The 58,978-nt window shown below is 38.4% G+C and overlaps 2 protein-coding genes and 1 pseudogene across 2 annotated transcripts; all 3 read left to right on the top strand.

Moving 5' to 3' along the window:
• Positions 1–9,740: 9,740 nt before the first annotated feature.
• On the top strand, positions 9,741–20,786 carry LOC115685015 (disease resistance protein RUN1-like). The gene is made up of 5 exons (XM_056320997.1): positions 9,741–9,896; positions 10,093–10,812; positions 12,236–12,899; positions 17,500–17,811; positions 17,920–20,786. Exons 2-5 carry the CDS (start codon positions 10,136–10,138, stop codon positions 19,804–19,806), a joined length of 3,540 nt encoding a protein of 1,179 aa, XP_056176972.1. The 5' UTR covers positions 9,741–9,896; positions 10,093–10,135; the 3' UTR covers positions 19,807–20,786.
• On the top strand, positions 20,267–28,550 carry LOC130140732 (probable WRKY transcription factor 19; annotated as a pseudogene).
• A 19,645-nt stretch (positions 28,551–48,195) lies between these two features.
• LOC115685016 (uncharacterized) lies at positions 48,196–48,902 on the top strand. Its single transcript, XM_030609994.2, has one exon. It carries the CDS (start codon positions 48,196–48,198, stop codon positions 48,856–48,858), a length of 663 nt encoding a protein of 220 aa, XP_030465854.2. The 3' UTR covers positions 48,859–48,902.
• The last annotated feature ends 10,076 nt before the right edge of the window (positions 48,903–58,978 follow it).

Here is a 58,978-nt window from a genome sequence, read left to right as displayed (position 1 = left end):
GAAATATTTGAAGGATACTTCTGATTTTGGTTTAGAGTTGAGAAAAATTGGTAACACTCTTACGGGATATGTTGATTTTGATTATGTTGGTGACCTTGATAAGAGGAGGTCTTTGATTGGGTACATCTTTACTATTGGAGGTTGTGCACTCAGTTGGAAAACTACTTTACAGCATACGGTTGCTTTGTTTAATACAGAGGCAGAGTATATGGTTATTATAGAGGTAGTTAAAGAGGCTATATGGTTAAGAGGCTTATTTGGAGAGCTCAGTGTGGATCATGGTGTGACTGTTGTCCATTGTGATAGTCAGAGTACTATACATTTTACTAAAGATCATATGTATCATGAGAGGACAAAGCACATTGATGTGCGGTATCATTTTATTCGGGACATTCTTGCTCATAGCTATATCAAGGTCTTGAAAATTAGTACAGAAAATAATCCAACTGATATATTGATGAAGCCCTTACCTATTGCAAAATTCAAGTATTGCTTAGAGTTGGTTAATGTTTGCTGCAATTGAGTTTTAATCTTGTGGGATGAGAAGATTGGTTACTGTTGATGTAGAATTCAAGCCAATGTGGAGATTTGTTGAGTATGTCTTAAATTATTTATGGGATTGGGCTAACGTTAGGGTTTGAGAGCAATATAAATATTATTTTTCTTAAGTTATTAGGTTAAAAAGTTGAGACTAAAAGAGTTTTTAATTTTTGAGCCACATTTTGTAATCCTCGAATGTCTATAGTGGATTTTGCTTCTCCTCTTCCCGTGGTTTTTCCCGCAAGAGTTTTTCACGTAAATCTGTGTGTTCTTTATTCTTCTCGGTTTTAATTTCGTTATAGTTTCGGCATAAGTCATAATAGACCTATAATAACAAAGTTGAAAATTTAGAACTGAATTAGCAGCTATATATATGTGTGTACGACTGTTTGGACAATTTTTGGACGGGATCTCATATGTAGTCAGTGTTTCATCAATTGATGTGATGAAATCTTCAGACTAAGTAATAAAGTTAGAGATCAATGTGTTTGAATTTGAACTTCTGGCACCAATTTTAACTTTTTCCCTTTTTCTCGAGAAAGAACATAATAAAGAAGAAATTTTGAATTTGAGGAACAGTCTCAACCAACCTAAACCCAATTTCAAAAGATGAACCAAACTAAGCCTATTTTTGTAAGTGTCATTTCTCATTACCATCATCAACCTCCAATCGTCGCCAATCACCAGAACATGGCCATCAGCCTTCAACTCCAGCCATTACCATTCTTTGAACATTAACCTACAACCATGACTTACCAACATAATCCCGAGATGGAGATGCAAAAAATAAAAAACGTCACAAGGAAGTCATCGTGAACATTCCTGAAGAATTCATAAGAATGACATTGACCACAGCCATTTCCTCACCAGTGAATTCCACGGAGACGTCATAGGAACATATGCAAAACATAGAATGAAAATACCAAAATAATTGACACGCATATTTGAATAGAACAAAATATGACTGGAATCGGATCAAAATTCTTAACAAATCAATTGAAAACAAGCAATCTATATCGACATGTTTTCGGTTTTAAAATTTCATGGATCATTTTTCAGTCACGCTTCTAAGACATTTCATCGAATATGTCACATGCATTTGATTAAGGAGTGAAACAAAGGCATAATAAGTCACGCTCAATTCTCTCGGCAACAAGGCCACACCATAAAATCTTAAGAAGCGAACATCAAATAAATTTCAAGCCAAAGAATCGACTTACACTTAGTCGATTGTGCTCGACACGAGAGGAGGAAGGTGAAGGCGCAAAGCTTCTAAGGAAGGGTCGCTACGACAGCGTGGTGACGAAGGTAGAAAGAGGGTCGTCGAAATTGCTAGGTGGCAAGGGATTTGAGGCTGGAGAGCTAGCGCTCAAATGCTGCGAAATCAAAGAAGTTACGGTAGAAAAAGAAACAAGTAATTTGGGTTTTTTTAATTTTTTAGGAATTGTAATTTTTTATTTATATTTTTTGACAAAAAAATGTCCCTACTCCGACCACCGGAAATGTCACACGCTCGCCGGCCGACAAGCTAAGATCTTTATATGAAATTGATTTAGCCACTTCAGATTCTAAAATAATGTCCACTTCGAGTCTTTATTTGAGAAAATAATTCCACTTTGGGTCCTTATTTGGAATTTTCCCATGAGAAATGAAAAGAAGTAAGCATGTCATTATCATTACCTGTGTATATGATCATCGAAAGGGCAAGGTAATCGTATTTCGTAAATGATTTGTATGAAAAGATGTTGTGTACTGAATGTCAATTCTTGAAAATGATGTTGATTTTGTTGTTAATGCAAAGGAGATCATTTGATTATAGTGTTATCACGTTATATGTGGCAAGTATAATGTTATATTTGCATCGCCCATATATTAGTGGTGTCGATGCCCTGTGTGTCGGGGTGCCTCGTAGTTAAGATGTCTTGGGAGTGTTCAAGATAAGATGATATCGTTATCATTACCTATGTATGTGATCATCGAAAGGGCAAGGTAATCGTATTTCGTAAATGATTTGTATGAAAAGATGTTGTGTACTGAATTTCAATTCTTGAAAATGGATGTTGATTTCGTTGTTAATGCAAGGGAGATCATATGGTTATAGTGTTATCATATTATATATGGAAAGTATAATGTTATATTTCCGTCGCCAATATATTAGTGGTGTCGATGCCCTGTGTGTCGGGATGCCTCGGAGTTAAGATGTCCCAGGAATGTTCAAGATGAGATGATATGCTGGTAACAAATATGATACGTAGATATGTGCATATATAAATATTTATATGCACGCATCGATTAATGAATTGATTGGTGGTAGCCGTGCATGACAATAAATTATACTATCCTTTTGCAATGAAGTTAATAATCTTATGCGACATTGTTCATTGACCTTCATTGGTATATCATGATAGGAAGAATAGTGCATTTGTTCATTCATTTGCCCCTTATAATTATTTTGTACTCGTCTTGATTTAACATTGTTTTGTGAATACCAAGTTGAGTGATGAGATGATCCCTACCTTAAACTTAGAGATTTCATTTACTAAGCTTTGGCTCATCCCTTTATTTTTAAGATTTATAGGATGAACCACCTTCTACTCCTACGGCTTAACGTTCCCGTGTATTTTGACTGCGAATATGAAGATGGGTTTGTACCTGAATCAACGATAGTTTATACTAAGTGTAGCTTTGTTGCATGGATCGACGTAGGGATATCGAGGTAGATCCCTTATTAATTTGTTGCCTGGTACTTCAATATTGATGGGGAAATGGTCAGATCACTTTGGGGCTTCAATCGATCAATTAATTTTCACTTTTCCTTCTTTAATCGCCATCAATTTGCTTCAACTCGATCAATTCTAGCTCAAATACCAATTGTTGCGGAAATCAAACAATAAAATAAATAGAATAAGGGGATACATTAGACACCAAATTTACGTGGCTTGGTTGATATAACTTACGTCCATAGGGAGAGTAGTGAGGTGGCTAGCAAGGATCACCTAGAAGGGGGTGAATAGGTGATTTTAAAGAAATCTTGATCAATTTAAAGCGGAAGTAAAAGATTAAGAATAAAGTCTGAATAACGTTCAGATTTAAAACAGTTTTTTATAGCAATTGTGCAAGTGTGCAATGTAATAAATAAAAGAGCTTTAAGAGATGAGAAAATCTGCACACAAGACGTATAGTGGCTCGGCTTAGATCAAACCTACGTCCATTCTCCCACGCTGATAGCCTATTGGCTGGATTCTACTAATCAAATCAATGAGAAGTTCCTTCAATTTTTGTGCTGCTTAAACCCAAGCACTTCTTCCCGAAGCTGGTGCTGCTTATACCAAGCCGATAGATCACACTATCTCACACCTAAGCACACACTTATGACACTGTCTACACCTCTCAATTTATTACACTTTACAGCTCATGAAAAACAAGTATATAGGTTGAAGATCGCTCAGACTTTGGAATTCTAGATTATGGACTTTGTTTCTTACTTTTGTTCCACGGCATGTTTGTCTCCTTTTATACTCCCCCACTTCCAATCTACTCATTGGACGATCTCCAGAGGATCATCTTCCAATTTACTCGTTGGACAGAACTGTATCAAGAAGATTGCGTAGTCGTTGAGCGACAAAATCTGAATCTCCGCTGAATCTGGTTGTCCATATAACAAAAGTCTTGGTTTCCATAAATAGAGCTTCTACGTTTAGAAAATAACTTGCGTCGAGATTGATTGCCAATCAATCAAGATGTTTTACAAATTAAACCGTTGTAAAACAATCTTCAAGATTGAGTTAATCAAATCTTTTTATATGTGAAATCCAATCCAGATGTACGTTCTGAACTCGTGTCATAATCTGGACTTATGTTTTGAACATTGTTACAATATGAACTTGTGTCAGTATGAGAATTTACGTAGTTCTCCGAGTTTAAAGTTCTTCACTTACAGTATAAAGTTTGAACCTCTTCGTCTGCAGTATAAAGTCTAAACCTCTTAAAGTAATTTCACAATCTGAACATGATTGCCACATCTTCTCTTCCAAGAATAACTTCCCGAATCAAAATACTCCAAAGCATTTATCAGACTTACAAAATACTCATGGACAGTTTTGTCAACTTCAAAATCTATTAAAAGGTTTTCTCAACAATCTCCCTCTTTTTTATGGTGACAAAACCTTCCACGCAGATAAATAGATTTTGAAAGAATTTTGAGTCATAAGATCAAACATATATTTGACCAGATATTCAAGATATTCTATAGGATCAGAGTAATTTGATATGAGATTTTTATACTCTGTTTTTTAATAAGATAAGGCACAGGATATGATTTGCATCTTATCGTATGAGTGCAAAATCTGAACTTTGCAAAATCTGAACCATTATGAATAATGACCTATATTCAAAAACCTACATATCAAAACATATCGTATCTACATATTTCTCCCCCTTTTTGTCAGCATCATAAAAAGATACATGCATAAAAATCCATAGATTCCATAATGATCATATCAATATATGGAAGTATAATCACAGCTCAATATTATGCATCAAGTAAATATAATTAACCAATAAGCACATATGCATATTTACATTCTCTCCCCTTTTTTGTCATAATCAAAAAGCAATAATAATGGAAAGGGTATCACGTAGAGCATATAAATTGAACTCATCTTCACATACTATCTTCAAAACATATTTGGCATGAAACACAACCTTCAGAAACATCATCTTTCGCGAACATAACATATATTCAATAGCTCACGATTTGTAGAAACAACTATCATATACATCAGCAAATATAAATATCAATGATCACGGATGTACATAATAAATTTCACAACCTTTTTGTGATAATAAAACGATAATATAATACGAGATTTGTTAATGACAAAAAGTAAAGAAAATATAAGAAATACTAACCCGGATTATGTAAAACTTAGCAAGTTCTAACATACATTACCTTTCTTCCATAGTAATCAAGAATGGATAGAAATTAAATCAATTTTATCAAGGTTTTCCCATACTTGATCTATGCTCCCTCTCAATTTGATGTCATTTTGAGATGATAATGATTCTCCCCCTTTCTTTTGCATTTTTCCACTTTTCGATTTTCATCTTTTTGTTTTTCTCCCCTTGTCCTCAAGACAGCTTTTGCAAATAACTTTCATTGTGGCTTGTGCACGTTGAACAGAATGTTGTTCCGCTCTTTTCTTTGTAGCAGCAACATTCACCACATTCGTTTACAATAAATTTGAGAGAGAAATTTGTTTTCTTCATTCAAGCTTGTCTCGAATTTAATCTGCATAAACTCAACAAACTTTTTGTACAAATTTACGGTTAAAGATATAATATCTCACATAATATGCAATGCCCTTCTTTCGAATAAATAAATTGAATAGAATATCAAATATTTCAACCCAAAGTTACTTATCCTTTCGTACAACGCATTAAGGGTTTGCTTAGAATATTTTGAGATACCTTCGAGAATTTGTGAGAATTTTGCACAAAGAAGAAATTTTCAATCCTTCGAAAATATTGCAGAATCTCCACATTTTTTGGATCAAGCTTTCCAAACTTCATATGGAAAGATTCCTTTACAACCTGCAATTTCTTGTAGAGGAGACAATAATCTTTGCAAAATATAAATAATATCATGTACATACCTTCCTCTAATTTGCGGATCAAAATTGTCAATTATAAGATATCTTTCCTTTTTAGAAAGAATTCATCACTTGAGATCCTTCTTTAATCACGCTTCCTTTGTATAATTGCCTGCAATATACTCATTTCCTTTTTGGTAGCCATGTATTTGGATCCTTTTCTTTTGTTAGGTGCAAAATAGGAAACTTTCATAGAAGCCGAAGGATACCTTCCCAACACATCTCAGTAGAGCATTTGAGAGAAATATACCATGCATAACAAAACAATATCTCATAAAAAAAACATTCCTTCTTTGTAAGGCAAGACAAGATCAAAGAGCATATAATAATATTGGGAGTTATCCAATCAACCGAATTATCTCTAAACAAAAGTTCATTTCACAACTCATAAATTTGTATAAAACTGTAACTCCAAAAATGATATTACGGCGTAATCAATTTTAAAAAAAAAATGGAGCACGTCATATAAAATTTGAGTAAAGCACAAAAAGGAGAAAATATATCAAGTATAATGAGAATTTAAAGACATACCTTTCCTTACTAGTTTTTCTTTTCTTTATTCCCTGTAAGAAAAGTAATCTCATCTTTCTCTAGTACCCAAATGAATTTGGGTCCTTATGAGTTAGTAAAATAAGCTGTTATTATCCAGTTTCTCCGAATTGGTCTCTAGACTTTAGGACGTTCATTCTCAAAGTACTTTGGATCGCCACAATTTGAGCACTTGAGGGCATTTCGGCCAACAGGTTTTACAAAATTCTTTTGAAAATGATTTCTATAAGCATGTCTATGAGGTCTCTGTTTAAGTCTCTCATTGACTTTTGGAAAATCAATTAAAAGATCACTTTCCTTAGTAAACCAAATCCTAACTTGTTATAGTAAAGACCTTATATGGAAAGTATATGTTCCAAAGTTTTTGAACCATTTGAAAATTTTGAAGTAATATCCAAAAATTCCTTTTTCAAAATAGTATTTTCTTCGGCAAGTAAATCTCGATTTTCTTTGATTTGATGAAATTCCTTTTGTAAGAAATCAATAAAATCCTTTTGAGAAACATCATGTTGCCTCAGCATTGAATTTTCCTTTTTCAATTCGGAAATCCTCTTAAGAGCAGATTTAAATTTAGAACATAATTCATCGATATAATTTGATACTTCAATAGGAATTTCTGGATACTTTACCTTAATATCCACTTCAATTTTTGAGTCTGAGTCAGAATCTAAGTCTGAGTCTGATAATGCCATTAAGCAAACATTGGCATATTCCTCATCACTTTCACACTCAGTATCGCTCCATGTTTCTACTTTTAAAATTGATATATTAAGTGACATGACCAAATCATAATTTAACATTTCGCAAGTGAATAAATAAATCTATGAAAATAGATACCTTAAAAGTGTGAAAATCTAGACAATTCTCATTTTCTTTTAACAAATTCTTTTTGGAAAAAGTGAATTTTCCAAATTATATTAGCCTAATGTTCTACGGAATCTTAAACTTTGCACTTGCTATTAAAATTGTCCTGGACTTTTAACTTTTCTCATGGAGAATATGAACTTTCGGTTGTGTATTAACATGTAAACGTTGCAGCCTCTAGACTAAACGTTTCAGGAGATGATCGTGGGTGTGATCAGGCCAGAGATGGGCTTGGTTTCATCGCATGTTCATTTTGGCGTCTAGTGCCTTCTCTATCTGCTGCCTTCTGCTGGGATTGAGGGGGGGAGACCAATATATACAGGGACTGAGCAGCGGAGATTTTGCTGACAATGTTGATGGCCGCGAGGGAAGAGAGGGAGGAGCTTTTTCTAGTTGTACTGGATTTTACCGTCTTGGAAGGTGTTAGACTAAAATGTTGCCGTCATCACGGTCCTTTACGCTTGTTAGTATTAATCTATTCTGGCCACATGTCTGACGTATGATATGACAGCACTCGTTTCTTCTGTTTGGTTTTATTTCTTTCCATTGCTTCTGCATGGAAATTTCCTCAGATATCGTCTTCTTCCTTGGCAGGGATTGCCTTGGATTCTTTTGTGCATTGAAATCTCCACCACATGAAGGTAACGACTATAAGCGCGTGGTCACTGTTTTCCGTCAATGAATTATCAATCTTGCTTGACAAATTTGAATTATTGATACGATTCTGGCCGTCAAGTGATTCGATTAGACAAATCGAATCAATAAAGAAAAAATTGACATACTGAGATAATGAGAGCTCTTCTAATCAACACTGCACGACTTTTTTTTTTGGTGGCCCCAAAGAAAAAGACCCACCCACTTTCCTTGATACTAGGAGAACTGCTATTTTCACACACAAGATTAGCACAGTTTCTTTTTTAAGAGACGAGACTACCCTCGCACGAAAATCTTTACTATTGCTGCTCATCCTCTAAAATACAATAGAAGTACATTCGAAATTATTGATCTCAAAATATGAACATAAACTTAATATATTCTACATAAAAGTACTTTTCGGAATCATAGTAATCCACAAGAAGGAATTAGCTTTTGCAAATTATGAGGAATTAGAATTCTGGAATTTCTGTGGATTAAAGTTCTATTGAAATCCTAAGTGTTATCTATATATACTAACATAAAGTCAAAAACTCGAATTTGATGTCCTTCCCAGAAATATTGAGTATACCTTTGACTGATACTATTTTCTTTAATGAATAGGATAGGGTAAAACTGTTCTTTAAAGGACAGAGATGGAGGGCATAGTTTTTTCGTTTTTTGCCACTATATGCACCAATATCATTGAAGATGGACAGAAGAACAGAAGAAACTGTCGTGGAAGTTGTGAATGAGAGCTTGCTACTAACTACCCATTCATAGTCAGAAACAAAAGGAATCTGATTCAAAAGGAAGGTGAAATTGGGTGTTTCAGAAGCTAATTAAAGGTTGAGTCTTGACAGAACTTTGGTATTCAAAGATGTGGCCTTTGACTTTGAACAAGGAAGAACTAAGAAGGGATCAAGGGATTTGGAGCGAGGAAGGAATCTGCAGAGGTCGAGGAAGGAACTGGAAGGAGTTGTCGTGGAGTGAGAGAAGTCTACCTGGAAAAGAAATTAAATAAAAAAGGAAAGTTAAAAATTCCAAGCATTAATGCATTGAAAGGGGTACGGTGGCCACCACCATGAGAGAAAATATTGAGCAGTCCCGGCTGTCACGGCAGCGACGATTCCCTCGCTCATCGTTCGCCACGTGTCCTGTGGGCCACGTTTCAGATTGTTTCTCGGTCACTTGCTCTTTACCATAAACACCCTCAGCTTCATCTTCATCCTCTAGTCAATACCGCCATACCCGAATGGTAGGTGGCCACCTCCCAACGCACAGTCAACTTTTGTGGCATGAAAAAATAAAAGTGAATGACGTGCCGGCACGTTCTTACTACTTTTGAGTCAATTACAAAAAAGAAAAAGAAAAAAAAATGGTCCCACGGTACGTAAAGTTATAATCTATTGTTTCTTGTCTGGATGCACTGACTGAGCGATGTGGTCCATGTCCTAATATATAATTGAGGAATCAGTTATCTATTTACTAGCAAAACAAATGCATACGTGTGTACAAAAATGCATTCTAAAAGAAAAGAGAGTGCAAGGTCTCGAGTTCGAGCCTTGTGTATGGAGCAAACGGCGCTGGGAGAGCCACTCCCTTGTGGGTCCGACAGTGCTCGCTTCCGGATTAGTTGGGTTACCTGTATACCGGAAGGTCATAGACCAAAAAAGAAAAAAAGAAAATAGAAAAGAAAAGAGAGTGTTATTTGAATTATTTTAGTTGGAAAAAGAACTTTATTTATGGCATATTCTCTTTTCTTTTGTTGGTCGAATATAGCATATTCTCTTCGGGAGAAAGAACAAGGCCTTTGTATTTATAAATTAGGCACTTTGGTTTTCTTCTCCACCAGATTTGAAAGGGAAAATTAAGGGCAGAGTCTGAGCAAAGAAGAAATGCGTCGTCCCACTTTTGGACATTCTTTCGCCGTGTTCGTGGCTCCGATCCTAATCTCCGTGCTCGCGTTCTATTATCTCAACAAGAAGAAAATTAGCGTTCGTAGAAATGCAGAAGATGCTAATATCGGCGCATCTCGTCCATCAATTGCGCCAACAAAAACTACTTCCGTTGCATCTAGTTCGTCGACCGAACCAACAGAAACTAATAATGGTGCATCTAGTTCATCAATTTCGCCGACTGGAGACCGCTACGACGTGTTCTTGAGCTTTCAAGGCACAGATATTGAAGAAGGTTTCATCGAGCACCTCTACAACAGGCTTATCGATGCTGGAATTCGTGCTTTTAGAGACGACAACGACATCCGCCAAGGCCCAGATCTTTTGGCAGCCATCAAGAACAGTAAGATCTTGATCCCGATTCTTTCTACGAATTATGGTTCGAGCAAATGGTGTCTAGATGAACTGGTTCAAATAATGGAGCGCAAGAATTATTACATGGGGCAGGTAGTGCTGCCTGTATTCTACAAAGTGAAACCAGCTGATGTGCGATCTCAAATCGGGAGTGTTGGAGAAGCTTTTCATCCGAGTGAGAGGTCTATCGACCCAGTGATTTTGCGGGGATGGAAACAAGCACTCATGGAAGTTAGTTTCTTGAAAGGATGGGAAGCCAAAGGGTAATTCGTCTTTTCACCATAACATTCTCTACTTTCTTTTAATCTGTGTGGGTGTTTATTAGGTTGTTCTGATTTCCACCTGCTTCATCTTCTTTCTTTTTGTTCTTTTTTTATACGAAAAAGCAGTGAGATCTTGCTAGCACTAAGATCTTGCAATGCATAGAGTTCTATTGGTTTTTTACTTAAATGATTTTGACCACTCTACTTCTAGATTTTATTGTTATGATCATATTCGCTTGAGTAATATAAAATTTTTAGGATGAATTTTTACTTTTATATCCAAAGATTTGTAACACTGCCATTTTTTTTTCATGTTTATAGTATAAGCTACATTAATCTTCATCACAAAGTTTTCTAATTACAAATTTATTTGAGATTAACGGTACAACTTATTGGTGGTTCCTATTTAAAGCTCATAACATCAAGTACCGTGCATGTTGATTGTCAAAGCCATAATCCTAAATCTTCCCAAATTACAATTATTATGTAACTTATTTCGCTAACTAGTTGCTATTAAAATTATTTTACAAAAGAAATATTTCATTGGTTATATATGATGATGGCAAATATAAAAGAGGAAAGGAGTTATCTTAATAATATGTTTGTTTAGATAAATTTCAATGCATTTTCCTGTCCTCAACACATAATTTGTATCTCATACACCTGCGTAACTTGAAGCAATATTCTTATTGTGGGGAAAAATTATTTTTCTACTTCCCAATAGAATCAATATTAGATTAGTTAAGATTGTAGAATATAGATACTCGAAAGGAAATAAAGTAGAACATGTTATAATCCCTTGACGCCACGAATAACTGATAAGAATGAGAATCTAGATCAATCCTATATTCACAACAAGAGAAGAAACTTGCATACATGTAGAATTGCACAAATGAGGGGAAATCCCCTTAATTGTATTTAGGTAGTTCACAGTATAGCACTCTCAATGACTTTATGCATTGATATCATTGGACCTATAATTCCTCCTAAATCAAAAGTTATGGTGAATGACTGAACTCCCGTAGCGAGTTGGCTTAATGGATTTTTGCTTATTCAAATGCTCTAGAAAGTTCTCAAAGTCATGTCCACGGCATCCCTAAAATCTTTCAGAAACAAGAAGTTTAAAATTTGATTCATAATGATAATTTATATGATATTTAAGATTCATTAGTGATAATCCTCAAGTTTCTTCTGGCTCTAAATTATGTCAGAGTAATAATGGAATGGGGCACGCCATGCAAAGCAACCACCAACATTTCCAACTTTAGTCCTAGCATATAAGATAATATATGGGGCTGTGACAAAAAAACAATTCTTAAAGTTTTTCGACTTATACCCAAATTTATTTATAATTATGTTCTCATTAGATAAACAATATAAAATTATTGTTGCAATGTATTTGAACTCTTGTCACATTGGACAGATATGAAGGACAATTAGTGAATTTGATTGTCCACAGAGTGTTGGGCGAGCTGAAAGAGTTTGAGTTAGTTCTTCCGGAGAATGTGGTTGGAATTGATAGTCAGCTGAAGAAGGTTATGGCATTTGTACATGATAAGAATCAATCTTTGATTCTATTTAGTAGATATGCATTTGGAAGGAACTCTCCTCCAAGTGAATTTGAGGACCTCTCTCGTGATGTTGTATCCTCCACCACAGGGCTTCCCTTACATCTCGAGGTTATAGGTTCATTTTCGTGCGGAAAAGAGCCAGAAATATGGAGAGATATGATTAACAAGTTAAGAGAAGTCCCTCATGAAGTGCGAGAAAAGTTAATGATAAGTTATGAAGCATTGGAGCCTGAACAAAAACAAATATTTTTGGATATTGCTTGTTTTTTCATTGGCACTGATGTAAGGATCGCATCCTACATGTGGAACGCCTGTGGATTTTTTCCAGAGAAGGGAATTGAAGTATTGAGATGTATGTCATTAATAGAAGTTGGAGATAAGCATGAGCTCATAATGCATAACCAATTAAGAGATCTTGGTAGGGAAATTGTTCATAAGGAAAACCGGAAGGAGCCTCAGTTTCGTAGCAGGTTATGGGACTCCGAGGAAATCTTGACAGTGCTAAAGGAAAATAAGGTAGGCGTTTCTCTTCTTTTGCTCCGTTAGTCCATATTGTACTGTCTAATGTTGGTCCTTTACTGGTTGCTTGCTCTAGAAAACATTAGAACCTTCTGAAAATATTGCCCTCGTGTCGTATCATTCAAAGCCAATTTGTACATCATAAAATAAACTAAAAGAACCAAATAAAAATGAATATGCGGTATACTTTATATCTAAATAAATTGGTATAACTAACTTTTACAACTAAAAAGATACATTTTTTATGTAATTATTTCCGTATTTTTGTGGGTTTCATTTTCGCTCTTCATTCACGGTACTATCATAGGTCGAAGATCAAGTGGTTTTGATAAAACTGATACAAGATCTTTTAAGTTTATTCCTACATTTAATCAAAATATTCCATATTTATTGTCTCAAAACACAATCAACTTTGATAAACCATGCCATGTGCGAAGCATAGACAAGAGCACTAGCGTGGCTTACAAAATAAACCTAAAATGAAAGACATTTAAAACATGGCTGAAACACATGCATAAACTTACTTCTTGGATATTATCGACCATACACCCAACAAAGAAAAAGTACAATCTTTTGCACCTGGGTAGAAAATAACACAAGTTTAACAAATCAAGAAAATCAAACCATTAGTATCATAACTTTCATACAGCATTCATTTGAGTGCCATAACTTTTTTTTATCACTTGAGTACTATGATATTTAAAAATGTTTTCTTGAGTGGCACAACCTTTTAAAAAACGTACCACAAGTGCCGGAAATCCGACATGTCATGACATTTGTGGTAAATAATTTATAAAATGTTATAGCACTCAAGTGATCGGTTGAAAATTATAACACTCAAGTGAATGTTTTTCAGAAGTTATTATACTCAAGTGAATTTTTTTTAGAAGTCATGAATAATTGAAAAAAAATTATGACCCTCAAATTAGCACTCTACGAAAATTATGACACTTGTGATGTCTTTATACATTAAAAGATCCTGAAAAGAAGCCCAGCCTGTTTGCATGTGGTAAAAAATAACACAACCTTTCAAACTCAATCTTTCACTCTTGGACAAAAATTGACACCCGTTACAAATTTACCTATTCTGACCTAAAATCGCCACATGTGAACCTACAAAGCTCATTATGCGAACATGCATGGTACCACTTTAATCTTGACCACAAACTACGTTTTTTTAACAAAATGGTAGAAATTTGATAACAAAGATTATAAACTAGATTTATTAACAAAAATTACACACAAAAAATAACGTCATTTTTGGTGTTGATTGACATGGCTCGTTCTGTATGTTAACATAACGAGCCATGTAGGTTATGCGTAGCTAGGGATGTACTGATAATAATGGACGGAGTTTATAATGGGTGTCATCTTTGTTCCACGGGTAAAAGATTGGGCTTGGTACATGCGAAAGGTTGTGCTATTTTGTCCTAGATACAAAAGGTTTGGGACTTTTATAAGATTGTTTCAATTTTGTCCGAAGTACGAAAGGTTAGGCTTGTTTTGGGAGTTGGCTGTAAGTATACTCAAACTCCATTGATCGATTATTGAAGGTGAAAGAGTTACACACTTGAAAACAAAGAAACTTGACAGATAGGATTTCTAGCTATTTGAGGGGGAAGTTTATAAGGGAAATGACTAAGCTGAGTACAACAATGTGAAGTACAATAAGAAATCTGGTTGGGAGAAACTTACATGGATTTGGAGATCCATGAATTTTTTGTATTTCTTCTTAACTTCTTATGCATAAGTGATTTTTCTTGGTGAAAGCATGTTATAAATTGGTTCGGGAATAGCTATTATTGTTTCTAATCCCTTCTGATGAAGCAGTTTTTCGTTCGTTTAATTCAAAAAGTAGATTGGAAATAGCTATCTCTCAAAATCAGGAGTAACTATTCCTAAGGGGCCAAGGAATCAATTGCTATTCCGTGTAGCCAAGAATATCTTCAATTTTCATACTTCAGAAATGACTTGTTATTTTTAATAATTAATTATATTTGAATTATCACACTTATGAAATAAGGATTGTGTTTATTATATTTATTATACTTAAATAATTCAACTTTTCATCATTATGATTAATTCATAATATATCCAATAATAATAATCTATAATTACATGATAGAATAATAAGTTATAGAGAGCATAAATTAATCAACATTACTATCTTAGTTACTCTAATAGAATGTTAATATAACTACTATCACCAGTTTAGTTACTCATAGGGAAAGGAGAGAGTGACAGTGCGATTATATGACGGTCTACTCCACCATAAATTTCAAAATGCAAAATGGAGAAACTCTGGCAACTTGTTTTCTGATATATTTAGAAAGTTTGGCCTTAGAGTCTTAGACGGACTATTTTAGGCAAAAGGAAGGAGTCCCTCTAACTTCCGATTACAAGAAGATGCCGCGGGATATTGTGGTAACTCCTTGATTTACAAGAGTGGATCACGACTCTAATGATTTCCTTTTTTAGTTATTATGCATAAAATCTTTTGATTGATTAGTTTGACGTCACATTGAACTTAATAAATTAAATTCCGACAAATTTGACCATAGTTTTATATGCATGATAGAGGCCAAAAGTTAAACACGTGTCCACCTGTTTAAGTCTAAAATTGGATAAGAAGATCAAATAAAAGAGAACGTCAGTTTGGTTAGTTTGAGAAAAGTTAGAACCATGAACCTTAGTTTGGTTAGTTTGAACAAATTAGAACTAACTACAGATTAGGTTTTGTTATTTTTTTCTTCTTCAAGAAGTAGAGGTTAAGAAGGGACAAAGAACTTGTCAAGCTGTATACCAAGAAATCTCGTGTACAAGAACCCGCTACTTTATTATTTGTCTGTTTAAATCAATTTTTACATATTTTTCTAGATGATTTTACCATTAACATATTTTTTAAGAAGTAACTTGTTTATTCGTAATTTGTTATAGCCATAGATGGTAAACTGGTCAAGTTCTGTCACTACTAATATCGGTTCATTTATTTCTTAAATGGATTTATTAGATTTAGTTGATTCTAAACGATATTTTCTCGTTTCTTCAATAAAGTATGTACGTACTTTTTCATCATTTACTTTTCAATTAATCAAAAAAGGACGGATTAAATGTTTCGCCATTTAATTTACCCCTTTTCTTGTTTTCTAACGGACATATCACTTGTTTCTCTATTTAAATTTTCTTTTCCTATCTTGGCTAGTGAGGGCCTTAACTTACTCAATCGGTTGCCTTCTCTTGGTGTAACGACAGTGGCTGTGATGCTAGCATCGCTCTTACTGGACTTAAACTTAGACAAGATGCAATGTCGAGAAATAATAAATCAACACAATGCTAGGAACCGAACTAGAATATGATGCCAAACATGTGGAAATATAAAGAAAACCGTACAAACTAATTTGAGGCGATGCAGGACCGGAGGCCTTAGCTAAGGGACAGAAATGAGACCGAGAGCTCGCTGCCCGGCCCATCACACAGTCTGTACAGCAAGCCTGGGATCACATTTCGTGCAATAAACGACACCAAATAACACTAAAACACCCCGAGGCATCTACGGACCGTTTGGGCTCATGAGGGCCAACCCGAGACACTTGAGGGAGAGTCAACAAACCTAAGACAAGCTGAACACCCACAGTCCCATTAGCCTGCTGTCCAGCAAGCACACAACTGGGACAGCAGGCATTAGCACTTTTCCGGATTCAAAAATTGGTTTGAAACCACTCAAAACCGTCCCGACGCATCTCTGAGCCATGAAGACCCATGAGGGTTGGCTCAAGGCTCATCGAATGGACCAAAACAAGACCTTGCGAGCACCATCCATCGCATGGATGGTGGCGGCTAGTCCAAGTGCAAAACCTAAACATTATGCAAGATACTCGAAACAACGAGAAACTCTGTTGGGAACCAATCTAGACTATAACACATATCTATGTTAAGATGCAAACTTCAATGACGAAATGACAATTAAAAGGATGCCGAGCATGCCCAAATTCAGCCCGAAAACCGGTTTGAATGGGAGGAACTGGGTGTAGAACAACTAGACACGCAACAAGGATTAAACATACGGATCATTCAAGACGAGGAAATCATCAAATATCGATTCTAACCTTAATAAGTACCAACATAGACATGAACAGATGACCAAAAAAAAGCACCCAAACAACATACATAGAGGCTCAGGGCATTGCATGTGCTTCCTAACTAGTATAGTAATGAAACTACATTACAGTAAAGAAGAGGATTTACCAGTTAAAAAGTTTTACCCTACATGAGCCATTACATCAAAGGGTAAAAGTACGTTTATAATATGTATAAGATCTATAAACTATTATAGAAAGTACAAAAAAACTAAAAGAAAGAGAAAATCATAATTCTTATTAAGATCTAAGTACTTATGGCCAAATTTCAAAGTCAAATTTACATCCTTCACTTTGTTAGCTTTGTTGATAGTGTTTATTGGCCAAACAAGAAAATCATGTCTTCACTTTGCTAATCTCTTAAGGACATCAATGCATGTTGATAGCAATATGAACCAATGATATTAGATTACTTTAGTCGGATATAAATAGTATTAATAAATCTTTGTTCTTACTTATAGGGAACAGATAAGATTGAGGCCATTTATCTTAGCGAAGATAGCTCAGAAGGCTCATGCGAAATAGTTGATCAAGGCGGCAATATCCACCCAGACGAACAATTCAAGAATTTAAGGAGCCTAAGGTTTCTTCACGTGAGTGGGGCACATTTGAGTGGAGATTTTAAGAACTCAATGGAGGAGTTAAGATGGCTACAATGGTGGAATTGTCCCTCGACTTTTGAAGCAAACAATTTTCATGTAAAGGAATTAGTTATACTTGATTTGTCAAGAAGCAACATTTCAGATGACTGGCAAGGATGGAATTCCATTAGGGTAAGATGATGAATAAGTCTTCTTCTTCTTTTTTTCTGCTTTCTTTTGAATCATAATCACTCTAGACTAACCCCTCGACAATTATTATTGTTATTATTGTTTTATTAGATGGCAGAGAAGCTAAAAGTTCTCGACCTTACGAGTTGTCAATCCTTGAGAAGTACTATATTCCTCTCAGCCTTTAACAATTTGGAGGTTCTAATACTCCGAGGTTGCGAGGAAGTGGAGCAAATTGACTCTTCAATTGGAGATATGAAGTATATGAAGGTTTTAGATGCTGAAAATTGCGAAAACTTAGCCGAAATTCAAGGACTCAATAGGTTGGAGTTCTTAGAAGAGTTGAATATCTCTGGGTGTGTTTCAATTGAAAGGCTAGACCTTCCAAAATCCAAGGGTATGAAGAAATTAGATACTGGAAATTGCAAAAACTTGGTCGAAATTCAAGGCATTGATAAGTTGGAGTTCTTGGAACTGCTGAATATCTCTGGGTGCACTTCACTTGAATGGCTGGACCTTCCAAAATTCAAGGGTCTGAAGATATTAGATACTCGATATTGTGAAAACTTAGTTAGAATTCAAGGTCTCGATAGGTTGAAGTTCTTGCAAAAGTTGGATATCTCTTTGTGCGCTTCAATTGAAAGACTGGAACTTCCTAAATCTGAGGGTTTGAAGAAATTAGATATTGAAAATTGTGAAAACTTAGTCGAAATTCAAGGCCTCAATAGGTTGGAGTACTTGGAAGAGCTACACATCTCTGGATGCGCTTCAATTGGAAGGCTAAACCTTAAAAACTCTAAGGGTCTGAAGATTTTAGCCGCTCAATATTGCGAAAACCTAGTTGAAGTTCAAGGCCTTAATAGGTTGAATTTCTTGGAAGAACTGAATATCTCTGGGTGCGATTCAATTGAAAGGTTAGACCTTCCAATTTATGAGGGTATGAAGAAATTAGATGCTGGAAATTGTGAAAGCTTGGTCGATATACAAGGCCTCGATAGGTTGGAATTCTTGGAAGTGCTGAATATCTCCGGGTGTGCTTCAATCGAAAGGCTGGACCTCCCAAATTCCTTGGTTCTAAAGAAATTACATGCTCAAAATTGCAAAAACTTAGTTGAAATTCAAGGTCTCGATAGGTTGGAATTCTTAGAAAAGTTGAACATCTTTGGGTGCACTTCAATTGAAAGGTTGGATCTGCCAAATTCCGAGGGTTTGAAGATATTAGATGCTGAAAATTGCGAGAACTTAGTTGAAATTCAAGGGCTCGATAAGTTGGAGTTCTTGGAAGAGTTATATATTTCCGAGGGTGCTTCAATTGAAAACCTAGACCTTTCAAATTCCAAATGTCTAAAGATATTAACTGCTCGATATTGCGAAAACTTAGTTGAAATTCATGGCCTCGATGGGTTGAAGTTCTTGGGAGAGTTGAATATCTTTGGTTGTGCTTCAATTGAAAGGCTGGACCTTCCAAATTCTGTGGTTATGAAGATATTAGATGTTGAAAATTGCAAGAGCTTAGTCGAACTTCAAGGGCTCGATAGGTTGGAGTTCTTGGAAAAACTGAATATCTCTGGGTGCGTTTCAATTGAAAAGCTAGACCTCCCAAATTCCGAGGTTCTAAAGAAATTATATGCTGAAAATTGCGAGAGCTTAGTTGAAATTCAAGGCCTCAATAGGTTGGAGTTCTTGGAAGAGCTATATATATCTGGGTGCGCTTCAATTAAAACGCTGGACCTTCCAAAATCCAAGGGTCTGAAGATATTAGATGCTGAGAATTGCGAGAACATTATCGAAATTCAAGGGCTCGATAAGTTAGAGTTCTTGGAAGAGTTGTATATCTCTGGATGTACTTCAATTAAAAGGTTAGACCTTTCAAAATCCAAGGGTCTGAGAATATTAATTGCTCGACATTGCGAAAATTTAGTTGGAATTCAAGGCTTCGATAGGTTGAAGTTCTTGGAAGATCTGGATATCTTTGGGTGTGCTTCAATTGAAAGGTAGGGTTTGAATGAAATTATATGTTGAAAATTGCGAAACGTAATTGAGATTCTAGGGCTCAATAGGTTGGAGTTCTTGGAATAGTTGAATATGTTTGGCTGCGATTCAATTGAAAGGCTGAAACTTCCAAAAACCAAGGGGTTTGAACATATTAGATGCTTGATATTACAATTTACTTGAAATTCAAGGCCTCGATAGGTTGGAGTCCTTGGATGTGCTGAATATCTCCGGGCATTTTCACTTGAAAGTTTGGTCCCTCCAAAATTCGAGGGTCTGAAGATATTAGGTGCTAAAAATTGCGAAAACTTATTTGAAGTTTAAGGTCTCCATAGATTGGAGTTCTTGAAAGGTCTAGATATCTCTGCAGTTCTATTGAATGGCTGGACCTTTCAAAATTCATGGGCACGAAGATATTAGCTGCTCAACATTGTAAAGGTTCATCCAAAATTCAAGACCTCGATGGATGGAGTTCTTGGAAATGATGAATATCTCTGGGTGCACTTCCTTTGGAAGGTTACGAGATTTATGTTGCTTGACACCTTGACGAAATTAACAATTAACTGCTATGACAAGCTTCATGTTATTCAGATCCTAGAGAGATTCCCATCCTGCACAAGTTTATGGATTGAGGATTGCAAGTCCTCAGTAAAATTACCCAACTTAGTCAAATTTTCATAATTTACGGAAATTGTTTGTGTCGAATCGTCATAAACTTTGGGAGATCGCAGGGCTTGAGGAGTCAACATCTCTAGAACGCAATGCTATCTCAAGATGTCCCTCGATTGAGATCTTACCCGATTTGTCATTGTATACCAACTTGACCAGTCTCAATGTCCAAAATTGCATAAACTGACTGAGCTCCGAGGGCTCAAGAAATTGGAGCAACTAGTGGAATTGGGCAATTCTGGATGCAAGTCACTCAAAACGATACAAGAATTATCTGGAACACGGCTTTATTGCAATTATGAGAAAAAAGGATTTGACTCGACCATGGAATGATAGAATTTGGGGAAGACGACCGAGATGAATCGGAATAGTTGAGATGATCCACCTCTCCTAACAAAGGTACATAAAGCAGCTAAGCTATCTTTTCTCTTTTGAGATCTATGCCAATTTTCAATTGTATTTCCTGTTTGCAATTTCTTTTAAGATTTGTTACTTGCAATTTGTATGTCCTGATTGGCAGTGTTATTATTTTCTTCATGAATTCAAGGAATCGGGGGAGATGTTCATGGAAGTTAATGTGTGCTTTGGCAAAACGTTTCCCCTCATCATGCCAATAACATAAATAGATCAAGAGGTCTTCTAAGTTCATCATTTGTCATTAGTCTCCAGGTAAGATTTTACATCCTATGCAGTAAAATAAAGATTATCCGCATTTGATTGATTCTGAAATGCTGAAATGACTGAATAGAACTGATTTATACGGGCATTTGATAACATGCCAGAGGTAATCGTATGGGTCGACAAATGCTAAATGAAAGACCCTATATGGAGGTCCTTCTAATATGAGGTTCTAGTTTGCCTTGTGCTCACCATGTTGTTCATGACCGCATGTTTCTAAGGTACGCTTAAGAATGAATATAAAGATACAAAGGCAACATGTTGAGAGGGCATTCCTCAGCATGCATACGCTACTGACTTGGGACAAAACTTGTTCAACCATTTTGTTCCACACATTTTGTCTCATAGAATTGTCTGCATTAGCTGATTAAGCTAATCGTATCGGACAGGAAATGCTAAATGCAAGAACAGACTTCTCCTGGTAGTGTGGTGAGTAAACTAGCAAACAGGCCAAAAGTAAAACCATTGTGATTTATTTGAATCAATCGAGAAAATTGTAACTCGAATTTTCCTAACTATGAATCCTGTTTACCTAAAGTCCAAGGTAAATAATAGTCTAACCCAAAAAATAGTTCTTAATGTTTGTGCACTTAGTAATGCCGTCGTTTACCTGAACTTGAGTCAAGCAAATAATCAAGATGGCAGATCTGAACAAGAATGTCACCTGACTTAATCAACTGCACTGCGATATAATCCCTTATATTATGAATAAGCTCTTATTAGCGCATTTACTTTCTGAAAAGAAAAGTATCAGAAGCATTTCCATAAGTTTCCGAAGGAAGCCTTCATTTATCTTGTATGCCATTTGAAAACTTTTTTTCATTCATTCTGATATATGAATTGCACATAATGATAAGGAAAGTCATACTATATCACAGAAAAGGAGGCAACTTAAGTTGAATTCACTGTACTAACTTGATCAAAGCTTCTGTGGTTGCTCGTATTAGATGCCTATTAGTTGGATTAAATGAGTTCTTAAGGAAAAGCAATATTGAGTTTGACAAACAAACATCCGTAAACTTTGGGTTTTTATTAGTAAGTAGTTCGCTGATGTTAGTAAATAGATTCATTTGATTTTATTCACTGACAGAATTTGATTATTATTCCATTGGTTGTGATGTAAATGCAGAAATTTCCAGAAGAGCTTTTGAAAGGCACTTCTGAAAGGAAACAAAATCATGAAAGAGGAGCTCATAGTCAGATGGACTTCTCCAAACGCTGACAATGCATCCTTGCAACGTAAAGGATGTTCACATATTGTTATCCCACATTGCCCTGATTAGGTTCAACAGAAGCTTTGCAGACCATGGAACCATAATTCATAAAGAGTTAGCCTTGCTTTCTCCCGGGAGACCATGGTGTCCTCTCTGTCATCGTTTGCAGACTATTGTCGCCCATATTCTCTTTCTATTCCTCTGCACCACTATGCTTCTCTATCTTGGTCATGGTTCGTCCTGTTATTCCTCTTGGTTCTCTTCTCTTGAAGATTTTGCAGTGGTTAAATCACTGATGGGTTATTATTTTCTGATCAGAATAGATGAGAATTGTTAACCAACAAAACTTTGTTCGTCATATTGTTAGGAGCATTTAGTGGATTTAGAAAGAAGCATTCTCGCTTTCTGTTGATTAAACCAACTTGATTGCCCTGGTTGAGTTGATTGAAGTACACAGAATTGAATTTATTGCATCATAATTTATAACATGGAATGTAAAATGTACTTGAGCACCATCCTGAACAACCCAATTACTTAAAACTTCTCTGTTGGCACTCGGCAGCAGCATCTCCAAACAGTGATGATTTGCATGAATCTTTTGCAGGTATTGTTGTTTCTAAGGAGGCCGGGTCTGCCTCCTTTGAAACAACAACTGGTATCAGAGCCTAGTTCGATTCTAGGGTTCTTTGAGATGGCATCTTTGAAGTTTCAGATCTCATCTTTTGACGGACAGAACAACTTCGGATTATGGAGAATAAAGATGAAGGCTTTATTGAGGTGATAGGGTACGGTTAGGGCGCTGGACGGAAAATATCCAGACGATATGACCTTGGCTGAGATTGAAGAGATGGACGAGAAGGCGCATAGCGTGATCCAGCTGTCTCTAGATGACAAGGTTTTGCGAGAAGTCGCCGATGAGGAAACAGTGGCCGGTCTCTGGAAAAAACTGGAAAGTCTCTACATGAAGAAATCTCTAACATCGAGACTTTATTTGAAGCAGCGTCTTTATATCCTAAAGATGCGTGAAGGTACGTCTGTTCAGGAACACTTGGATGAGTTAATAAAATTGTTCTGGATATGAAAAATCTAGATATTAAACTCGAGGATGAAGATCAAGCTTTGATCGTGTTATGTTCACTGCCTGCCTCATACGAGAATTTTGTGAACTCGATGCTTTATGGACATAAATCCATAACTTTGGAGGATGTTAAAGCATCTTTGTATTCTGCAGAACTGAGAACAAAATTGAATGGGAATACTAGTGAAAACAAAGCAGATGGTTTGTTTGTGAGAGGCAGGACCAAGAGCAGGGATAAAGCTTTCCGAGGGAAATCTGTTGGTCGTTCAAAATCTAAGCCACCTGGAGATAAGATGAACGTTGAGTGCTACTATTGTCACAAAAAAGGACATTACAAGTTAGATTGTCCTTCGCTCAAGAAAAAGGATAAGCAGCATGGTCAAAGACCAGATTCGGCAAATGTTGCAAACGAAAATGTGTCTAATGCGTCAAACAGTGTTCTTACGGCATGCTCTGCTGTTAATTTCTCCAATGATGTTTGGATAAAGGATTCGGGAGCATCATATCACATGTGCCCAAATAGGGAATGGTTCACCACATACGAGCCATTGAATGGTGGATCAGTCTTGATGGGGAATGATGCTGTATGTAAAGTTGTGGGTATTGGTACTGTTCGGATTAAGTGCCACGACAAAGCAGTGAGAACTTTGACTGAAGTAAGACATATACCTGACTTAAAGAGAAACATTATCTCGTTGAGCAGTTTGGATTCCATTGGGGGTGTGTACTCCGGTGGAGGTGGAGTTCTCAAAGTTTCAAAAGGCAATCTGGTTGTGATGAAAGGAAGCAAGGTGAATCACTTGTATCATTTGCAGGGTAACACAGTTATGGGTCCTTCAATTGGCACAAGCAATTCCGTTTCTGATAATGATAGAACGAAATTGTGGCATATGCGTTTGGGCCACATGAATGAGCGTGGCATGACAGTTTTGAGTAAACATGGTTTACTTTGTGGGGAGTAGACGACCTCGCTAGATTTTTGTGAGCATTGTGTTCTTGGCAAGCAATGCAGAGTCAGATTCAGTACGGGGACGCATTCGACAAAGAGCACACTCGACTATATCCATTCCGATTTATGGGGACCAGCACAGGTTCCATCTAAGGGTGGTGCTCTTTACTTTGTGACGTTCATTGACTATTATTCCAGGAAGGTTTGGGTTTACTTTCTGAAAAGAAAAAGTGATGTATTTGCAACCTTTAAGAAGTGGAAAGCCCTTGTTGAGAATCAGACAGGGAAGAAGATCAAACGTCTTAGGACTGATAATGGTCTTGAGTTCTGTGGTGGCGAATTTAATGAAATTCATATGCTTGATCAAAGGAAAGTTGTTGATGAGTCTGCAGGAAAACATGAGAGATATGAATGAGGTGGAGGTTCAGGTGGAGCTTCCAGAAAAGACCTCTCAGAATGATTTGAACGAGCAAATTGCTCCTGTTGATTCAAGTTCAGATGAGGAAGCTGTAGATGAGGTGGAGCAGCCATACTCTATTGCTACTGGCAAAGAAAGGAGGCAGACCCGAACTCCTCAGAAATATGGGTTCTCTGATCTGGTGGCTTATGCTCTTACGACAGCAGAAGATATGGGTATTCAGGAACCTTTTACCTATACGGAAGCTGTTACTTGCACAGAATCAGAGAAATGGGCTGTTGCTATGGTTGAGGAACTTGAATCACTTCACAAGAACCAGACTTGGGCCTTGGTGCAGTTGCCTAAGGCAAAAAGAGCCATTGGGTGTAAATAGGTCTTCAAGAAAAAAGAAGGAATTCCAGGTGTTGAAAATGCTAGATGCAAGGCTCGGCTCGCAGCTAAAGGCTACATTCATAAGGAGGGAATTGATTATGATGAAGTTTTCTCCCCTGTAGTAAAACACACTTCCATTCGTGTGTTGCTGGCTATAGTTGCTCAATTTGACTTAGAGCTTGAGCAACTTGATGTAAAGACTGCTTTTTTGCATGGCGAGCTTGAGGAAACTATTTATATGGCTCAGCCTGAGGGCTATTATGTAGAAGGCAAGGAAGATCATGTTTGTAGATTGAAGAAATCCTTGTATGGTCTGAAGCAGTCACCAAGACAGTGGTATAAGAGATTCGACAGCTTTATGATAGGGAACGGTTATCGTGGGAGCAACTATGATAGTTGTGTCTACTTCAGGAAGGGTTCATATGGAACCTTTGTCTATCTTCTCTTATACGTGGATGACATGCTCATTGTTGCAAAGAACATGTCAGATGTGTTGATCTTGAAGAAACGGCTCAGTGAGGAGTTCGAGATGAAAGATCTGGGTCTTGCCAAGAAGATCTTAGGAATGGAGATTCAGAGGGACAGGAAAGGAGGGAAGTTATATCTCTCGCAGAGGAGTTATATTGAGAAGGTACTTGAGAGGTTTGGCATGCAAAACTCTAAGCCCGTCAGTACACCGCTGGCATCCCATTTTAGATTCTCAGCTCTACATTCACCTCAATCAGAGGTCAAGGAGGTTGCGATGTCTCGTGTCCCATACTCTAGTGCAGTTGGTAGCATTATGTATATTATGATATGCACTTGTCCCGACATTGCGCAGGCAGTTAGTGTGGTTAGTAGATATATGGCGCATCCTGGAAAGGTCCATTGGCAGACAGTGAAATGGATACTTAGGTATCTTAGAGGCTCCGCAGAGTTGGGCCTAGTGTTTGATAGAAACAGTTCCAACGGTACCTCAGTTGTGGGATTTGTGGATTCCAATTTTGCAAGTGATCTCGATAAGAGGAGATCTTTGACTGGCTATTTTTTCATACTATCTAGTTCGGCTATTAGTTGGAGGTTAACCTTACAGTCGACAGTTGCTTTGTCTACTATAGAGACAGAGTATATGGCAGCAGCAGAAGCAGTGAAAGAAGGTATTTGGATAAGGAATCTTGTTCAGGAACTTGGGCTCCAGCAGGAAGACAATTCGGTTGTCTTTTGTGACAATCAGAGTGCTATATACTTGATTAGAAATCAAGCATATCATGAGAGGACTGAGCACATCGATGTCCGGTATCACTTTATTCGAGAGGCAGTTGCTAAGAGAAATATGATGATAAAGAAAATTGATACAAGTGACAATCCTGCTGATATGTTGACCAAGCCAGTCCCCGCCAACAAGTTTTAAGCATTGCTTGAACTTGATTGGCATGCTTGGTTGAGTTTGCTCCTTCTGGGGCTTTGGTGGCGAGGTAAATGAAAGGTCCATATTTGTTTTTTGAAGTGGATATGTTCTTTCATTGCAGCCCTTGTTTCCTACACCGAGTTAGCTCACGTAGGCTTAGGGATGCTGAGAGAATGTGTTCGGCTTCTTGACTGTTTTATTTTGGGAAATTCAAGCCAAGGTGGAGATTTGTTAAATATGTCTTGAATTTTATGTACTCGGTCCGGTTCATCACCCGACCCGACATATTTTTGTGCGACCCAAAAGTAGAAAAAAAATTGAGATTTAGTTCGTGACGCTCCGGATTAGGCCGATAGGCCAAACCCAGAGCAAGTGAATAAATCTCTTTGGCGGATCGCCCAAGTTGGAGCAAGCGAACAAATGTCTTGGGGGGTTCGGGGGCTACGCCCTCGAGGAAATTTTGTGAGGAACACTATTTATACTGTGGCTAGATTTTTTTATTGATAGAGAGATTTTCGTTTTGTGAGAGATTTGTGAACCGTAAGGTTTTGTTAAGTCGTTTTTTCAACTTCTGAAAACTGTACTCTCTTTGATTATAGTGGAATCTTGTTTTGCCTTGCCCGTGGATGTAGATCATCTTATGATTGAATCTCATAAATCCTTGTGTTTTGTATTTGTTTTTCCGCGGTTGTTTCCAACAGGTATGAATGTTAATGCATCACAGTCTGAATTAAATGTAAAGAGGTCAGACCCTGCTGACTTCTTGTTCAGAGCTGCTACTTCCGCTGTGCAGGTACATATATCTTGTTATTTTCCTGAGATATCTCAGCTCGTCATTTTGAACCTCCTTTTGGCCCTAGCATCGTGATCATCCTCTGGTGTCACAATCCCCTACAGTTAATTTCATCCTTAAGCTTGAGTGGCAATGCAGCTTGAGTGAATTAATCCCCAACAAGATATCACCTATGACTGGCGCTAATCCGTGCATTACTTTGATTGGTGCAGATAGAAGGATCAGCCAGAGAAAATGGTAAAGGACTGAGTACCTGGGAGATGTATGCTGCGAGATTCCAAGGGGATTACACTGCATAACCCCAGTTCAATTGTTTTGTCTTTGGTGGTCTAATCGCACTATATTATTTGTGATTAAAGTTTGAAGCAGGCACTGTCGATACATTAACTTGGGTCTATTATATTCGATGGTCTCGTTTTGTTGATCTGGTAAGGATTGCAGATAAGAGTTTTCTAGAAACTGCAGTCGAATATGATAGACGTTACAAGGTAGGATTTCAAACCATCAGACGAACACACTTCTAGCCTTTGATATGAGAACTTATACAATATATTCCAAGAGGGTGAGCGACCATTTCTACATGATGTATTGATTTATATGCTATTGCAGGAGGATGCGAAGTTGCTAAAAGAACTGGGCGTGGATGCTTAGAGATTCGCTATTTCTTGGATTGGTACCATAAGTGGCATCTGCATGGAGGTCTTTCGGAGTCTTTATTTGAAGAGAGTTGTTTATGATTCAGGTTTTGATCTTCATGCCGAAGTGGAAGCCATTTGATGTTTGCCTGCTAAACTTTGTTGGTTAATAAAGAATTTAGAGCTTCTTACTATGGGAAGTTGCTATCAGAATTGGCTTGGAATGGGTGTATCCACTGCAGATGGAAGTCTTGGAATCAAAGTTTTGCGAGGTTGAGATCTTATTGCAGTTGATTTTGCTGGTTTTTTTTTTGGCCGGGAAAGTTGATTTTGCTGTTAGTATGATAGATGTTGTAGTCGAAACCAAATTTGAAATTGTTTCTGCGGTGAAGAACAAGGTCTCCAGAGTCTTGTGATGTGGATTTGATATTGTGCTCTGTTTGGGATATCGAAGCTCGATTGATGTTCCTTGAGCTTGTAATAAAGGATCAGCTCTCATGAACATGCGGTTTTGCATACCAATTGACAATCTATTTTTCAAGACAAATGCCCAATAATTTGTCACGTCCCTTGTCATTAATTGGAGCAGTTTTCATGTACTCAGATTGCTTATCTTCCCGGTTGCACTCTGATCAGTTTAGCCTGGTGCACTTCCTGTTCTTAGACATTTCTTGACTTGTCTTGATACTCAGATTGTCCGTGTCTTTTTCTCTTTTTTCCCCGTGAAATGTTATTTGTCTAAATTTTGTCACGGCTTGCATTATATTGAATTGGATGTAAAGTGTACTGGCTGTAGGAGGTCTAAAATCAGTTCACTCATTTGGCATCAGCTAAAAACGTGCACCATTTCGGCAAAATGGCAGCACTGAAAGGGAATGAATGCTACGGGACGAAAAAAGGAAACACTATCAGCAGAGGAGCTCAGCCGATGTTCTCCAGATTCAGAATATCTTTTTCTTTTTAATATTCAGCAAAAGTGGGACGAAATTAATTGCTACCTGAAGTTCAAATACTATAAGTCCTTATTTTTATGATTTATTATTGAGATTTTATCCCATTACTTGATGAAAGACTCGCAATAATGAGTATCTGGGAGGATATGGATGACTACATTTGATGACGAATTAAAATTTTACATTGTTTCATATACTCTGTAAATGCGTTTTTTGTCATACATTTTCTCCCACTGTAGGTCACGGAAAAACATCAATCTCAGAGAGTGATCGCCTAACTACAAAATCAGTTTTTACCAATTTGATCTCAAGAGCTCAATTTGATGATTGACACATAAGGAAGATGGCCCAATTCGGTTACAAGTAGACGCAGCACTTCGGTACTACTACTAATACACACTTTATGTGGCTGATGATGTTAGATGCCTTTTAGTTGGAATGAAAGAGTACAAAACGAAAACTAATATTGAGTTTGACAAACAAAGATCTGTAAACTTTGGGGTATTATGAGTACGTGGTTCGCTGAGGTTAGTTGGTTGGTACTGGTAGATAAGATTTCATTTCATTCACTGGCAGGATACGGTTATTGTTCCACTGGTCGTGATGAAAATGCTGAAACATTTTAAGGAGTTTCTGAAAAAAAAAAACAAAATGATCAAAGTACCAGGAGCTCGATGTTTCTTGGATTTCTCCAAATGCTGACAATGCTTCCCTTGAAAGGTAAAGGATATTCGGATATTTTATCCCACATTGGCCCGATTACATTCAACAGAAGCTTCGCAAAGCTGAAACTATCCGCAGCTTCAAGAGGTTTCTGAAATAATGATGTCTAGCCAACTAGTTTGATATAGTGCCCAATAATTTAGACGATAGTATTTCAAATTATTATCATTATTGGCACTTAAATGGAGGTCTTTTGGGTCTTTATGCGAGGAGAGTTGTTTGTGATTTTCAGGTTTGGATCTTCATGGTACAGCGGAAGCTGTTACTTATGAATTTGAATGGGTGTGGCCTTCTGTCATCGGCGCGGATCCTTTCAAATTAATGCTGCCAGTGATGATTCTATTGTCCGGCACAGCTTCCTTAAATGGACTCTTTATCTACTGCTGATGCTTGGAAGAATGTTAGAAGCAGGAGCTTTGAATTTGCTTGGCACAGACTTGGTTAGTGATCCTCAATACACTCCTTACTTACAATCATATGAGCAAGTGGTAATTCTCACTCCTATATGTTATACTGACTGGTTTTCCCTCTTTGATTCATCAGTAAAGCCATTCGATGTATTGCCTACTAAACTTTGTTGGGTTGATGAAGAACTTCGGCTCCGTCCGTCTCATGAAAAACAACTTTCAGGAAAACGTTTTTCGGATTTTCTGGCATTCGTTTCTCATAAAATAAACTAGTCATGAAAAACATTTTCCACTAATGGAAAAAAAACACATTCAAAAGTGAGGAAAATGTTTTCCGCTTTCCATATCTTCTTTCACAAAACACACTTTACTTTTATTTTTTATTTTAAAAAAAATTCGAATTTTTAAGTATTTTTAAATTTTTTAATCCTTTTCTTTTTCTGGCAAGGCGAGACTACTCTTGGCCTCACCGAAGGCTTGGCGAGCTCGAGCCTTGCCTGGCCGGCCTCGAGCGAGGCCGAGAGTAGCCTCGCCGGCCTCGGGCAAGGCCAGGCTCGAGCTCGCTGGCCTTAGGCGAGCGAGGCCGAGCCTTGCCTGTGGCCGGTCGCTAGCCGTCGCCGTGGCAGGCGACCGGCAAAGGAAGAAATAAAAGAATAAAAAAGAAGAGAAAAAGAAAAGAAAAGAAAAGAAATATTAAAAATTATTCAAAAATTCAAAAATAAAAAATCATTAATTTTTTAAAAAAATAAAAAAAAATTATCACGAGGAGTGCAAGGAGGAAAATCAAATCAGATTTTTCATACCGAACGACGGAAAATATTTTACAATTCATTTTCAGGTCTCATCCGAATACCGGAAAATATTATCATTTTCCTAAAAAATGACTTTCCGAAAAACATTTTCCAGAAACGTCACGTTTTCCGCAAAACGAACGGAGCCTTAAGCTCTATTTGTTTTGCGAAAAATAAATGATTTAGAAAATATTTATCTAAAATAATTATTTATATCGCTTGAAATAATTAATCAACAAAAAATATTATTATTATTATTATTAATTTATATTTAAATATTTTCATGGATGATAAAAATATGTTTTTAGCCAATCAAAGGAAAAGCACTTTGCAAGTATGAAACAATAACACCTTGCGTGGAAGATGGTCATAACGAAATCGACAGCGCCGACTTATAGTGTTATCTTCTTTTTCGCTTTAAAAACAGATGACCGAACCTTTGGCACCTCTGTCTCGTGTTTCTCTCGCCTAGCTCAAAGTTCTGCTCCAACCAAATAATACCCTAATTAAGGCTCCACTTATTTCGCAAAAATTGAACGATTTAAAAATAATTTTTTCAAAAAATGATCGTTTATATCACTTATAAAAATAAATAAACGAAAAATATTTTCACCGTCTACAAAAATGTTTAGACTTAGATTGTTGTCAATAATGAAGTATTTTTCATTGACTAATTATTTCAAACGATACAAATGATCATTTTTAGGAAAATTCGCGAAATAAATGGGACCTCAATCAGCCCATCCGCAAAATTATTGCCAAAAAGATAGTAAAAAGGTCAGATGATGCGACTATAAGAACTGAAGTACAAATCTGTGAAGGGCAATAGTGAAAACATCATTCCGGTTCACAGAAAATGATCAACTAATCACAACATCAATGCCGACCAATTTGATTTCCAGCACCTTGCTACTTATACATGGTCTTTATATGTCTAGTCCAGTTAGGACTCTTTTAAGGACATCTCTTTTTTCCTGCTTTTGTTTTTTTATTACAGCACTTCATATGTAATTTGCTTTTTACCAAGATCACAACTAATCAGTTTTTGTACTACACTGGGAACTGCACATCGAACTTGTTTTCTTGGCTCAAGATCTGAATTGGACTCATCATACTTATGCATTCTTGGGCTAGTGTTACCTTCATGAGCACGGCCTTGTGCTATGTAGTGATTATTCAGTAATTGAGATGGTGTATTGTGCACGGAGAGAGAGAGAGAGAGATCGTTTGTTCATCTTAATATGTTAGTGCATTACAGAGTTTACGTAACAGGAAGAGTTTTTACTTAAAATCATAAGACGTTTTGTGATTTCTTTTTCTAGGTTGAATATAAACTTCATTGTTTTAGAATCCGCTACTGACCTTTGCAAGAAGGAATCGAGGCAAGACGGTCTTCACCTACATTCAAAGGGTGCAAATTGGGGCAACTTTATTGGTATGGCAATAATGTATTCATCATGCGAGCACAAAGATGGTCCCACATAATGTGCTTCATCTTAATCTTTCATATTGCATGGTCTACATTTGACATGAGGAGAGAGTTAAAGGATAGAAAGCTATTTGCAACGGTTCCCTAAGAATAGTCCATCGCTCTGAATTACCAAAGTTTGCAAAAGACTTGACACCTCAGCATTTTGCCTTTTCACAACGTTTATATTAACAAAGCACCACACTTTCCCCTTTTGTTTTTTTATGATAACCCATTAAAAAGAAGGGGTTGAATTGTATTTGGAATAAAAGTGAAGATCTTGAGAGGACTATAGGATCTACATGACTATTTTTCTTAAATTTAGTTATGAAAAAAAGGTCTAGACAGATGCAAGGAAGGGCTATATCAACAAAAGTGATTTTTTGACCAAAAAAAAACCAAAAGTGATTTGGAATCATAGAATGAGAGATAAATCCAATAGCAAAACGAAAAAATAACAAGAGATTTGGAAATCATAAAGAAAAAGCAGAAGGGAGATACTTATCCAAGCAAAAACTCGATTGTCTCGTTCTCAATTGATAAATGAAAGCTTTGATGAGAGAGGACTTATGTCAAGTGACAGGACGAGCGCATAAGGTTGTTACTAAAAAAATAAGCTATTAGATGGTAGGAAATATAAAATTTAAAGTAAGTTTGGTGAGCAAGTGAAGCTTTCGATGTGTCGAGTTGCAGAACATAAAATAATATATATAATTTGAGCGCAAAAACAAAATCAAGTATTGGGAAGAGGTATGGGGAAATTGAAAGCTCCAATATATAATACGTTTAAAATTTTACTCATAAAATTTTGTTACGAGAACAAGCAATAGAACACAATAATAAATAGAACAAGAAAATAAATTGTAGATTTACATGATTTAGTCAATGCAATCTACTTCACAAGAAAAACACCACAAGATACAATGAATATTATAATACACTTGACTTACTCAAATACTCTCAATGCATTGCATAATTTCTCGCGCAATGATCACTCAATCTCATGAAAATACACAAAATCTTATCACAAGTTGTTGTGGCTTCAAGCACTTGGACTGAGTGCCGGCAAAGGTTGTCGACCAACCATTACCAGCCATAGACAAGGTACAGGACACCCTCGCCGGCCACTGGTGAGGGCCGCCACACCCTCGCCCGATCTAGACATTACAGCCTTGCCTAGACCCTATGAGGGTCGTGGTGCCTCACCTGGCCTTGATCTGGGCGAGGGGCCACATGCCCTCTTTTTGGCTTGGGGACGGTGTCGCAGCCCTCACCGAGCCAATACTGTTATAATATAAAATTTAAAACATGTAAACTTCATGGTCAAGCGATGTGGGATATTTTCAACACTCCCTTTTATGTGCAAACCAAATTAGAAGTGGTAAGTGGAATTTTTCTAACCGAGGTGGACACACATGAAACGGACAGAATCTGCCTCACCTGGCCTTGATCTGGGCGAGGGGCCACATGCCCTCGCTTTGGCTTGGGGAGGGTGTCGCAGCCCTCACCGAGCCAATAGTGTTATAATATAAAATTTAAAACATGTAAACTTCATGGTCAAGTGATGTGGGATATTTTCAACACTCCCTTTTACGTGCAAACCAGATTAGAAGTGGTAAGTGGAATTTTTCTAATCGAGGTGGACACACACATGAAAGGGGCAGAATCTGGCTTTAATACCATATTTAAATATTAACCCAAAAACTTAAGCTGATAGGTGGAGAGAGACTACATGTATATAAAGAGTATACAAACCCATTATCAAGCGATCTAGGATATATTCAACAAATACAAAGATTAATGCACTTTTGTTGGCTAATAAAATGCTGAAAGTGAAAATACCTTTATGGGGTAAAGTAGTCACAGTTGTACCAGTTCGGATTTTTTGTGGTAAAAAAATTAATTTGGGGTAAATTTGTCATAGGTTGTGGCGACCCTCCTGAAGGTACACTACCTAAGGGTTGGCTAATGGATTGTTAAGCCTAAACCTAGCTTGGACTCTCCCAAACCCATACCAATTCGCAACTTAAGTTCAAGTTATTTAACATGCAAATCATTTTCACTTAGGAGCCTCCAGTAATCTATTTTTGGTGGGTCGATTAGAAATCCAAATAAAGTATTGGGAGATTTACTTTACTTCTACAAACCAGAGATTCGATAAGTTAGGAGACTTGATTACGCTAGATTACTCTAACGCCCTTTTAGTATCATTTCATTTACTTGAAAACATTTACGTTGGCAACTTGGATTGATTTTAACCTTGATTACTAACATTTGATTATTAACATGTAAAGAGTGATCATGAGTTTGCGCAATCATTAAAATAACACTGAGCAAGCAAATTGCAAGAAAGTAAAGCAATTAAACACACTAGAGCAGTCAAGTGTTTTTTGGGGTTTTCTTTTATCTTGAGATTAAATCTAATCTATATGACATGCGATTTCCTAGCATGAAAACTATATGACATGCACATAATATTTTTGATATTTTTATATTAAAATTCAAAATTAATAAATAGCTTAGTTAAACTATTAAAAAGAAATAATCATCTAGTCCAGATTCGGGAATAATTTAATACCACCTTAGAAAACTATTTTGAACAAGCAATAGTAATTAAACATGCAGTACTACCTAAATTATCCTATCTATTAAGGAAAATTCTATTTAGAATTTATTTTAGAATTTATCTAAACATGCAATCCTATTTAAACTAAGTAATCTTATCTAGCAATATGTGTCAATCACTCAAAATATGCATGTTAGATATTGATAAACATATATTAGGCAATAAAATATCCAAATCAAATTCTGAAGATATTTTACCTAATTTTGCGGATAATGTTGCTAAATTTGAACTTCGACGGAATAGGCTTGAGGTCGCGGACGACGGGTGACCAGCTGTTCACGGCAAGGTGGATCTCACCGAGCCTCGGCCAAGGGGCGCACAGTCAAGGTTTGCTAAACGGCTCGCAGTGGTTCACGATGTGGCTCGGATGGGACGACGGCAGAGCTTACGATGGTATTCGGCTCGGTGATGCTGGTCTACAGATAAGCCTTCGAGAACCTGTGAAAACACAAACTCGATGGAACCATTAACGGCACGAGATAGCACGGCTGATCGTCAGAGATGAGCTCGTGACTCGGTGGATCACAACAGCAATAGCTCGCGATGTGTGGTAGGTCTTGCGGATCATGATCGAGCAGCAACAGCAAGCCTGGTGTCGTCTCGGTTTGGGCTCGGCAGCAGCGTCATTGTTTCGTCTTCGGCCAGGAAGGAAACAACGGCCATGTTAGACAAGGTCACGTGGCTGCGGTGCAACTGGGAACTGCTTCGTTGTTGTTCGAATTGTTGGTTCTGGCGTCGCTGAAGCAATGAACGTTGATGGCAGTAGCAGCAGGGCGCTACGGCTGGACTTGGTGGACATCGGGCTCGCTGTGTCCGCAAATCTGAGGAAGAAAGAACGTGATGATGTGATGTGAGGGTGAGCTCTTGATGAAGAATCGGCCCGAATGTCCTCTTGGCCGCGAGCTTCTTTCAATTGTGGGCTCTATATATTTTATTCATTTTCACTCACTCACTGATCCACTCCACTCACCCAGCAAAACCACTCGAGCTTCCCCAGGAGAACTCCCTCTATATTCACGTCCCTCTCATCTCTGGTTCCTCAAGAACACGTGTATTCCCCTCAATGGTGAACTTCTCACTTGTCTTTTCTTTTGTTTCTGTGTGTCGCTCTTTTCTCTCTATTATCCCCCTTTCTACTCACGATTTTTCCTCCCTAATTGTGGCCGTGTATTTTCTGTTTGTGCGGCCCCCCTCGACTCCCGGTGGAAGTAAATATATATGGGTGCATGTGAGGGGTTGTGAAGATTGTATCACCGCGATAATGCTGATCTTCTTTCTTTTTGTAAAAATCCTCATATCCACTATTTCCCTTTTTTTTTTTACCCTTGAAGAATCTTATCTTGCTTCTAAAATTCCGATCTTATTATTATCACTCATGCTCTTTCTTAAAGAGAAAAGACCCCATCTTGACTTGCTTTGCAAGTTCCACCGAATATGGCTTCATTTTCCTTCAAAATTCGGTGAGTTTCCTTTTCTTTTATTCCAAATCCACCAAATATCTTCCTTAGTGTCAGCCCCCTTCAACGTATCTCACCTTGTGTCCCCTTATTCAGCAGAATATAATCTGCCTTACTGCCCTAAAATTTAATCAAAGAATGCAATATTTCCAGCCTTAGGTCATTCGTGTGCGGGGCACATGGATTACGGGCTTGGTCATATGTTCAATTTATGGGCTCAGTTCAATTATCTGAGTTAAGTTCAGAACCATATGTTCAAACCCATATGCCGCCGTTCCAATAAATATGCAAATGTATGGGCTTAATTAACTGCTAATGCAAATGCTCCTGAAATTATTTGCTATGCAGTTTAATATTTTTGTTTAGGAGCTAAAGATTAGTCCCTAATTTTCTATGCAATTATTTCAAATGGTGTGCCAAAATTTAGGTGTCAACAGTCTGTCAATCCGAAATATAAGGACAATGATGCTTGATTAGGGGGCGAAAATTACTTCTATCGAGTCAACAAACAAAGCGGTTTTCGAGCTTTGAAATGGATTTGCACGGACTCGGTGATCCTCACTAGACTTCCTACTTACTATCCTATGAGCAAGTGGTCTGATGTGAATTCTCGCTATATGTCATGCAGATAGGCTTTACAACTTTGATTCATCGGTAAAGTCATTCGATGTTTGCCTCCTAAACTGTCTGGTTGATAAAGAACTTAAGAGGTTCTTACTTTTGGAAGCTGTTGCCGGAGTTGGCTTGGAACGGATATATCCACTGCGATTGGAAGCCTCGGAATCAAGTTTAGCTTTGTGCACTTCCTGTTCTAAGATTGCCCAGTCTTTTTCTTTCTTTTTTTCCACTCTCGAGATGTTACTTGCCGAAGTTCTTTTACAGCTTGCGCGAATCGAATTGGATAATTAGGTGTTCAAACAGTAAGAGGTCCAAAAATCAGTCGATTCACTTGGCATCAGCAAATAATATGCATCATATCAGCAAAATGGCAGCAGTAGAGTATCAAGCTGAGCCCATGTTCTTCAGATTCAGAATTTCTGCTCTTTTTCCTTTTCTTTTTCAGAAAAAAATGGGAAAAAGAAGAAATTGCTACCTCAAGTTCAAAAAGACCCACGGTACGCATTATAATGCATTTTTTTGACTTACTTTTCTCCCAGTATGTGCAGGGCTAAAACATCATTCCGGTTTAGAGGAAATGATCAACTAATCAAAAAATAAATTCGAACCAATTCGATTTCGAGCAGCTAAATTCGACAACTGATGAATAAGGAATGGCCCAACTCGTTCACAAACTTACAAGTAGTCCCGCACTTTTATACTGATGCAGAGTCTTTATATGTCCAGTCCAGTTACGATAGTCTTTTAGGACATCTTTTTTTTTCCTCGGTTTGTGTTTTATTAACAGTACTTCGTATAGTTCTAGCAAAATAAAAATAAAAACAGTACTTTGTATATTCTTTGTTTTTTTTTTGCCAACGTCGTAACTTACCAATTTTTGTACTACACTACGAACCGCACATTGAATTTGTCTTCCTCGCTCAAGATCTGAAATTGACTCACCACACTTGTGCATCCTTAGGCTAGTACTATTCATGAGTACAGCACTGTGTCATTGGTGCTTGTGAGATGGCCTATTCCTTGCTCGTTCATCTTTATACGTCGATACACCATAGAGTTTGTGTGACAAAAAGCTTCTCTACTTAAAATCATAAGGCGCGTCGTCGTGATTCCTTTATCTGGGTTAAATATAAACTTCGTTGTTTTAGAATCCGCTATTGAGCTTTGTCAAGAAGGAACTGAGGCAAGGACCATCTTCACCTACATTCAAAGAGACAAACTTGGGCAACTTTTTCAATTGGAATGGCAATGGTATAGTATAGTCATCATGAAAACAAAAAGACAACGGTCCCACATAATGTGCTGCATGCTAATCCTTCATATTTAGGGTCAACATTTGACTTGAGGGGAGAGTGAAAGGATAGAAAGCTATTCCCAACTTGGGGAACCGTTGCAAATCCTCCTGTGCTAGGTGAGTTTAATACTCCACGTCATCCATGCAGCACACCATTCAAAAGTCGACATCTGGCAATCTGGGCCCACCTTCTGACTCCGTTGTCTCTCTCCCCTGCTCAGTTACTTTTTTCTGTCTCTCCGTTACTTTTTCCCTCATCTCCTCTCTCCGTTAGACACACGGACACTCTCTCTCTCTCCCCCCTCTCTCCCTCATCTTCTTTGCACTGCTCCGTTCACGACTCCGCTCTCTCTCTCTCTCTCTCCCTTCTTCTTCACGATCGAAACCACCCATGCCTCCGTTCGCTGAAAGGCCCGATTTTTTTCTTGCGGAGGGTCGATGCGAAGATGCCGGTCTACAACTTGTCGTTCGTGAACACCAACCTGTCCAAGCCAACCTCCATCTTCGTCCTCCTCCTGTGGGTCGGTCGGTATATTCCTTGGCTCCCTCATCATCGTCGCACTCGTCCTCCTCTCCTTCTGCCTCACCTCCCACCGGCGCGACGGCGGGAAGGGCGCCGCCAAGCACCGCGCCGGCCGCCACGCCCCCATCTCGAAAGAGATCCTCGAGATCGTGCCGTCAGAGGTGCCCCATGCAGCTCCGGTCCGGCTCCGGAGATTCAGGTGGAGCACTGTGTTGGGTACTCGGATTGTGAGTCGAGCTGAAGCAACGGAGTCCTGAACTGAGAGAGAGATAACGTCCAATGAACGCAAAAGCAACGGAGCAGGGGAGAGAGACAGAGGAGTCAGAAGGTGGGCCCGAATTACCAAATGTCGACTTTTGAATGATGTGCTGCATGGGTGACGTGGAGTATTAAACTCACCTAATATTTTCTCTTGCAAAAGGCTCGACACCTCAGCATTTTGCTCTTTTTACAACGTTTATATTATCAAAGCACCAACCTTTCCCCTTTTGGTTCTTTCATGATGCTCCATAAAAAGGGGATTGAATTGTAGTTGAAATTAAAGTGAAGATACGGAGAGCACTCTAGGATCTACGTTAATATTTTTCATAAATTTAGTTATTGAAAAAAAAAATTTCCTTATGCAAGGAAGGGCAATATCGGCTGATTTTGAATCGAATTGTGTAAGGAAAGTGAATTGGAATCATAGAATGAGAGATAAATCAGGTAGTGGGAAAAAAAATTGGAGATATAGAAATCAGAAAGCAAAAGGAGATGGGAGAAACACCTATCCTATGAAAGCTTTGATGAGAGAGAAGTAATGTCAAGTGACTCGATGAGCACATAAGGCTGTTCCAAAAAATAACTTAAGCTATTAGATAATTGGAAATGCATAGTTAAGACAATTTTAGTGAGCATGCGAAGCTTCCGATGTACAAGATATTCAAGGAGTTACAGAACAAAACCGATATAAATAATTATTTGAGCACAAAAGAAAATTAAATATTGGACGAGGCATGGGGAAATTTGAAACTTTGCTCCTCAAAATAACATGTCAAAAAAATTTACTCCAAAAACTTTGTTGGGAAAGATGCAATCGAACACAATAATATATTGAAAAAGGAAATAAATTTAACATTAAATTTACATGATACGATCTTTGTGACCTACTTTACAGGGAGAGCAATACAAGATTCCACTATAAATCAACCGATACAACATAGATTACAACCATACTCGAATTACTTAAACTCTCTCAGTATGTCATATCGCCAATTATTCCTTAAATCTCACATGATGTATAGCCCTCATGTTTCGTCGTGAAACAATCATTCAATCTCATAGAGAAATATACAAAACTTTAACACAAGACTTCCACAGCTTCAAACACTCATGATGTTATTGAGGAAGAAAGCCTAAAAAATTACACATGGCGGAAACCTTCTCCACTTGGTGTATAATCACAAAACCCTCTAGACTGCACTTTGTATTTTTTTTTTTGGCTTGTGTTTGTGTGTCTTATCGATTACGACACTAGCACCCACTACCTTAGGAGTTTCTTGTTTGCAATTTAACCTTGACCTAACCACCTCCCAGATTCGTATAAACATTGTCACAATCACTCTCACCCATACGTATTGGAGACTCATCAATTATAACTTCTCTGCTAACAACATGTAAATTTTATTCTGGACATTACTATCGGTAGCCCCACTCACTTTGCGCATAGCCTAAAAATATGCACTTTCTTGCCCTCCCATCAAACTTATCATCACTTACTTGAACACGATACTAGCAACCAAATATTCTCATAAGAGTAGTAGATACGGATCTATTCACCGAGTAGCTCACCATAGGAATCTCCTAGTCATACCAATACTAAAGAGCATTTTATGGGTTGTCTCTAATAAAGTTTTACTCATCAGCTTTGCAACCTATTGTAGCGCACCACCACTTATGCAGTATCTCACATGCCTTTCTTCATGCCAAATTCGTTTAACAGCTTCGACCAAAACTCCATGCTACTTTTTGTCGACACCTGCTTGGTCATGTTACTTGTCTTTGTTTCAATCAAAGCTCTCAATTGCCCAATCTTAACACAAGCATCGACTTATGCCTTAGCATGAATAAATACCCAAGTCCTCCTCGAGTATTCATACACAACTTAGGGGTGATCCCTGGAATTGGGAACGAGACCAGAAAGGCTGGTTCCCATTTTGTCGAATAGGAAACTAACCCACCTGGTCTTGGACCCACCCAAGAACCGGACCGATCGGCCCAGTCCAATTCCCGAGTGGGTCTATGAACCAGCTGTATCTCTTTTTATTTTCCTATTCCTTGCAAGACTGCAAGTGTTGTTGCATAGTCTAAACTACAAATGAGTGATGTTAATAGAAAAGCTTGTGATAAGTTGAATACGATGATCATCCCCATGAACAAAGCTATAATAATCATCAGGAACCAAGTTTGAGAGGCATCGAGCCGCGAGGGAGGCGTGAGCACTACGTAACTAAGACTGAGAGAAGTGAGAGTGAGAGGCGTGAGCGACAAGCTTGAGTGACTGAGTCTAAACGAGAAAAGATTGGGAATTAGGGTTTTAGAAATTTGAAATAATAAGAATTAAAAAAAAAATTTGGTCCCATCTGGGTGGTCCAAGTGGGCGGGTCTACACTTGGAATCGGGAATCGGACCGATATTCACCGATTCCAAATTTTAGAAACCGGCCGTTCGGTCATGTTCTTTTGCTCGCCCTTAACACAACATGAAGCATAAATATAACATTGTTCCTCGAAAGAAACTGCATTACCCTTCGAACGTCCAAAGGAATCAACTCTGCAATCTGCATTGTTTCCGTTTGCTCAAGTTACAGCATTTGCATACATTCACTTCCCCAACCACACAACATACTCCGTTCACTCGGAACATTCAAGTTTCTCTTCCTTGGATAGATGCATTAGACAACACCGCAGCGAAATCCGTCACTATCTCCCCTTGAAACTCATATTAGTCACAGTGCTTAATTCCTCTCATTATCATTAGAGTACATTGAACAACCTTCAAAATTTCACCTTATAAGGTATATCATCATGGAGCTGAATACACGCCACTCTAGAAGATCATATTCTTCTTCAACTCTAGAATATGTCTCGCACTAGTTTTATTAGATTTGGATTGATATCTTCATTTAAACAGTTTTAATGCAATTAATGGAAAGCATGCTTCTTAGGGACTAGATTGAAAGGATTAAAGAAAGTTTAGGGCAATCATAGAAAATTTTATTCTTAACAGGAGCAAACACTTTCATTCTTACCATGTTGCAGATTAGGTGCAACCACTGAAATAAGCATTCTGTCATCTGTGACATTTCCACGTTTGAGGTTACTAGAACAGCGCTTGTCTTTCACTTTTGTTTTTAGTTGTTTTCGTTAGAGAAAATGACATAAATGGTTCATAAACTTTGACCCAATGTGCAATGTAATCCTTGAACTTTTAATTTGTTCAATGTGGTACTTGAACTTTTGATACATGTTCAATTTAGTCTCTGGATTATATGAAAATGTTCAATATTGTTCTTGAATTTGAATTAATTGAAGAATATCATTGAACATTTTCATATAGTCCAAGGATTAACTTGAACATGTACCGAAAGTTTAGGGACCACATTGAACAAATTAAAAGTTCATGATTCACGTTGCACATTGAGCCAAAGTTCAGAGACTATTTGTGTCATTATCCCTTTTCGTTGCTTCTGTTTTGCATTGAAATTTCCAGAAGCTCTTTCTTCATGGACGGGTATGTGGTTTCTCCGAAGAATTTCAGCCGAGGTAACGGGAGTTTATTTCCTATTTTTCACCTACCAAATCTCATCAACCATTGGAACTTTTGTAGTTAACATTGGGCCGGGGTTTGTTCTTTTGGTTTTTTGGTCATAGGTTGGGGTTTGTTCACCGGTCCAAACTCGAGACATAATTTGATACTTCCTTTGTTACATGTATATGTAGGAAAATAACTAAAAAAGTTCTAAACATATTGCATTGGTATCAATTCATTTCTAAACTTTTCCATTGGACCAATTTAGTCCTAATCATTTTTACATTGCTATCAATTCAGTCTATCTGGCCAATTTAGGTCAGAAATCGCTGATGTGCACGTCAGTCGTCCTATGTGGCACGGCCAACACTGATGTGAACATTTTTTTAATAATATTTTGATTCTCTTCTGTATTAGAAACTTCCATAGCTACCATAAACGTGTTGGCTAGTGCTGGTCGTTAATAAATTAGTAGTTACTCCATAACAATTTCTATGGATTATCCAACGCATTCAATAGATGTGCCCTTTTACCGGTGAGCACGGCTCCCCATCATCTCCAATTGATGAATTGCTCACGTTACCTCATGTTGACACCTAAATTTTAACTAGCCATTTAGGAAAAATTGCATAAAAAATTAGGGTTTAATTTTTTTAACCCCTAAACAAAAAATATAATTAGATGGCATTGTATATAGATATTAGGAGCATTCCATTAATAGTTAATTAGGCCCATATAGTTTGCATATTTATCGGACTGACGGCGAATGGACCCGACAGCGAATGGTTTTGAGCTTAAATGAAATTAATTGAGCCCATGATCAGAAAATATATTGCGCCCAATTCAGAAATTAATGTTACTAAAATTCTGGTTAATTAGCACAATATTTCGAAATGGGCGTGATCTTTCAAACACTTGTGGCACTCGATTCTCTCGGTTAGGGATAAGAAAAGAAATAAAAAAAAAAAGGATTTGATTTCCTTTGTATCTCCGTACAAAAGGGAAACAATAAAATACAAAAGAGGAAAGTGGAATCTGGTCGCATTCATGGGCGTGAGCAAGAAGGCCAAAATATTGAAAAGAGCCAGAATATAATATATTCTAAAGGTGAGGAAATTTGATTGGTTTTCTTTCCTTGAAAGCCCCCCATTTATAAGAGGACCCAAAAGCAACAGAGAAGGGGGGGGACTCGGAGAAGTTTTTTTCAGAAGACAATCTTAAGAGAGAGAGGAAGCCTCGGAAGATAGGCAGCCACATTGAGAAAGAGAGGAGCTGTCTTTCTTCTTGCAAGACTTCACGTGCTCAAAAACAGGGATCGCATCACAGAAAACGAAAAAAAAGAGTATCCCCCACTGTACACACGTTCTGAAAAAGTCAGAGGTCTTCCAACACCTCCTTGGTCATCATCTTTGCTCTGCCTCCAGATCGTGAACAGCAGCCATCATCACAACAAGTCCAGTAGCGATGACGAGCTGTTCCTATCCAAACTGCAACAACGACTCCTGTTGCTCGTCCCTGCACTCTCGGTGATCTGCTGCTCCCAGACTTCCCTGCTCGATCTTGTCGTCGCTGCTGATCCGGAGACTCTGCTGCCTTCTCATCGCGAACCCAGCAGCGACGAGTCTTCGTCGCATCCCTCCTGCTCGATTCACCCCAGCAATCAGGAGCATCAGCGATCAGTCCAGCAACCAAGCGTTGTCCTGCAGTGTCCCCGTAGCGTTGTCATCCTGCCCGTGCGAGTTGCTGCTGTCCCTGCCTTGCCTTGCGATGTGTTGATTGCTGAGAAGCCACACAACTTACGGAGACAGCCAAAAAGTTAAAAAAAAAAAAAAAGCAGCAAAGTTCTCTCTTTTCCTGGTGGTCACTACTCGTGTCTCCCGGTGTTCCATGACTGCCGCTCCTGCCGCCACATCTGCCATATCCCAGCGGCTCTTTGGAGTTCAGCGAGTGTCCAGCAGGCCGTTACCACCGTGGTGAGCCCGGAGCCTATCCGACCCACCCCCCACCGCCGTTGTCGTTCGCCGACGTTGTCGGCTACCTGCCGTCGACACCCCGTTCCGATCCGCAAGCCCGATCCGGCACCGAGTTCGAATTTGGAAGATATCCGCAAATTAGGTAAGATCATTATCCGAATATTTTTTGAAATATTTAATTTCTTAAGTTTTCGGTGTTTGAATATTTCGTGGATATTATTTGGTGGATTGCTAAATCTTAGGATAATATTTGGGATATCCGCAATATTTAAAACACTTAAAATTAGGAATTTTGCCTAATTTAGCAACGTATCTGGACGACTATTCGACCTTATCCCTAAGGTACGATACACGGCGATACGGAAAATCGTTATCTTGTCTATAATCACTTGGACAAGATAATAGATTTTATTTGCTTTCCGAATTTGACCAATCAACTTTCTGTCGATATCTATAACCCTATAGATATGACCGTTAGTTTGATTTCTTTGCCTCATTTAAATTTGATAAGAAAAATTTTGCGGATTGTGGATATTGATTTGATGGTGGTGTTTATCTCTTATTTGATTTTGTTTCTTTAAAAGAAAAGCCAAAAAGATTAGATGCAATTTGAATTGATTTCTTTGAAGATAATGTTGCATGTTTAGAATATATCTAGATAACATTTTTTTGAATAGAATAGGACAACCAAGATTTGCTAGAAAGATAAGATAATTTCTAATTTAAATTAGGAATTAGGGTAATTTGTTTCCTAGTTTAATTAGATATTATTCTAACCTTGATAGTTCATTTCGGGTTGATTTTAATTTCAAATTTCGATAAAAAAAAATACCAAAAAGAGTGTTCTAGAATAGGTTAATTTGCTTTCTTTAGTCTAAAATTGCATGCTTAGATAATTGGCATTTTTTATTTCGAATTTCATTGAAAAATACCAAAAATAAATCATTTGTCCGTCATTAGAATTAGGTCACGTCGTCGCGTGTCATATAGTTTGCATGTAGGCTGCATTAATTGCATGTTAATTTTTGCACGTCATTACATATAGGTTGGCTTTCATTTAAATAAGTGAAAATCCTAAAAAATATTGAGTAAACTGCTTGTTAATTAGAAATCATATTAGGATTGTTGATGTGATTTTCTAGCTAACAATGCAGATGCTTACGCTGCTTCGAGGTAAGTAATTCTCATAATCTTGCAATTTATTTAATGTTTTGATTATTGGGTGTTACTTTGGTGGTTTGCGCACCCACATGATCACCTCACATGCTAGTGACTAAGTTAAAATGAATCTAAACTGTCTGCCAAAACATTTTTTTGAAAAGAAAAGGTACCGAAAGGGCGTTAGACTAGATCTAGCGTAACCAAGTCCCCGAGCTTAGAATCTCTGGTTCGTAGGAATAAAACATATCTCCCTATGTTTTATTTAGGTTTCTAATCGACCTACCATAAATAGATTAGTGGCGACTCCAAGCATGAAAACTTTTGCATGTTAAAAACTTAAACCCTAAGTTGCGAATTGGTAGGGCTTGGGAGGGTCCGAGTTAGGCTTAGTCTTAACAATCCATTAGCCTGAAGAAATTTTAGGTCGCGACACCTCACTTTTAGTTTCGTCATTGCTTATGACTGCTTAGTCATAAACTAGTATAGGCACTTGCATAGGAAGAATTAAAGGATTACACAAAGGTAGGCTCAAAGTTAACTTGTTATTTCATCTTTGGACTAAGTTAAGATGTCCATATCGTCAAGTTTGATGCTCCGTTTGTTTCGCAAAAAATGTAACATTTTTGAAAAATATTTTTCAAGAAGTCATTTTCCATAAAAATGACAATATTTTCCGGTATTTGACTAAAACCTGAAAATGAACTGGAAAATATTTTCCATTATTTGGTAAGGATTTGATTTTCCTAAATTGACATATACTATTCGGATGTTAATGACTTGCACCAAGTTCTTGAGTCTGGCCTCAATGGACCCTGATTTGGGTGTTAGAGACCCGAACACAAGCACCCGTGTCTCTGTCCACAAAAGCCTGCCCCAAGAGCCCAAGGCCTGTGCCTGACCCCCTAGTTCCCTAGCTTGAGTCCATAGAGGCCAGGCGCGAGGACCCAGTGCCCATGCCCGGATCCTGGATCCTAGCACCTGAGCCAGAAAGGCTGGCTTGAGTCCACGAAGGTGGAGTGGGGGGCCTTAGTGCTCGGGCTCAAGAACCCGGTGCCCCTGACCAAGTTCCCGGCGCTCAAGCTTGAGTCCTCGACACTCGAGCCTTGGTCCATTAGGGCTAGGCTCAGGCCTAGCACCGGGGTTCGGGCCAACCTCGATGGACTTGGCGCCAGGGTCCCAAGCCCGACCTTGATGGATCGTGGTGTGAGCTCAAGCGTCCCGAGCCTTGCGCCCGATAGACATTGGCTCAGGCACAAGAGTCCCAAGCCTCGGCCTCAATAGACACTGACTCGGGCACTAGGCACTTGAGCCCAAGTAAGGGGAACCCGGGCATGGCCTTTGTGGACCCGAGCCCGAGTGCTAGGGATCCCGACACTGGTACCGGGATCCCGCACTTGGCCTTTGTGGACCTGGTCCCTAGTGCCGGGGTATCGGGCATGGGCACCAGGGCCTCGAGCCTTGCCTTGATGGACATAGGAGGAGCGCCAGGGATCCGGGCATTGGCAACAGGGTTGCGGGCTTGACCTTAATGGAGCAAGGCCAGGACCCGAGAACTAGCGTTGAGGTTCCCATACCCAAGCGTAGAGTTTTTGGTTCAAGCACCAATTTCTAGTTAAATTTTAGAAAATGATTTCCGATTTGTTAAATAAGACAGTCATTTTCCTGAATTTAAGCATAGATTTTTCGTCAATTCATTTTCTAAGCGATCCAAACACGTGGAAAATGTGTTCTTGGAAAACATTTTTCGAGAAACAAACGGAGCCTTACTACCTTGTGACCAAAAAATATATATAAATTTGAAGAAAAAACCAGATTTTCATACGATAAACCATAGTGTCTACCTATTAGTAAAGGTTAATGAAAATAGGTCAGCGTAAAAATGAAAAGAAGTTAACAGGGGCAGGGTATGTGGAGCAATCATGTGCTTGCATATGAGAAAACACGTGGAGGTGGGGAAGACAACGATAAGTTTTCCCATTGATCCGCAACTCCATTAATTACAAAATTTCTCCCGAATGATAAAAAAACGGATGGAGCTCTTCGACTCTTTCCCATGAAATAAGAAATAATGAAAGCTTCTCATGAAATACAGTTGACCCCTATTTTTCGGGTCAGCAGCATCGCATGCATTTTCTTTGAGGGCAAGAGGTCCAGAAGTGGGCCATGACTAAACGCATGCTCACCGGCTCTGGGTCAACAAGTTAGTGGTTCATCAATGGACATCTGATTGAGGAGAAGAATAATTTAACCAAAGATGAATGTCGCTATATATTATATGTCCAGCTCGACCATTAGATCAGATTTAAGAGAACGTCTCGTGTTCTGATATTTCTTCTTTTGATATCACAAGTCTCGGCAATCATGGTTCTTGTTGATATTTAGTCAAGACTTGGCGGTTCCTCGGCATCCCCTCCCCACCATGTCTCGCCCAAGCCCTGAGATCCACCCCCGCTTCACCTCCCCCGAGTCCCTCTCCGACTGGCTCAAGCCACGTCTCCCCTCTGACTCCTTCGCCTCCTGGGGCGTCGAGCCCGGCACCAAGAATGTCCACAACCTCTGGCTCGAGATCTCCGAGGGCGAGACCTCACTTACCAACTCCGTTCCCCCGGTCCGCACCATCAATGTTGTCTCGCTCCGTGTCATCGTGGCTGACGGTCAGGTTCTCATCGAGTCACGCCAGGAACTATCCGATGGCAGTGTCCACCATCGGTGCATGCTCTTGTCGGAGAAGATGAAGCCAAGCGAGACACCCGAGATGGCCGTGATCAGGGCCGTGAGGGAAGAATTGGGATCGGTTATACGAGTGGAGGTTGGGAATATTGGGGATGTCGTGAGGATTGTTCCGGGATCATATAAGATGAAAGTAGATGAGAAGAATTCAATTTCTTATCCGGGATTGCCGACGCGTTACATATTCCACTCGTTCGAGGTGGAGGTCGAGGGACTGCCGGAGGACTCAGAGTTCTGTACGGTGGAAGAAGAGGAGTATGAAGGTAGCGGTCATGCAGGCGTTGCGAACAGGGCGGTTTCTGTGAAGAGGCACTACTGGAAATGGGTGAGTGCTGATTCTGTTGAATCTTGAATGTTAGTTTTTTGGTTGAAGGGTTGGGAGTTTTGGCTCTTCAATTTGACAATGTTGGTGTTTTTTTTGCTTGCTTTCTTTTCTTCTGAGATAAGTTGCATTGGAAATCTTAAAACTGGTCATGAAAGTGCAATCGAATCTTAAAAGTTTGAAAAATCGCAATTAAGTCTTAAAAATTATCACGAAAGTACAATCGAGTCTTAAACTTTCAAAATGTGCAATCCACGGAAAGACTTAATTGGACCAAATTGATAAGTTTTAGGACTTGATTTCACTACTTGAAAGTTTTAGGGCTCAATTATATTTTCGTAACAAGTTTTAAGACTTAATTAAACTTTTTGAAAATTTTAGAATTCAATTGCACTTTCGTGATATCAAATGCACTTTTTCCTTTTCTATTTTTATGTATACGATAAAGAATAAGACACGATTCAATAACGTAAGAGGTTGTGGCCTACCTGAGCTCGTCAAGATGGTTGTGCTCTGGTAAGAACTTGCATCTTCAGATGGAGTGATGGTTGTTACAAAGCTTTTTTAGCTCATGATGAGCCTGATGTAAATTCGCTGGAGACATCTTATTTAGTGACATGACGAGCTTCAGTAATGTGATTTCATCGACTTGATCAAAGCGCTGAACGAAATGTTGCCATCATCTCGATCCGGACGCTTGTATGTATCTACGAATTTTGGCCACTTGTCTGATGTATGCCCCGACAGCACTCGTCTTTTATTTTGCATTTGTTTCTTTTCGTTGCTTGCGCATCGCAATTTCCTTCGATGTTTTCGCCCACTGACCTAGGCTAACGACAGGCAATTCTTTTCAAATTTTATTCGAAAAGAGTCTGTAGATGCAGATTAGGTTGTCCAATGCAAAAAAAACGAATGCCATTTTGATTATCTTGTTACTATCCTTGACGTGTATAGATAACCTAATTTTCTTGCACAAGTGATAGAGGACATCACAACATTGCGCTAGCAACAGGGAGTTTACTGCTTGAGCACTTGGTTTGCAATGTTTAAGCGCATTTTCAATTTGTGTAGTAGAGATCGCGGGATCAAAGTGAGCTGGTGAATTCCGAATGGCATCGAGATAGGGGAGGAAAGTTTTGTGGTGCAACCGCCGTAAAAAAGTCCATTTGAAAGCTTTAATTGATCAGTGAAGGGAGATCATATGATCATAAATATTATATAGGCCTATTGTTAAACGATGTAGCATATCTCAATAATATCCCCTCTCAAGTGCAAACCGAATTAGGAGTGTCACGTAAAATCTGACTAATGAGGGTGGATGTATACACAAAAGAGGTAGAATTTGGCTTTAATCCAAAGATTTTGTGCAATTCAGATCCGATTTCGATTTCCTTTCATGTTTCAAACTGGGCCTCTCAGTTGGGGTGTCAATGGTTCGGTTCGGTTTGGGTTTCTACGAAAACCGAACCAAACCGAACTGTTTAGAAGTGTGCTTGATCCAAACTGAAACACCACACGAACCGAATATGATCCGAACCGAAAATGTGGTTCGGTTCGGATGAGTTCGGTTCGGTTTTCTGTTTTCCTTTTTTTACCTTTTTTTGCACTTCTTCCCTTCCTTCTCCTCCTCGTCTTCTTCTTCCGCTCTCTCCCTTCCCTTCTCTGTGAGACTGCTTCTTCTTTCTTCTTCCCGTCAAGAAGCAGGTCAATTGATGACCCACCACCGAAAGGTCCCACCAGATCACCGGAGCCGACCATGGATACTCGTAGGAGACCGAACTTCCGGCAACTGAACCCGCTCTAACAACAAAAAAGCGAGGATGGACTCGGACGACCCGTTTGGTTAATGGCGGCCACCACCAACACCTCGGAGCCGCCGTCGCCGGCCCAGGTGGGACTCGGTCTCGATGTTGGCATCGGTCGACGAGCTGACGGCCGAGGCCGTGAACAAGCGCTACAAGGGGCTCGTCATGCTACGGACAAAGGCCGTCAAGGGAAGGGCGCGTGGTATTGGGCGCACCTCGAGCCCATGCTCGTCCACAACGCCGACACCAGCCTCGCCAAGGCCGTGAAGCTCCGGCACTCCCTCTGCAAGGCCGTCTTCTCCGCCTCCAACCCGTCGCGGACCGCCTCCGAGCACCTCAAGCGCAGCACCTGGCCCAACTTCAAGAAGCCAAAGAGAAAAATGTGTTTCGTCACTTTTTGGGAGATGATAACGTTGTGAGGGAAGAGGAAGGGAGAGAATAAAGCAGGAAAGAGAGAGAGAGAGAGGAGAGCAGTGAGAGTGCGAAGACATCGGAAGGAGAGAGAATAAAGTAAGGGCCTGTTTGGCAACGTGTCAAACAGTGAAAATTTCTGTTCTTTTGTTCCCAGAAATAGTTTGGGAACAGAAATGCGTTTGGTAAACTTTTTGTTCCTGGGCACATTTTTGCAAAAATTTGTGCCGAGAAACAGTTTTGGAAGAGAAACAAGAAGTAAAAAAAAGTTGCTTCTTGTTTCTCGGCCCAATTTTGAGAATCAGTTTTTTTTCTTCTTTTTCTTTTTTTTCTTTTCTTATTTTTGTGTTGTTCTTCCCTGGGCTGGGCCGGCCGTCGGCGACCGGCCACAGCCCAGGGCCGGCGAGGGCGTCACGGCCCTCGCCAGGCCCGGCGGAGGCGAGGGTCGCCCTCGCCGGCGAGGGCGAGGGCGGACCCTCGCCCGAGACGGCGAGGCTCGGCCTCTCCCGGATCTGGCGAGGCCGAGCCTCGCCGCCGCAACCCACAAATGGCCGATCTCCGGGCGAGGCCGAGCCTCGCCGTCGCGACCCACGGCAAAGCCGACCTCGCCTTGGGTCGCGACGGCGAGGCTCGGCCTCGGCTTCACCGTGGGTCGCGACGGCGAGGCTCGGCCTCGCCTAGGAGTTGAGGGTCCGCCTCGCCCTCGCCGGCGAGGGCGACCTCGCCTCCGCCGCCGGCCGACGAGGGCCGTGACGCCCTCGCCGGCCCTGGGCTGTGGCCGGTTGCCGACCGCCGGTCGCCGGCGACCGGCCATGGCCAAAGAAGAAAATGGGTAGAAAGAAAAAAAAAATTAAACAATTCAAAATATTATTAAAATATTATTTGGGAACAGAAATTTTGTGCAGTTACCAAATGCATTTCTATTCTTTTCTACTCTAGGAATAGAAATTTTGGACAGTTTATCAAACGCCTTCAAATACTCAGAAATTGTTTCCGGACACAGAATAAAAAAAAAATCATTTCTGTTCAGAAATAGTTCCCGGGCACAGAATGATATTCATGTGCACCGTAAAAAAGCGAAAAAGAGAGAGAAAAGTGAGTGAGGTGAGCAGTAGTGAACAGTGAGATTGAGGAGAGAGCGCGCGAAGGGAAGAAAAACACATCAAAAAACCGAAATTCGATCCAATTTCAACCGAGCGGAACCGAACCGTGATGCTAACCAAATTCATTTACTTATTATCCGAACCGAAACCGAACTGAATCGAACCGAATCGAAAATGCATAAATTTTTGGTTCGGTTCGGTTCGATTCGTATCTCGATTCGGTTTTTCGGTTCGGTTCTGACACCCCTACCTCTCAGCATTAACATACCAATGTGCGGAAGACATGTATTGCGGAATGTGGGACATTTCAAGAACCGCGCTCGTCTTTAACTTCTATTTTTAAATTTAATTGTTTCCGTTGCTCGTGTTTTGCATTGAAATTTCTTGGAGCTCTTTCTTCCTGGATGGGTATCGCCTTAAGATTCTCTTTTGTGTTCGAAACATCCACAACTTCCAATTTTACCTAAATTTCCTAGTGCCCCAAATACTTCTAACCATGGCGAAGAGAGACTAATTTGTACTACGATGTTAAAATGAAAGAATTTATGTTGTTGTGTATGTTAATAATTCATAAAACACTAATTGAAAGTCAATAGTATATATTATCCATGGATAGGATAATTACTTTACTTTATCGATTAATTCCTAAATATCATTATCTTGCTTATTTTAGAGCGATATTCAATCTTTAATATTGGTGTTTCAATTTCTCATAGAGTTTTTTATTTGGAAATAATATGACTATATTTATATCTTCAAATAAAAACAAAAGCTCTCTCTCAACAATTTTTTCCTTCCAGTTGCTCAATTCATGAAAAATGAAACATGTGATCCAAATTGTACCATTACTGATGAGAAGTAACATGCTGTTAGGTTAGCAATGTCTAATAAGAGTTAACGTCATTGACTGTACATCGACTATAACTTTGATACAATAATAAGTGGAGAAATTGTTGATGAGAAAGTGCTAGAACCATTGGGACGAAAAGGAATTTCTTAAGTCGGGCCATAGTAATAAAGCAGAGTCATTGATTAAACAAAGTCGGTGACATTTCATTGGTTTAATAGAGCATGTTGTTGTCAACAAGGACGGAGTAAATAGTATGTTGACCATCACATATGATCTGAAATAGAGTCGAAAGTCAAGTAATAGCATTCATCGTGAGAAGCTAATAAGATTAAGTCCACAAGGGAGGAACAATTTTCGTCCATCAACTAATAGCCGAACTGATGTTAGTCGAGTCAAAAAGCGATTCACTAAGTTTGATGGAAATCAAATCGATTACAAGGACAAACACTTGGGCGAGGCTCACTTGAGGCCGACGAGGGCAACCTTGTTGGTTGTCGGCCATCAATGAGGCTCGGCGACCGGCGAAGGAAGAAGGAAAAAAAAGAAAGAAAAAGAAAAAATATAATAAAAATTCAAAAAATAATTTAAAAAACTGTATTGTCCACGTCAGCGCGGGTCATGCCACATCGGATAGCGGCGTCCACTTAGCGATTTCCGGCCAAAATAAATTGGCACAATTAAAAGATTTATTACTAAATTAGTACAAACACAATAGGTTTACGACTTTTTTGGTAATTTTCCTAGTCAATAAGTTATTGTAGTCGAGCTCCTAAGGAGATCAATTACACCATCAAATATAGAGCCGAAATTTGATTTCAAGAGTGGGAATGGTTATTAGGAGAGGCTAGCCACCCATGTAGCATACAAAGAGCGCATCTGAAGAGGAAATGACACGCACAAACATCCGAAAACCAGATTTACTTCTGTCAATGCACTTACTTTGCAATTTTTCTGTTGGTCGAAAATTTTCTTTGCAATCTATTTTCAATCATTTCACAGCGATTTATTTATGGCCATTCCAGTTGTTTATTTCTTTTTGTCGATCAAACACTTGCCCCCATTCTTGTGGAAAGACTTGGGTTGTCATTAGTGGATCCATTTCATCAGTTTTAGAACCCAATGGTCAAGACTTGTCTGTCAATTCGAAGTATAAGGACTGTGATGTTTGATTAGGGCGCGATAATTACTTCTATCGAGTCAACGAACAGAGCAGTTTTCGAGCTTTGAAATGGATTGGCATGGATTTGGTTAGTGATCCTCACTTGACTTCCTACACACTATCCTATGAGCAAGTGGTCTGATGTGAATTCTCACTATATGTCATGCTGATAGGTTTCACAGCTTCGATTCATCAGTAAAGCCATTCGATATTTGCCTGCTAAACTTTGTTGGGTTGATAAAGAAGGTTCTCACTTTTGGAAGCTGTTGCCGGAGTAGGTCTGCAACGGATATATCCACTGCGGTTGAAAGTCTTCGAATCAAGTTTAGCTTTGTGCACTTCCTGTTCTAAGATTGCCCGTCTTTTTCTTTCTTTTTTTTCCCCTCTTGAGATGTTATCTGTCGAAAGTTTCTGTTACAGCTTCCGCGAATCGAATTGGATAATCAGATGTCTAACGGTAGGAGGTCCAAAAATCAGTTGATTCACCTGGCATCATCAGCTAACAATATGCATCATTTCAGCAAAATGGCAGCAGTAGAGTAGAGTGAATGAATGCTATGGGAAGATAAGAAGACTATCAAGCCGATCCATGTTCTTCAGATTCAGAATTTCTTCTCTTTTTCCTTTTCCTTTTCAGCAAAGAATGGGAAAAAGAAGAAATTGCTACCTCAAGTTCAAACTGACTGATTTCTGATTTTTATCATCTATGAAAGACCCACGGTAAGTATTATAATGCATTTTTTGGACATACTTTTCTCCCAGGATGTGAAGGGCCAAAATATCATTCCGGTTTTGGGGAAATGATCAACTAAATTAAGAAATAAATTCAAACCAATTGGATTTCGAGCAGCTAAATTCGACAACTGATGCCTGAGGAATGTGGCCCAATCTCATTTAAGGATAGGCCCAACTTGTTCACAAACTAACAAGTTGTCCCGCACCTTGATACCGATACAAAGTCTTTTATATGTCCAGTCCAGTTAGGAGTCTTTCAGGACATCATTGTTTTTTCCTCGGTTTGTTATTTATTACAGTACTACATATAGTTCAAGCAAAAAAAAAAAAAATTTACAGTACTTCGTATATTCTTTTTTTACCGAGATCATAACTTATCAAATTTTGTACAACACTACGAACCGCACATTGAATTTGTCTTCCTCGCTCAAGATCTCAAATTGACTCACCACACTTATGCATTCTTAGGCTACTAATATTCTTCATGAGCACAGCACCGTGTTATCGGTGCTTGTGAGACGGTGTATTCCTTGCTCGTTCATCTTTACATGTTAATACACTACAGAGTTTATGTGACAAAATGATTCTTTACATGAAATCACGAGACTCATCGTCATGATTCCATTATCTAGGTTGAATATGAACTTCGTTGTTTAAGTTTCCGCTATTGAGATTTGTAAAGAAGGAATCGAGGCAAGGACCACCTTCGCCTACTACATTCAAAGATGCAAACTTGGGCAACTTTTTCAATTGGAATGGCAATGATATATTCATCATGAAAGCAAAAAGACAATGTGCTTCATGCTGTTCCTTCATGCTATGGTCAACATTTGACATGAGGGAAGAGTGAAAGGATAGAAAGCTATTTGCAACGGTTCCCTAAGTAAAGTCGATCGCTTTGAATAGCCAAACTTTGCAAAAGGCTCGACACCTCAGCGTTTCGCTCTTTTTACAACGTTTATATTATCAAAGCACCAACCTTTCCCCTTTTGGTTCTTTCATGATGCACCATGAAAAAAAGGGGATTGAATTGTAGTTGAAATTAAAGTGAAGATAGGGAGAGCACTATAGGATCTACATTAATATTTTTCATCAACTTAGTTATGAAAAAAAAGTCATGCCTTACGCAAGGAAGGGTGATATTGACTGATGATGAATCGAATTGTATAACGAAAGTGATTTGGAATCATAGAATCATAGATAAATTTAGATGGCGGGAGAAAAATGGAGATATAGAAATCAGAAGGCAAAAGGAGATGAGGGAAATACCGGTCCAAGCAATCTTAAGCAGATGGGAGAAATACCTGTCCAATGAAAGCTTTGATGAGAGAAGACTAATGTCAAGTGACAGGGCGGGTACACAAGGCTGTTCGAAAAAATAACTTGAGCTATTAGATAGTAGGGAATGCATGATTAAGACAAGTTTAGTGAGCATGCGAAGCCTCCGATGTACAAGATAGTTAGGGAGTTATAAAATAAGGAATAATATAAAGGGTTAACACCATGAAAACTCCAAACTTGTATACATATGATAAATTTAACCAAATCTAATTTTTTGACCACCAAAAATCCAAAATTGGTACACATGTAATAAATTTATCATAAACTAATTTTTTGTCCATTAAAAACCCAAAACCGGTACACTTGTGATAAACTTACTTTTCGTTAGTTTCCGTTAAATTGGATTAATACCACGAAAAATCATAAACTCATACACCTATGACAGATGGAGGGTAAAATCCTGAATTGGTATACCTGTCAATTTCCACATGTCATTCAACTCAGCAATTTGACGATAAAATTTAATAGAAACTAAAAGATGATAAATTTATCATAGCTATACTAGTTTGGGGTTTTTCATGATAATTATTTGAGCACAAAAGAAATTGTAATATTGGATGAGGCACATGGAAATTTGAAACTTTGCTTCTAACTATAATATTTTAAAAAAATTTACCCCAAAAACTTTGTTGGGAAACATGCAATCGAACACAATGATAGAATAAGGAAATAAATCTATGAACATCCTACAAACATCCAAATAAAAAATACTTGCATGTTTTCTCTTACAGTTGCACTAAACTTCACTTTTTGTCATTTGCTCTAGTTATAATATTTGCATAGATTTACAATCTCAACCACACAAACATGGAACATCCTATAATCGATAGAATAAATCTAACACTGTTCCTCGAAAGAAACCGCGATAGCCTACGAACATCCAAATAAATCAGCTTTGCAATCCGCATGGTATCTCTGACAGTTATGTCGAACTTCACTTTTTGCCGTTTGCTCTAGTTAGAATATTTGCATAGATTCACTTTCTCAGCCACATAAACATGGAACATACTCTATTCACTCAAAACCTTCAGGTTATTCTTCCCTTGGTCAGATGCATTCTACGACCCCGCGGTGAAATCCATCAGTATCTCCCTTGAAACTCATATTGGTCAAAATGCTTGATTCCTCTCACCACCATTTGAGTACCTCAAACGACCTTCAGAACTCCATCTTATGATATATACCGACATGCAGCTGAGTACATGCCACTCAAGAAACTCATATCCTTCGTTAACCCTAGAATATGTCTCACACCAGTCAATGTCCTCGTGATATCGTCATACATTCTAATTCTGACATCGCCAACATCCTCAACATCGCACTCAACATTGTTCTTAAACTGCACTTTACCACTATTCATGCACTAATAAGTAGAAAACCGGATCTTGTTTGATGTAGCGTGAAACAAACAACCGGAATCTATAACTTATTTAGCAAATGACAAATCCTAAGAGATAGATGAGACATAATCAGCACTATCCAAATTACTGTGACCTATAACTGCAACATCATTTGTAGACGCAACTCTGATTCCTACACATTCTCGTTTCTCAGCTTTAGGTAATCCCTTCTAAGATACCCTCTCTTGTCATAATTTCAACAAATAACATCACCAGTTCTAGATTGACTATGGCTACTAATACAAGTAATAGTTCTTCTTCTACCTTCATCTGCTAAACCTACAGGCACAAGCTTATAAGATCCTCTCTTATGAATGTCCTCACCTAGAATTAAATCACCAACCTCATTAGACGTCGAGTTTCTTGACTTAGAGGAATCAAACAGCGGTAACATAATATTCCAACATGAGGCAATGAGGATTATCGAATAAAGGCATGTACCTCACCGTTAAAGTCAATTTCAATCGAACTTAATTGACTAACGACCACATTAAATTCATTGATATGCTAAACAATCGATGCACATTCATTCATCTTTAAGTGAAACAAACGTCACATCAAGAAGACCATATAAATTGAAGAGGGCTTCTCGTATGCATTTTACAAGGCATTCATTAATCCATATGTGGTCTTCTCTTTCACGATATTAAACAACATTACAAGACGACATCCGCTGAATCACACCTAACATGGTCTCTAACAACAATTGGATTACTAATCACCTAGGACCATGAATGACCATCCATCTCTCTTATGAGAAAAGGACCGGCAATAAACTCTAACTTACTCCGCATTCTTAAATGATGAAAAAATAGTTCCACGTACTATAAAGACATTTTGCTTTACCCTTCAACAAAGTATAAATTATTCCAAACTTTTATTAATTACAATCTTTTTTAAATAATTATATAACTATGATAGATTGAGACACAAATTTTAATTTCTTCGTAAATGAAAAGATGTAACTTCAATATTTTAAAGCATGAGAGATGCCGAAAATCTTGCTAACATCATAAATTAGTAAGAATCGAGCTATAAATTGTTCCATCCAATCGTAGAGACGATCCACATTGTTTTAGGCGATGCTCCTTCTCACATAGCGTTATTTACATCTAATTATGTTTCCACTTTGCTTTATACAAAGATTAAGAGAAAAAATGATGCAAAAATCGGGTGAATTCTCTAAAATACCCCCAACTTTAGATCAAGTCCCAAATCTGCCTTGAATTTTTTTTTATCTTAGAAAAAACCCCAAATTTTAGGTCAAGTCCCAAATCTGTCCCGAACTTTTTTTTGTCTAAAAAAAAACCCCCCAAACTTTAAGTTCAATTCCAAATCTGCTCCAA

This window comes from Syzygium oleosum, unplaced genomic scaffold, assembly GCF_021117445.2.
Source record: "Syzygium oleosum isolate NSW1041296 unplaced genomic scaffold, Sole_v2.1 Sole_v2.01, whole genome shotgun sequence".
NCBI classification, from domain to species: Eukaryota; Viridiplantae; Streptophyta; class Magnoliopsida; order Myrtales; family Myrtaceae; genus Syzygium; species Syzygium oleosum.
This window is presented reverse-complemented; position numbering and strand designations above follow the sequence as displayed.

Coding starts and splice junctions, on each gene's coding strand:
- LOC115685015 (XM_056320997.1), top strand. CDS start 10,136: ATGCGTCGTCCCACTTTTGGACATTCTTTCGCCGTGTTCGTGGCTCCG. Junction 10,813..12,235: donor AAAGGATGGGAAGCCAAAGG/GTAATTCGTCTT, acceptor CACATTGGACAG/ATATGAAGGACAATTAGTGA. Junction 12,900..17,499: donor CAGTGCTAAAGGAAAATAAG/GTAGGCGTTTCT, acceptor TCTTACTTATAG/GGAACAGATAAGATTGAGGC.
- LOC115685016 (XM_030609994.2), top strand. CDS start 48,196: ATGTCTCGCCCAAGCCCTGAGATCCACCCCCGCTTCACCTCCCCCGAG.